At 33.6% G+C, this 72,089-nt stretch overlaps 1 pseudogene; it reads right to left on the bottom strand.

Moving 5' to 3' along the window:
* Nucleotides 1–41,025: 41,025 nt before the first annotated feature.
* Nucleotides 41,026–44,999, bottom strand: LOC120165563 (annotated as a pseudogene).
* Nucleotides 45,000–72,089: the final 27,090 nt, after the last annotated feature.

The raw sequence follows: 72,089 nt of genomic DNA, 5'->3' as shown, positions 1-72,089 counted from the left end.
TAACTTGTCTACCTTAGAGATAAGGAGTGGTTTCAATCGACTAAAAGAGATAGACGCTAGAGTAGGATAGACAATGCCTGTAGTTTACGCTGAGAGGTATTGCTACAACAACATATTGTAATTAACGCTGAGGAGTATTGCCATAGAACCCGTCTAAGAATACCTAGTAATCCTGTCGGGAAGCTTGAGCGAGTCATAATAATTCATTCTAGACTTAGAAATAATTGTTGACAATGCAAGGGTTTAGCATCAGTGCTCTGTGATATGTCTGATTATGTAAGGTTGTTTGCATTCAATTTAAATCAACGCTTATCTTGTTTTATTTACTTTAATATTCTGCATATTTATTTTGTCTAGACCAAAATTTTCCTGAACTCATTAAATCACCTCTTTGTTTTATTAATATTAGTTCTTAAGTTGACAATTTAGTAGGACTTAGTTTGAGACATTAGTTTTAGTTGTGGTGAAAATATCTTTCTCGACCAATCCCTATAGAGACGATACTCACTTACCCTATATTACTTGAATCGATTATGTATACTTGCACAGTTTTACTTGCCTTAACTTATACATTTACAAGAGATTAGAAGTACAAGTCTTACGCTTTCCTTAATCCTCTACTAAGAGCCTCACCAAGAGAACACCTCCAAAGGTTCTCTAACCATAATGACTGTAACTGCCATGCATTATCTAAATACGACACTGAACACTGTTGAGTATTATTTGAATGCAACATTGACTCTGCTATTCATTATCTGAATGAAAAATTACTACTAATTGTTCTCACATCGACATCATATACTAGTTAACTAAGGGAAACCAGTGTCACATAGCATCTGTGAAATTCCCACTAAGTTGCTGAGTGATCTCCTAGTCTTCACATAGCCATCAGGTATCTTGGAGGGGGAACCCAATGTCACATAACATTGATACAATTCCTGCTCAACTGAAGCATCGACTCAGCCTCACATGGCCGTCAAGCCAAGCTTTAAGGATATATGTTGTACTAGAATGATTCAACTATATATGCATATTTAACGGCCTAAAGGCCATACAACATTGACATCGCTAACCCATTCCTCGTTAGTGTTCGGGCCTCGCACCCTAGTTAGCCATTTAAGTACCTTGTGCGTTGATAATGCCCCACTAGGGAAATTAAGGTAGTATGACTACATTCTAGCATAGCTAGACACATTAAAGTGAGTCACTCTTTCACTAGCTACAATCTCGCTCGTTCTCTTATCTATAACATTATACAATCTCGTTATCTTATCTAGAACATTATACAAGGGTTTATTAGTTTATTATTCCTGATAACTATTATACTGCTCTATTTTGGTCATTAGTACTTAAGTGTATTTTAGTTATTTATGTCTTTATGAGGTCACTATCTGTTTCATGATTTTACTGGCCTAATCTAGTCGCTCTTACTACACTTTCCCTTAATTCACCATTGAATTGTAGGGACAACTGTACGTTCACCATTCGTTAATATTCTAGTAGTACGTAACTCCACTATTTTATAATCCATTTAATTCATCATACCGTTTGTCGGTACATTCTCTACAATAATCCTTCATTCTTAGATACTCACTACTTGTTTGATTGAAGGTACTTGAAATATTATACCCACTGTGGTTACTTCAATCGTAACCATCTCCTACAAGTGTTTTTGGCCCCCTTTGGCCATTTATGTTCCTTGCAGACAAAGTTCTACGGTTACAGATCATCCTTAACTCTTATGGTCCTTAAAGAGGTCAAATCTAACCATCCAAAGTGGGTAGTATCGATACTCTACTTTCATTATCAATACACTAGGGTCAAGTATCGATATCCCTATGAGTATCAGTATCAAAAATGGCTTTTGTTACTAATAGTGTGGCCCAATATCGATACTGTAGGGGTGGTATCGATACACTCCCCAAAAGTATCGATACTCTAAGTTGGAAATCTCTAAATTTCATCCCAATTCATCTAGTATCGATACTGTTCATCTAGTATCGATACTGTTCATCCAGTACCAATACTCAAACCCATAAATGTCTTAACACCCATAAACTATTCCAAATGTATTAGTTTGGTTCCTAATCACGTGCTAAAGTTTTAGAAGGTTACTTAGGGCCTTAAAGTGTCATAAAAACAAATACTTTACATTAAATTCATCATCTATGACATCGAGTATCGTATCCATAGAGACGAGTATTCCTCAAAGAATTGTTATAGCATTAAGTAAGTAAAATAAAAAAATTGTGTATGTGATGCTTTAAACAAAGGAATAAAATATAATAACTAAAATAAATATGCAAATAAATATATGAAGGGAATAAAAAAAGTGTCAATGAAAGGAATGGATCAGTTTAAGCTAAAGATTAGGGTTTTGTTAAACTCAATCATACAATTAACGGTGTCGTAACAATAAGATTGATGCGTCTAGCATTAACTTAGCATGTTTTCTTCTCTCGATGCCTCTACCCAAATACTCACAAAAGTGTTATATCTCTATATGAACTTATGCAAATTTACTAAGTATGTTATGACAATCTGTCAACTAAATCTCTCTACACTAAAATGTTGCTCTCGCAATCACTGTTGCTCCAACAATGGCACTCACCTCTCAATTAAACACTCATTCAATGCCACTCACCTCTCATGTATTGGATTGGACAATTATATATCTCTATATTGAAAGCCTTAAATCAAATTAATGGACAAAATTAATTAACATGAACTTCATAAAATATAATTAAAAATATAAACATCCAAGGCTTAATAATTCCCACACAATTAAAGAGTATTCAACTAAAAAAATAAAAACCTTCTCTCGAAATCTTTTTATCATTGATGTCATTGATACTATCACCGTTCACCAGCCGCCACCTCTAGGTGCTGACCTTTCCCTCATGTCCAGCTATTATTTTTCCCAAAACTGCCTAATCGACCATGACTAATGGTGAAGAAAAGAAAAGAGTAAATTAAAATCCTAAAAAGCTCTTCCCTTTTAATTAGTTGTAGCTACATCCTTTATAAAATAATTAAAAACCCTAAAAAGTATAGTTTACGCCACGTTAAATTGAAAGTCATTTTCCATTAAGACTCCTTTCCATATTAGGATTCTGTCCAACTATCAACTGCCTTCTGTACGCGCATTGATTCTTCAACAACCCAAAAATCTTGTATCCCGTCAACACACAACAACAACTGCAGCATCAGACAACGTCACAACATTAGGGTAACAATATCAAAACAAAACTTCATAATGAGACCAATAATTACCAAATCACTCTCAATAATGCATGTAATGCAAAATTAATTAAAATCATTCTAAATATGATCCTAATATGCTAAAGTGCAAACATAAACCTAAATAAAAAAGCTCTAAATAATAACTCTTTTGGAGAGTTATCACACCCCCAAACCTAAGTGTTTGCTTGTCCTCAAGTAACTACAATACAAAGAATGACTATGCTAAATAACAATGCTACTAACCAACTCATATTTTTAATTCATTTTTAGGTTCTCATAATTTTTTATTGTTGCAAAAAATTTCCTAGCATTAAATGATCTAAAATTAAAGAATGTAGTTTTAACTTGCCAAAGTCAGAATCCATAGAGTGATGTAGTGTGCAAGCAAGGCATATCCAATAAATACTTAGCTAATTTAGAAAAAAGTGACTATACTCATTAGTTTAAATTTTCAATGCTATAACAATATAATCCTCACTTTATTTCATTGTTGGAGCTAGTGTCGGGCACCTCCAAGATCTACTTTTATTTCTATTTCATTACTAGATCCATTTTTAGGCACCTTTAGTAGATTAGAAATTTGAAAATTATTTTTTCTTTTTCTTACTTGAGCCAGTTTCAAGCACCTCTAGTATCTTTTTGTCCAAATCAATGTTAGAGCCAGTGTTGGGCACTTCTTGCATTTTTTCTAAAAAAGTTTGAATGTTTGCTAAAATACTTACTAATGCTGTGAGATTTGCAGGGTTCAATAGTTTCTAATGTCTCTAAGTATTTAAAGCATACAACCATTATGTTAAAGTTTTTTCATAAAATACTAACCTGAGTAAGAATCTAACACATTCCTCATACACTTCACTACTCTTAAAAATTTCCTCATTTAACTTCATCAAAAAGAGTTCAAAATTTTCATCAACTGCAGCAATATCCTAATCTTAATGCATCAATAATAAACTAACAATACGAATATAAACAATGTAGCATGAACATGACAAATGCAAATGCAACGTACAAAATGAACAACACACCCCCAAGTATGAGATATGCACTGTCCTCAATACATACACACAAAATTAAAAATATGAGATATGCACTGTCCTCAATGTAGTTCGGTGTTAGCTCTAATGCTTCCAGTAATGGTCTGTTAACGGGTAATTATCATAGAACATCAATGAATTTTCTTGATGGTCCTCATTGCTTTTTCTGGGATATTTGAGGGAATAGAGGAGAAGGTCTTGCATTATGCTGCACAAGTTATGTTGGTGGCATCACAGGTGGCATTGTTGTCGGAATTGCTAGAGGCAATTTCCCAGAACTACTACTGTATCCTATATCCTTTATTGTAGCATCTACACTAGGCATCTCAATCTCTACTTCCAACTCCTTATTTTCTGCTTGCTGTCCAAGCTTCTCATCCCTTTCCTTCTTGTTTTCATCAATAGATTTTATGAGATGGAGTCCACTACGTGTTGTGATGGCTTTGCAATGCTCACTACAATGAGCTTTTGAAACTTCAATGTTACTTGGAAATGATCTTTGTGGTCTATTACTAAGCGCATTGTCTAGCAATCTAACTTGATTCTCCAATACTCTCAGTGATGCTGACTGGATTTGGATCACAAATTCATTTTTTAAGATGTACTCTGTAACACCCATTTCCCTTATACATGTACGTATACGAGATACAAATGTCACAACATTTTTAAAATTGTTCATTGTTTGACAACCCACAATTTTTTTTCTTTTCATAAAACATTTTAATTCACTTATAATAAAAACATGCATTACTTAATTAGACAAACAAAAGAAATGTTCAAACAATTCACCTTTTTACAACAGTTTAATTCAAATATTTTCAGAGCGTTTTTACTAAACCTAATACATGCCAACTAAAATACATCAAAAGTAGACATATATGTCATACTGTTACTGACGAGGCAACTCTGGCTTGGATGTCCGATGATCTCCTTACTCAGCTTGTATTCATCCTACACGTGAAATAAACACACATTAAGTATTACTTAGTGAGGAAAAACTAATCATACAAAGAACTCATTATATTATTATTTCTTATCTATAAAATACCAATTCATTATTTTCCAGTCATTATGATTTCTTTATAATGCACCCGTAGTGCCCATACGGTTATTCATAAACATATTATGAATTTCGTGGTTTGCACACATAGTGCCGAAATGATTATTCATCCACATAGGATAAATTTCGTGAAATGCACACTTAGTGCGAAACGATTATTCATCCACATAGGATGAATTCCGTGAAATGCACACTTAGTGCCAAAACGGTTATTCATCCATAGGATGAATTTCATTAAATGCACACTTAGTGCGGAAACGGTTATTCATCCACATAGGATGAATTCCGTGAAATGCACACTTAGTGCCGAAACGGTTATTCATCTACATAGGATAAATTCCGTGAAATGCATACTTAGTGCCGAAACGGTTATTCATCAACATAAGATGAATTCCTTGAAATGCATACTTAGTGCCGAAACGGTTATTTATCCACATAGGATGAATTCTGTGAGATGCACACTTAGTGTTGAAACGGTTATTCATCCACATAGGATGAATTCTGTGAGATGTACACTTATTATCGAAACGGTTATTCATCCACATAGGATGAATTCCGTGTAGTGCACACTTAGTGTCGAAACGATTATTCATCTACACAGGATGAATTCCGTGAAATGCACACTTAGTGCTTATTTGGTAATCGCCACATACATATTAAACAATCATACATATATGATTAGTACAACATATAGTTACACAATTAAATGCACTCACTTGGCCATCTTCGCTATTGTATCCAAAATGCAAAGCTACTTACTCAGGTACTTTGCCTTTGCCCTTCGTTTTGCTTGTCTCGGCAGTTTAATTTCGATATACTCAAGCATCCATTAAATACATGTACTATATCAATTGTTAGTATATTTCTTAACAATTACTCTTAGTATTACTCAATAGAACCTATTATTAACTTTTCTACAACATTATCAGCCTATCTTACAATTTCTGGCTCTTCAGTATCGATACCCATACCATGGAATTGATACTACCATACTATGGTATCGATACTATGCTATGGTATCAATATCATTTTTGCATCCTCTTTTGAATGGTATCGATACATTCTCTTCGGTATCAATACTCTCCCTTCGGTATCGATACTCTCCCTTCGATATCGATACTCTCCCTTCGGTATCGATACTCTCCCTTCGGTATCGATACTCTCCCTTCAGTATCGATACTCTCCCTTCGGTATCGATACTCTGCCTTCGATATCGATACTGATTGAATCAGTATCGATACTACTTAGCAGATTCATCCCATTTTAGCCTATAGTATCGGTACTGTTTTATCAGTAACGATACCCTTACCTAGATTTTTCATTTTCAACCTAAAAAATTCCCAAATTTTGTCAAATTTCATTATGTTTACTCCCAACAATACTGTTGAACTCTTCTATACTTTTCCATACTAACTTTCCTTCATTTAGCTAGTTAACACATCTAGTATCCCTCAAGATCATTTGATTCTAAGAATCACACCATAATTTCAAACTTATTTTTAAACTCATCTAATGATTCTAATATTTCATTTACTACTTTGACAAGTCAAAACTACTAATAATCATCAATAAACACTGATATACTAACATATCATTTCAAAACCTATTTTCTAAAATTTCCAATATTTCCTCTATCTCATAGTTCTAATCTCATTTAATCATTCTTTAAGCTTCTATCATACACAAGGATTCAAAAACCAATAAAAAACGAAATGATAAACTAGCCATATGAAATCTCACCTTTGAGCTATGGAGGAGAGCTTTCCACGGGAAGAAGAAGAAAAGAGAGATAACTTTTATTTCTCTTAAATTCCCATTTTCTTTACTTTACTACTTAATAAAGAAATGAATTTTAATTTCATTCTCCTTTAAAAGACCAAAATGCCCTTATACTTATCCATTGCTACTATTTAGTCCAAACCACTAAACCAAATCATTTCTCATATTTTCTCACTTAATCACTTAGATCCTCAAATTTTAAATATTTTCAATAAAGTACCTAATTCAATATTTGGGGCATTACAATTCTCCCCTCAAGAAAATTCTTCCTCGAATTTAAAGAAGTACCTGAAACGAAGAGATGTGGAAAATGCTTTTTCATAACTTCCTCTCTTTCCCAGGTAGCCTCTTCTACATTATGATTCTGCCAAAGCACTTTAACCAACGAAATCCTTTTGTTACGTAATTCATTTGTTTCTTTAGCCAAGATACGTACTGGTTCTTGCTCATAAGTCAAATCTGGTCAGGTCTATATTTCTTCAGGAGTGATAACATGAGATTGATCTGATTTGTACCTCCTCAGCATTGATACATGAAAAACATTATGAATCTTTTCCATATCCGGAGGCAAAGCTAATTGATAAGAGACGGGTCTGACCCTTTTTAATATCTCATACGGTCCAATGAACCTCAGACTCAACTTTGCTTTCTGTCGAAAACGTAATATCTTCTTTAAGGTGATACTTTTAAAATTACTTTATCTCCCTCTTGAAATTCAATTTCCTTTCTTTTCAAATATGCATACGACTTCTGGTTATCTGAGGCTATCTTTAGATTTCTCTGGATAATTTTCACTTTTTCCTCCATATCTTTCATCAAATTCGGGCCAACCAGGTCTCGATCTTTGAGTTCAAACCAATATAACGGTGTTATGAATTTCTTCCCATACAAAGCTTCATACAAAGCCATCTTAATACTTGATTGATAACTATTGTTATACGCAAATTTCGCTAAAGTCAAATGCTTTCCCCATGATCCCTTAAATTCAATCACACATGCCTTTAGCATATCCTCTAGTATCTGAATAGCTCGTTCTTACTGTCCATCTGTCTACGGATGAAAAGTTGTTCTAAAGTTCAATCGAGTACCCAATGCCTCATGCAATGACTTCCAAAATCTTGAAGTAAACCTTGGGTCTCGTTCAGACACTATCGATATTGGCACTCCGTGTAGTCTAACTATCTCTTTTATATACAGTTCCTCATACTTATCCATCGGGTAATCTACTCAAACAGGGATAAAATGAGCCGTCTTGGTCAATCTGTCCACTATTACCCATATCGAGTACTTTTTACCTAGTGAAAAAGGTAGCCCTGAAACAAAATCCATTGTAAGTCGCTTTCAATTCTACTCAGGAATGGTTATTGGATGCAGTAATCCGGAAAACACTTGATGTTCAACTTTCACTTGCTGACATGTTAAACATTATGCAACAAACTCTGATACAACTTTTTTCATACCAGCCCACCAATAACGACTCTTTAAGTCCTGATACATCTTATTCCCGCCTGGGTGCATCGTCAAAGGGCTATAATGTGCTTCGCAAAGAATATCTTTCTTCAATTCATCATCATCGGGAATGCACAGTCTTCCACGGTAATATAAACATCCCCTATCCCTTATTTCAAAATCTTTGGCCCTTTTTTTTCGAATTGCACCAATCTCACCAATCATTTCTCATCTCGACCTTGCAGCCCTTTTAACTGATCCAAAAGCATCGACTTTAACTTTAATTATGCAATCAAATCACCATCTTCCTTTAAAGACATATGTGCATCTAGAGCCCTTAAAGCCACAAAAATCTTTCGACTGAGCGCATCAGCTACCACATTAGTTTTTCTCGGATGATAGTCAATAATTAAATCATAATCTTTTAAGAGCTCAATCCATCTTCTCTGTCTCAAATTCAACTCTTTTTGAGTCTGCAAGTATTTTAAACTCTTGTGTTCAGTGTATACATGGCAACGCTCATCGTACAAATAATGGCGCCAAAATTTCAAAGTAAACACTACAGTTGCCAATTCTAAATCATGCATTTGGTAATTTCTCTCATGATTTTTCAACTCTCTAGAGACATAAGCCAAAACTTTCCCCTCTTGCATCAGCACACATCCCAATCTGTTATGGGATACATCATTGAAAATGACATACTCCTTAGTTGACTCGGGTTGTAGAAGTATTGGAGCCTCTGTAACTATTCTCTTTAACATTTCAAAACTTTCCTGGAATCTATCTATCCGAATAAAAGGCACATCCTTTCATAACACCTTAGTTAGCAGCAGAGTTAGCAGCAGAGTTAGCATCGAAAAATTATTCGCTAATCGCCTATAATAACCAGCGAGCCCCAAGAAACTCTGAACTTTAGAAATATTCCTTAGGGGTTGCCAATCCACTATGGCTTGAATCTTTTTGGGATTCACTCTTATACCTTATACAGAGACTACATATCCAAGGAAAGCAATCTCCGCCAACCAAAATTCACATTTAGACAATTTTGCATACAACTTCTTTTCACGCAGTGTCTGAAGAAACACTCGAAGATGAGCATCATGCTCTTCCCTTGACTTGGAATATACCAAGATATCATCTATAGACACCAACACCATAAACTAATCCAAGTACAGTTGGAACACTCTGTTCATTAAATCCATAAATATTGTAGGGGCATTTGTTAATACAAACGACATTACCACAAATTCATAGTGTCCATACCTAGTCCGAAAAGTTGTCTTGGAAATATCCTCCTTTTCGATCTTTATCTGATGGTACCCCGACCTCATATCTATCTTAGAGAACACTACTACGCATTTCAATTGAACAAAAGGTCATCAATCTTTGGAAGAGGATACTTGTTCTTTATTGTTACTTTATTCAATTGACGATAATCAATACATAACCACATAGACCCGTCATTCTTTTTAACAAATAGCACAGTGCGCCCCAAGGAGAAATATTGGGACTGATGAATCCTTTACCACGCAACTCTTGCAACTGTGCTTTTAATTCCCTTAACTCCATTAGAGCCATTTGTTGGGACCGTCGGCGCACCCCATGGCACAGCGGAAACAAAACTTGATGGTCTCACCAACGATCCAAGTACGAAAAACCGAAATCGAAAGGAAGAGATACGAATACTTATAGTGGGTTCCTTGAAAATAGCAAGAACAACAGTGAATACGGTGGTGTAGATCGATTCGAATCGAAAGCCTCCACGAAATCACTTCTCGACCTCTACTCAGTTCACCCGATTGAAAGCAATATTTTTCCCCAAAACTGTTTTGAGAGAAAATAGCTGAAGGGTTTGTGTGTTTATTGCAAAAACGGCTGCTAGACCTAACACACCCTTTTATAGCCAAGTTACCTTAATCATATTAGGTTTTTATTATTTCAAATTAATTAAATCTATATTTAATTAATTGGAATTTAATAATCCTCTTATATCCAAGTTACCCTATTCATATTGGAGATTTTATTATTTCAAATTAATTAAATATATATTTAATTAATTAATTGAAATTAAATATTTGGGATTATTAAAACATATATTTTATTAACATACAACAAATTGTACATCTTTGCTCGTTTCAATCCTAGGGTGTGACCTTGTAGGTTCTTGTAACGTTAGCAGTAATTATTAGAACAATTCTAATATTACATACAATGAGTGACATCTAGCAATATATCATTGTCACCTAAGTTACAAGAAAATATGATTTGACATATCATCTTGGTGATTACTCTTTTATGTATTACATCCTTTGTCCTTTATATCTAGAATAAGCACAAGTCTTGGAATAGTCACACTTGTATAGCCCATCTATTGTTTCTTGATATCTAGAATAGACTTTAATTAATGAATAGTCTATGATATCTCATATCAACTTATTCGAGCATGGCCATGCATTTCTAGTCTTACTCAATCAAGTGGCCTGTGATATATTTCCTATTATGTAGGAAGGACAAATCCTATCTTAATCATACACACCCACTATATATATTGAGATATATTCAATAACAGTCTTTATAGACCAACCAGTTACGGAGCTTGTTTAGCTGCATCAAAACATACAACAATATATGTTGGGATAATATTGATCTCAAGTCTGAGGATCATACATATAGTCATCACCATGAGCAATGTTATGATTGTCACATAATAATCCAAGACATATGCTCATGGTCGGTCAATCCAATACATTGTTCTCTAACAATATAATCATGTATCAATTCTGACATCTCTATGTCAATGACAACTCATTGTCATCAATCAATAACATGTTAGTCTTAAGCGTATTATTATTGTCCATGCCCATAATAATACTTGACTAGGGATCTTTTAATAATAACAATTATGTCATTATATGGACTTTATTATCTTCCAGTTTATGTTAAACACATATATATAAATGAAAATAATAACAGCAATACCTTTATTCAATAAAATCGATAAATAAAATTATTATTACAATAATCATATGATTGGTCTTTGAGCATACTCTAACACCATTCTATACAATGCCATAGAAACAAATTTGATACCTGGGTAAACTTCAATCCTGAATTCTACTTCATGATCTGGAGGTAAACCCAGTAGATTTTTCGGAAAGACCTGTGGACACTCATTGACTGTTGGAATATCCTTCAATCTCACTTCTGGCACTCGAGTGTCTATCACATTAGCTAGAAAAACTATGCATCCCTTTGACATCATTTTCTTTGCAGCTAGGGCTGATATCACATTGGAGGGTAATTTCGCTTTATCCACAATCACTATAATCACAGAGCCTTCCGATCATTTAAGAATAATCATTTTCGACGATAATCTACCCATCCATGATGTGGAGACAACAAATCAATGCCCAAAATTATTTCAAACTCATCAAAGGATAACTCCATTAAGTTTGCCAAGAACATAACCCCTTGAATCTTAATTAGACATTTTCTACACACCCTAATAATCCTCTCACTTCATAGGATTTATTGCTATCATTTCACTAGAAATTGGTTCTAAAGGATTTCCTCTAGTCCTAACCAACTTTGTACTAATATATGAGTGCGTAGAACTAGGTCAACCAGAAAAAAATAGGCTCATCAAAAAGGTGAAATGTAACTGTTATGATCTTTGGATCATCCCGATCATCATTGGTCTTTATATTATATACTCGGGCCACTCCCCAAGTATCTTGTCTTTGGATAGGCTCAGATTCACCACCTGATCTTCCTCTTTTCTATTACGTGCTGCTACTGATCTCTCAGATTGTATTGATTTATCTCCAGATCTCTGTGGACAGATCCTATAATAACGACACGTTCCTCTACAAATAAAGCAAGAGCCAGAGAGCACTCTACATACTCCCCGATGAAATTTGCCACATGTATGACATGGGTTACCTTTTTCGCCAAAAGCTCTACCCGAGCTCGCAACAAAAGAATGAGACTGCTGAGACTTTTGTGCAACTGCAACAACATCAGTTCTATCAGTATATCAGGAACCTGATCCCTTGCATGTGTAGATAAAGACATCCCAATCCTTTTTCCCGTCTGGACTCTGCTCTGCTGTTAGAGGCCCATCTTGAGCTCTTTCAATCGCATTCGCTCTGTTTATCACTTCTTGTAGACTAGACAAATTTAAGGCCAACATCATCTATTTTAAGTTAGGCCTCAGACCCTCAATAAAACAATTTCATCGAGCTTTATCATTAGGAACCACCTCTGTAGCATAATGGATGAGCTTATTGTATTCGGCCTCAGACTCATGCACCGCTTGATCACCTTGTTTCAAGTTAAGAAACTTCAACAACATTGATCTCATAAATTGCTCCCCGATATACTTGTTCTTGAACTTATCTTGGAAGAACTGTCAGTACACTTGCTCGAGCGACGCATACATCATCGTGTTTATCAACCACACCCGAGCTGATCCTCAGAGTAACGATACAACTCCGCCCAATTTTTCATGATCAGAGCACTGTAGTCTTTTCAACATCATCATCACATCGTTCAACCATAAATCCGTGTCCATCGGACCTTCACCTTTTCTCCCCTGAACTAAGGAGCTCCCAAACTTTTTAACTCCTTAGGAATTAGCATTTTCGGTACTGAAGGAGCAGGGGGAGGCAGAGGAGGTTGAAACCTTGTTAAAATAGCGTTGAGATCTTGCATAAAAGTTCCAAACTCTGGAACAGGCATACCCTGAGGTTCCATACGCTGGCGTTCTCTAACGGAATCGGATGTTCGCTATTCTCCTCATAGCTTTCACTACCTGATTCATCTCTACTCTCTACTAGTTGCACTTCTCTAAATCCGACATCTAGCATAACATTCATAAATATAGTAATTAAGTTAGCAATGAGAGACATCTTTCATATTCATTCTATACCCTATCACTAACCTTGACATCTTAGTGGTATGTAAACTCTTTTTATATCAAAACACACTCATTTTCTACCGTGAATTGGCTAAACCTGTACCTCTGATACTAATAAATGTAACACCCATCTCTCGTATACCGTAAGTATACGAGATACATATGTAACATCATTTTTAAAAATGTTCTTTCTTCGACAACCCGTAAAATTTTGTTTTTTTTATAAAACATTTTAATTCACTTATAATAAAAACACGCATTAAGTAATTAGACAAACAAAAGAGATATTCAAACAATTCACCATTTTACAACAGTTTAATTCAAATATTTTCAGAGCGTTTTTACTAAACCTATTACATGCCAACTAAAATACATCAAAAGTAGACATATATGTCATATGGTTACTGATGAGGCGACTCTGGCTTGGATGTCCGATGATCTCCTTACTCCGCTTGTATTCAACCTACGCGTGAAATAAACACACATTAAGTATTACTTAGTGAAGCATAACTAATCATACAAAGAACTCATTATATTATTTTTTCTTATATATAAAATACAAATTCATTATTTTCTAGTCATTATCATTTCTTTATAATGCACCTGTAGTTCCCATAGGGTTATTCATAAACATATTTTGAATTCAGTGGTAGGGGTGTTCAAAATTATGGTTTAACCAAATTAACCGACCGAACAAAATTAGTTTGGTTAATTCGGTCAGCCACCAAATTAGTTCGGTCGGGGAACGATTAAATATTTTTTTAGAATTCGGTTAACTGTTAATTCAGTTTGAAATCGGTTAATTAACCGAATTAACCTTTAAATATAATTATATTAAGAGGGCTCAATCTATTTAAAACCCAAATCAATATTAATTAATTAAAATAATCTGAATACTAAATGCAAAATGTTTGAATAATTAGATATTATTTATAATTAGATATTATTTAAATTAATTGTAAATTGTTTTTTAATTAAAAAATATTAAATTCTAAAATTCTAAAAAAATTTCGGTTAATTCGAAAATTAACCGAATTAACCGAAATTTATTCGGTTCGGTTAATACTTTCAGAAAAAAGTTTGGTTCGATTAACGGTTAAAGAAAAAAATTCGGTTAATTCAGTTAAGGGTATTTCGGTTCGGTCGGCCACCGTTTTAACCGAATGAACACCCCTATTCCGTGGTTTGCATACATAATACCAAAATGGTTATTCATCCACATAGGATGAATTCTGTGAAATGCATACTTAGTGCCGAAACGGTTATTCATCCACCTAGGATGAATTCTGTGAAATGCACACTTAGTTCTGAAACGGTTATTCATCCACATAAGATGAATTCCGTGAAATGCACACTTAGTGCCAAAACGATTATTCATCCACATAGGATGAATTCCGTGAAATGCACACTTAGTGCCAAAACGGTATTGATACTGATTGAATCAATATCAATACTACTTAGCATATTCATCCCATTTTAGCTTATAGTATCTTTATTGTTCTATCAGTACCGATACCCTTACCCAGATTTTCCATTTTTCAACCCAAAATATACCCAAATTTTGTCAAATTTCCTTATGTTTACTCCCAACAATACTATGAACTCTTCTCTACTTTTTCATACTAACTTTGTTTCATTTAGCTACTTAAAACATCTAGTATCCCTCAAGATCATTTGATTATAATCACACCACAATTTCTAACTTGTTTTTAAACTCATCTATTGCTTCTAATCTTTCATTTACTACTTTGTCAAGTCAAAACTACTAATAATCATCAATAAACACTATTATACAAACATATCTTTTCAAAACCCATTTTCTAAAATTTCTAATATTTCCTCTATCTCATAGTTCTAATCTCATTTAATCATTCTTTAAGCTTCTATCATACCCAAGGCTTCAAAAACCAATAAAAAATGAAAGGATAAACTAGCCATATGAAATCTCACCTTTGAGCTATGGAGGAGAGCTTTCTACGGGAAAAAGAAGAAAATAGAGATAACTTTTATTTCTCTGAAATTCCCTTTTTTTTTACTTTACTACTTAATAAGGAAATGAATTTTAATTTCATTCTCCTTTAAAAGACCAAAATGCCCTTCTACTTATCCATTGCTACCATTTAGTCTAAACCACTAAACCAAATCATTTCTTATCTTTTATCATTTAATCACTTAAGTCTTCAAATTTTAAATCTTTTCAATAAGGAAGTCTCTCTCATACTCGTACATTGAGCATCTACCTAAACTAGCTGAGAGATCTGTATCCTCAAACCATCTATATGTGCCTCATTGATATAGTTGCCTCTAAATTCACTTAGGAACTAATCCTATGTAGGTACCTCTTACTGTAGAGCCATCTCTAAGTCACCCACCAATCGATAGCATCACCCTTGAGCAAGGCGGTGTCACACTCTAACTTACCCTCTGGAGTAAGATGAAGTTGCCTCAAAGTCCTCATGGTATCCCTCAACCATTGATCGGCCAAAAATTGGATCATCATTGCCTGAACTATATAAGTCAACTATCTTGTACCTCATAAGTCTTTTAAATGGTGAGTCTATATATGCTAAAGTACTTTGGGTAGCTGGCATAACAATCTGCACTCTTGGAATAATATCTACTATCTCATTGAGAGTGTAACTCAAACCTATAAAGAAAGTCTCCTCTTCGACTCTTGCGTTTAAAGAAACCCTCTGATCCTTTGCCCTAGGTAGGAAATCCTTACTAACGCTATCAGGATGAGAGGCTCTACTCTCAATCTTATCCTCGAGACCATGCTCGAAAAAATTGGTCTTCACAAAACTCTACAAAATAGATTAAGGGCGTGAGCACCATTAGGAGTCCAAACTTATACAAGTACTTTAATTACATAGGGGCTTTTATTCACTAACACCTTTCTAAAACTGACCACTAGGTCCTAGGACTGACTCAACCTGACGCTTTGATACCACTAAATGTAACACCCTAAACTCGATTAGGCCTAAAGTATCACATTAGGCTACCGAGGTAACCTCTGATTTTCAAAACCTGATCATTTTCATTTTAAACATGCTTTGTGGTACCTTATTAAATGTATATAATGATTATAAAAGATTTTATAAATCAGTGTTCCGTGATTCATAATTTAAAACCAAAATAATACAACTTAAGGTTTTCAACTCAATTATATAAGTAAGGTTCTATGAATACACATGACCATTAAAGCTACAATATAATTCTCTAAAGGAGTGATGTAAGTCATTCTTTGACAATGCTCCACGATCGACTCTGGTTACTGGCCTGTGAGCAGAAAACATTTAAAAATGTTTATTACAAAGCCCGATAGTATAATCACTAATCTAGAGCAACATTATGAGTTTCATAAACACAAACATGCTAAAGACATGGTACTAATTAGTAGATATATGCATGATCTTAATCAAGTTCTACCTACTTAGGGCTTAATTATTCTATTAATGAAGTAGCTGTCTTACGCTTTCCTTAATACTCTACTAAGGGTGTCACCATGAGTACACCTCCAAACGGTCTCTAACCCTAATAAATGTAACTTCCACGTATTATCTAAATGCAACATTGAGCTCTTGTGCATTATCTGAATGCAAAAGTCACTATATTGTGCATTAGTTGAATGAAACACTACTAGTATCTGGTCTCGCATAGCCATCATACACTAGTTAACTGAGGGAACCCGATGTCACAAAGCATCAATGAAATTCCTACTAAGTTGTTGAATTATCTCATGGTCCTCACATAGCCATGAAAATGATCATACAGGGGAACCCAGTGTCACATAGCATCGATAAAATTCCCACTCTATTGAAGCATTGGCTCAGTCTTACATAGCCGTCAAGACAAGCTTTAAGGATATCTACTATACTAAACTAATACAACTATGCATGCATATCTAAGGGCCCAAAGGCCATACAACACTGGCATAACTAACCCACTCCTCGTGAGTGTGTTTGGGTCTCGCGCCCTAGTTAGCCACTAAAGTGACTCACGCATTGATAATGCCTCATTAGGGAAACTATAGTAGTCTGACTACACTATAACATAAATAGACACACTAAAGTGAGTTCACTCTCTCACTAGCTACAATCTCGCTTGTTCTTTTATCTATAACGTTATACAAGTGTTTATTAGTATGTTATTCCTGATAACTATTAAGTTTCTATATTTTGGTCATTAGTACTTAAGGGTATTTTAGTTAATTATGTCTCTATGAGGTCTCTATGTGTTTTATAATTTTACGATGATGCTAATTCTATTGTTCACTTGTTGTATTATTTGTTATTCTGAGACCTGACTTGGGTTTAATACTAAATAGTGATAATGTAGTAGCTCTTACTACGTTTTCTCTTAATTCTCCCTTGAATTGGAGGGATAACTACCATTCTTATAGTACATTACTCTGCTATTTCATAATCTAATTAATTCATCATACTGCTTATCTCTACATCCTCTGCAACGATCCTTCATTCTTAATACTCGCTACGTGCTCAACTGAAGTTAGTTGAACATATCATACCTACTATGGTTACTTTAGTTGTAACCCTCTCCTACAAGTGTTTTGGTCCCCTTTAGCCATTTACGTCCTTTGCGGACAAATTTATACAATTACAGATCATTCTTAGCTCTTACGAGCCATAAAAAGCTAAAATCTAACCATCTGAAGTGGGTAGTACGATACTCTACTTGCATTATCGATATTGTATACCATGAGTATCAATACTGTAGGGGCAATATCGATACTCTACCCAATAGTATCGATACTCCTATATGGAAATCTCTAAATTTCGTCCCAATTCATCTATTATCGGTACTGTTCAACCAGTATCGATACTCGAACCCATAAATGTCTTATTTAAGCTCGTAAAACACCCCCAAAATCATCCCAAATGTCTTAGTTTGGTTCCTAATCATGTGCTAAAGCTTTAGAAGGTTACGTAGGGTCTTAAAGTGTCATAAAACTTATACTCTATGTCAAATTCGTCATCTATGGTATGTATCAAGTATAAACCCTAAAATGCTCAAATACCAAAATCTTAACAAATCATCATGCTTATGAAAGCCTTAACACTTCAAAGGATTAAAAATATATTACATTGGTCAAGGAATCTCGAAATGAAGCTCCTTTAGCTAGCAATAACTTTCCATTAACACTTGGATAATAAAACCCCCACTTTGAGCTATGGTACTTGTATGAAAGGATAAAGAAAAAAAGGTGGAAAAATACGAAGAAGAAATTAAGAGAAATGAAAGGATGAAGATGAAATAATATATATAAAATCTCTCATCCTTTAAAATGGGGGTATTTGCACTTTTTCTCCATTCTCATCTTTCTACCATTCAAAAACCTCATAGTTATGGATAATTGGGCTAAATTCCAACCCAATTAAGTTCAACGACTTAAATTATGATATTCACGGGTCAACATACAACTCGGGTAAACTCGAAATAAATAGCCTAAAATTTGGGTATTTGTAATACCCCAAATTTTGCTTAGTGATCAAAATATAAATTTTAAAAGTTTAGTAGCCAAAGTATAATCTTTAAAAAAGTTTAAGGACCTAAGTGGTAATTTCCCAAAAAGAGTTTTTATTCCATAAATGAATAGTTTACTTTGGAAAGTGGGGTTTTATTGAAATCAGATTCTTGATCTGGAAATTGTGTTAAAAACTAGAAAATATTAAAGTTCGAGAAAAAATTGGTAAATCGGATTGAATAGAAATTTCAGGAAAAATTGAAGGATGATAAATTAGGCTTAAAAATATTATTTTCATATTTTAAAATGATAGAAAATAGTATAAACCTTAAAATGATGGAAAATAATATAAACCATTGGATTTGAGGAATTAATTACATGTTAAATCTGGACTATTGGATTAAAGTGATAAGATTGTAATTTTTGGAAAATTGCATGGGTAAATTGATAAAGTGGAAATTTTTTTGTTCATATTTGACTTTTGGAAGATGATAATGTTGAGGTGTCTTGGTTTAACGGTAAACTGACATAATTGACACATTTCTGTCAAATGCATAGCTAGACCATTAATCTTTTATTTAGAACAGTTTCAACTATAATAATTATTCATAACATCAATTAACTAATTAATTTCCTTATAATTTCTATAGTTTTGCACCCGTAGTGTTAACGCGGTAATTTACCAACTTTCTAGTCTTGATCCCTTTTATTAATATGCACAAGTAGTGCCTATACAATCATTTCTCAACCATAACGTTAGTGTACGTGGGTTGTACACCCACTACCAATACGGAAATTTATACACTTATTATGAATTTCCTAGTTTACACATAAAGTGCCCATACAGAAATTCATCCTCTTAGTATGAATTTTTTAAGTCTACAAATAAAGTGTCCATACGAAAATTCATCCACTTAGTATGAATTTCTTAAATTTACACATAAATTGCCCATACGAAAATTCATCCACTTAGTATGAATTTCTTAAGTTTACACATAAAGTGCCCATTCTGAAATTCATCCACTTAGTATGAATTTCTTAAGTTTACACATAAAGTGCCCATACGGAAATTCATCCACTTAGTATGAATTTCTTAAGTTTACACATAAAGTGCCCATACGGAAATTCATCCACTTAGTATGAATTTCTTAAGTTTACACAAAAAATGCCCATACGGAAATTCATCAACTTAGTATGAATTTATTAAGTTTACACATAAAGTGTCCATATGGAAATTCATCCACTTAGTATGAATTTCTTATGTTTACACATAAAGTGCCTATACGGAAATTCATCCACTTAGTATGAATTTCTTATGTTTACACATAAAGTGCCTATACGGAAATTCATAAACAAATTATGAATTTCTTAATTTTTTGCACACTCAGTGCCATTATAATCACCATACATATATCAATTAATCATACATCTATGACTACCATAACATATACGTACATACTAAATGTACACACCTGGATTGCCTCGCTATTGTATCCCAAACGCAAAGTTGATTACTCAGGTACTTTGCCTTTGCCTTTAGTTTTGCTTGACTCGGGAGTTTGATTTCGATCTACTCAACCATCCACAAAGATATGTACAATATTAATTGTTAGTATATTTCCTAACAAGTATACTTAAACATTACTCAAGTGTACATATTATTATATTTTTCTATAACAATCTTAGCTTATCTTCACATTTCTGGCTCAATAGTATCGATACCCCTACCATGGTATCGATACTACTATATTATGGTACCGATACTCTATTATGGTACTGATACCATTTCTGCATTTTGTTAACAATGGTATCGATACCATCCTCATAGTATCGATACTCCCCTCTTGGTATCAATACCACTTGAATCGGTATCGATACTACTCGGCAGATTCTACAAATTTTAAGACTATAGTATCAGTATTGTTCTATCAGTACCAATACCCTTACCCAGATTTTACATTTTTTAGCTCGAGTTTCACTTAATATTCCCTCTAATCTTATACTTTTACCTCCAACAATACTATTTAACTCCTCCTTACTTAACCCAACTAACTTTACTTCATTTTGTCACCTTTAACATCTAACATCTTCATAGAACATCTCAACTCAAGAATCATACCATTTTTCTAAACATGTTTTTAATCATATCTTATGCTACTAATCTCTTGTTCAATCCTTTGACAAGTCAATTTTACTAATAAACCTCAATAAAAACACATATATCAACATGTCATTTAAAAACCCATTTCTCTAAATTTCCTATAAAACATCCACCACTTAATTTTAATCTTCTTTAATCCTTCCTTAAGCTCACATAACACTTAATGTTACCAAAGCAACCCATAATTTAAAGAAAGAACTAGTTAATGGAAGTTTACCTTATACCATGGAGGAGAGCACTACTCACGCGAAGGAGAAGAAGAAGAATAGAGACGTTTTACTTTCCTCTTTCCCCTATTTAAAATCCCTAATAATGGATATATATTTTTAAATTCATTCACCCTCTTAAAAGACCAAAGTGTCCTTTTAATTTATCTATTGATACAATTTATCTAAACACTATTCCAAATCATTTTCTCATCTTTTATCATTTATTCAAATAGATCCTCAAATTTTAAATCTTTTCAATAATGTCACTGACCTGATATTTGGGGTATTACATGAGTTGAATGTTAACATGTTGACTAAGATATGATAGTCATTTAAGATTCTGGGATAAGATTTTATCGTATCTCAGTTAACATGTTAACATCCAACTCAGAATGTTGTCAATATTTTAATGAAAAATGACGAGTTTAGAAAATATGAATAATCGCGAGACAATTTTGTAATTTTTAATATTCGGGTACTCCTCAAAGCAACACACTGTTATCGGGGATTATTTTGAAACATTTTAATAGTCGGTGACTCAACAAAGCAACACCCTATTATCGATGATTATTTTGTAACTTTTAATAGTCGAAAGAATTAACAAAATAACACCATATAATCGGGAAATCATTTGTGTAGTTTACCCTTAAAAAATAAATTAATAGATTTATCGAGATAAAAAAGCGGCTCTAGTGGTTGTGTGTTCGGTCGGTGGACCATGAATGTTTACTAATGCCCTTTGAGCTTTGTTAGGGTGGATTCGGTCATCCTCAAGTCCTGATGCACACCATCTTGCCAATTCACGTCAATTGGTCCTTCAAGTTTTCCAAGCTCTGCAATTTGATCCTCTATCTCTCCAAACGTTTCAAATGAATTTTCCAAAACGAACAACATTCGATATCACAAGAATACAATATATTCTCATTGTTTGGATATCACAATAATAGAATATATTCTCGTTGTTCGGATATTTCGACTAACCATATAATTGAAAGATCCTTTTAACATTATTCACATGTGAATCTCAACTAATTTATTTTGTATTAAAAAAATTAAAGCTACACCAGAATTGATTGAAAGAGAGATAGAGGTCATGTGAGTCCCATTTACCACGACAAGCCGACTCTTCAACATGTTGAAAAACTCCAAGATAGATCCAAAAAGTAAATGTAGGAAGCTTTATAGTGGTCAAACTAAAAAACATTGGCACTCTTCGCAGATTTCAAAGAACAAACATACTTTAAAAAACACTTAATTAAGATGACATATATGTGATCTATTGATTGAATCTCTACTTCACCAATGTCTACATTCATCCTCCATAGCTTTCTATTATCTGATTCCATGACCTTAAAACACTTAAGTGATTGGTTCCTTTGGTAGTACTAAATACAGTGGCAGCAGATTTTACAGCTGGTTTTAGCTATGGGATTGCAGCCAATTTCCAGATTTACACTATTCAAAATAAGTAAAAAAAAAAGTCTACTGAATTACTGACATGTACCTAAAAAGAACAGGGGGATGAACCACTTACATTGCAATTTGCATTGTGTATCCCACGTTCATTTCTCATCCGAATTTAACTTTGCCAACCCACAGTACTAAGTCTGTAAATATATTAGGGACCATACATTTTTTATGATGTATTGGCTTCAAGAATTTGAGGTGCGAACTATATTTTGTCCTATGTTAAGATTAAAAACCCTGGGAAATAAATTAATCAATATTATTTAGAGACAAATATTTTTTTACTCGAACCTTACCCCAGGAGTGAGTAAATCTCGACTTGAAAAATCAATTTTTTCAAGTCGACTAGATTCAAAAAACCTCAACTAGAAATGATTTTGAGTTGTAATTTTATAAACTCGAGTCGAAAAAACTTCTAATTCAAATCGAGTTGTAATATACAACTCGAATAACTCAAAATTTTTAGTATTTAGTGAATAAATTTTTAAATTTGAGTCGAGTCTCTCATTTATGTATGATATATGCATATCACATATGAAATTAATACATATTTATTGTATTTTTTAATCAAAAAGCACACAAAATGGATTGTTATATATATATATATATAACACATATGATCATAAAAAACCATTTAAATTGAAATCAAATAATGTCATAATATTATAAATATTTATAATTAAATTTAAACACAAACTTGAATATTTAACTAGACTCGAAAAAATTTCAAGTCAATTCCGAATTATAAAATGAGACTCGTCAAATTAAATAACTTGAAATTTTTTTATTCAACTTGACTCAATTCGATCGAATGCTCAGCCTTCGCTTAGCTTGAATCAAGTATGTCATAACTCATAAGGTAATACGCAAAAGCAGTTATATGGTGCAAGTCCGGTTTTGATTAAAATATAGATTTCCTGCTGACTACTGCTATATGTTCTCTTGTTTTCATTGAGTTTTTTATATTGGAAATAAAAATATATATAAACTATAATTTCAAGCAACTCAAATTGCGGGCGCTATCGTCGTACCACAACTCAAAGTTAAGTTTTAAGAGATAAAGTTTGACTACAATTATCCCTAAAAAATGTTGTTATTTGTTAGATTTATTTTAATAGGCGTAAAAAAATTATGATATACAAGGATAAAAAAGAAATATAAATGTTGTTATTTGTTAATTTTTCTAATAGGACATTGTGAATGATATAATTTTAAAAACTAAAACAAACAAATTTAGTGAGGCACAATGAGTAATTAGGTTTAAAATGATTTTTAGAAAATTTAAGCTAGAATTCCTTTGTCCATATGCTTTAAAAGGAAAGAAAAAGAAAACTATAATTTAAATATTAGTGTCACGTCCTTGAAGATTCCGACTCGGGAGCGTACGACATTAGACGCTCTTTGACGCTACTTTGTCGGTTATGTGCCTTAGTAAGCTTAAACCACACCTTATGAGCATGTCAACTCAACAAAGGCTGGCACCAAGCTCTCAAGACTTCGATAGATACAGAAGCTTTAGCGTAAATGTGACCACTCAAGCCACCAAAGTTGGATACTTGTGTGAAAGTGTAAACACCATGGGGCTACGTACTCTTAGCCACCTAGAGAGACAACAAACACAAAGAGAAATTAGAACAACTGAAAGGGACAAGAAAACTAGAGTAAATGCCTTAGAGTTTTATTACTCTCTCAAAGTTAGAATGAATGGAAATGATGATACAAATGAGGAGGGGAGACTATTTATACTTGAGCTCCCTCTCAATCAATGGCCTGGATCTATTTGCATCAACGACTAAGATGAACCAATTTAATACAAAATCCTCCAATCTAAATAAAGTTAATCACCCACCATCTAATTAAATCAATTAATCTCTTTCTTTTCTTGGATGGTGTTCACACTTGATATGGTAAGAATCCTTCACAATCTTCTTTGATTTGTTGTCTGTTACCATATCTACCAAGCTCCTGTAAACAGATATGATGTCACTTTCCATATTTGCATGGGTAGTGTGAACAAGTTCTCTAGCATTCTCCAAGTGATAGACTACGTTTGGTGGTCTTGACAAGCCTGATACTTCATATTGAACCCCTTTGATGGAGTCTTACGCAAATAATCTAAGTCCAATTTCGCAGCACTAGCATAAAAAAGCTTAAATTGAACTTCTTATAAAATTAAGACTCAATATAAAAACAAGTGTCCAAACTATACTCAAAGTTATCTTTAGGTGCATAAAGAATTTTTTGTTAAAAATAGGTGTCTATCATTTTCTCCATTACACTTTTAGGTGCCTAATGTTTCTGAATGTTATATGTTTAGATGCATAGGTTGTAACGACTGTTATAAAATATTGTTATTTGACATGTGTCAGACATATACAATTTTATTTTTTTTAAAAAAAACTTAAAACTTAAATCTTTAAATTTATTTTTTAAAACCCAATATTTAAATAAAATTATATTTATATAAATGCAACGCATGTCACTTAACGATAAATTTAATGACATTACAGTCTATGCACTTAAAAGTATAACGTTGGAAATGTTTGACACTTATTTTTAACAAAAAATTCTTTAGACACTAAACCTAACTTTAGGCATATCTTGGAGACTTATTTTTACATTAATCCTAAAATTAAAATGCCAAGGGTATAACTGATTTCGAGACACTATGATGTGTACAATGCTATTCTAGTATACTTGGGGGATTTATGTATGCTTCATTTTCTCCTTTGAGTAGAAAAGATAGCTTGTGTATATGAGTGAATGAAAGTCTTTATTTGATGAATCTACTTGATAGGTTAAGAGGTTCGATGTATTCCATTTTATCTTCAGGTCCAATGCAGTAGATGTGATGAATTGAACCAAAAAATTGTGCTAGTAAAATAATACGAGTATTGTGATGAAATAAATAAATCAATAATTAGTAGGACAAAACTTGAGAGCTAGATTATTGTTTTCTAAACTTGTTAAGTATTGATGTGATATAACCAGTTATACACATGCATAAGCATGGATGCTAGCCTTAGAGAAAAGTTCTCTTGATTTTGAAAGTTTTAATTTGTCTGGATATACTTGAGGGCTGAAAATGTTCAATACCTTTTGTTGTTTAATATTGTTATGACAAGCTGACAAATTCAAGATAGTGTAGTTTACCTGACATTACTTAAGGACAATAAATAGTTTTGAATTTGGGAGTGTTAATTCTATAAAAGAGTATATTACATGTCTTTTTACTTTGATATTTGTTTGAAATCAATATCATTTAGTTGCATTAGTGTATTTTATTTGTATTTTAAAAGCCTTTTATGCTTATTGAATTGTCGTATCCTGTTGTCACTTGTGAGGAATGAGTTATTTTTTGTGGTATTGTGTAGGATTTCTTGGTGAAAAATACGAATAGAGTATTGCCATGACTAAAAGGAAAAACATGGGAAATAAATTGTCGCGGTAAAATGAGAGGAAAATGATTTCCAGCTATTATTCTCATTCAATTATCTTTTCTAGATAACCTGTTAATTCCCTTTAGTATATTATTTCTTTTCTAAAATTAAGGAAGCTAAATAAAAGAAGCGAGCATTAAGGTAGTTGAATCAATTAAGCTAAAATAAGGAACCCAAATCAAAGAAACATCTTTCATTCCTTTTCTTAGACAACCGCCATTATATAAGAAGACTGAAATAAAGAGAGAGTGGGTTTAATTTTTTTTTTATATTTCGGTGGTCATCATTGTTAAGGAGGAAGCACCTTGAAATTGCTCAAACTCTTAGAAGAAGCTTGGAACAGTGAAATAGACTCAAGTCGTGACAAGGGAATTCATGTCAGGATAAAGGATCATATTTAGATGTTTTAAAGATTGTGAAAGTTTTACTATGGATGATTATTACCTAACCATGAACTAATTTCATTCAACTTAAATTTACTTTAGATGTAGTTATTTTTAATTTTACGGATGCTTGGTTTATTTTAACATACAATTGTTTTATCCATTTTTCATGCTTATTAAGGTTTATAGATGATTTTAAAAATTAGTATTAAGCCTATTTGTTTGCTTTATATTAGACGAGTTGAACTTAAAAATTAAAATAAATAATGAGTTTTTGTTAAAATGCAGTAAACGTATAACTGTCACGATGGAAGGTGAGTTAGGGTTTGAAGGCATTGATTTGGGGAAATATCAAAGAGAAGAATTAGGGATGAAGCAGCATAAATTGGGGGAGGATCGAAAGAAATTAGGGATTGAGAAGGGATTAGGGATTGAGACATTACCTGAAGAGAGTGAGGCTGAAGTAGAGACAGGAGATGGGTCACACGGTAATGAGAGACGGGCCAGGGTATATTCGGGTAGATTGTGTAGCTGGGCTCCATTGGACTTAAACCCAAATTAAGTCATATATTTAGGCTTAACACGTGTGGGCTTGGGTATATACGAACCCAATATATGGGCAGAGGTCTGGAGGGGTGAGTCAGCATTGAGGTAGTTATTTTGTTAGATTTACTGTACTGACAGCTGTATGGTACTTGTCTATATATAAGTTACACCAAATCCTTTAAGGATCATCTATTGAATGAATTTGCACGTTTTTTGTACCTATTTCTCTCTATTTTTTGAAATCCCTAAATTCTTCTAAATTTTATCCTAAAAAATAACAAATTGGTAATCAGAGTCTAGATCATGGTCATTCAAAAAACTGGGAAAGCAGAAGAAAGTTCAAGTGATGGCAGAGGATGCAACGTGACTGCCATTCAACAGAGCATTAAGGATTTGCATAATCAAATGGCAGAGTTAAAAGATGAGGGTAAGATACAAAAATACTGGGAACAGAAAGAGCATAGGTTGAAGAGTCTGGAATCTGAATTTACTGAACAGAAAGGATACTTGACTAGTATCCTTAAAATACTGAGGAGCAATGAAGGAGAGGACACTTCTGAAGATGAACCCAGTAGGGACAAGAAGAAGGACAATTAGGAAACAAATACCTCTAAAGCAACAGGCAAGGTTCCTATTAAAGTTTCTGTGATAGGAGATAAAGAGAGGTATTCTTATCAACCTAATAAGCAATGTATTTTATCATCTAAACCATTAGCTTTTCAGAGTTCTATGCCTATGAACCAAAAGTTACAGTTTCCTGACAATATAGCTAGTGCTAGTGAGGTTAAAATGGACAGTAAAGGTCTATTTGGAAGTTCTGGGTCTATTTTACCTCGACCTAAATTAGAGCTGCAGATGTTTGATGGTAGTAATCCCAGAGAATGGATTAGAAGATGCCAAAAATATTTTAATATCTTGGGAGTTCCTAAAGAACAAAAATTGGAGGTGACTGCAATGTATTTAATGGGAAAGGCTGAGACATGATTTGATGGTTATATTATGCAGAAGCATAAAGTTACTTGGCATGAATTTGAAGATGATTTGTGTCATAGGTTTTGTGATAGAAATTATTCAGACATCATTGAAGAATTTAATAAGTTAATGCATAAGGGTAGTGTAGAGGAGTATCAAGAAAAGTTTGAGGAGTTAAGACCCTACTTACTTGTTGAAAACATTTTGTGTTTCGATATAACAAATTAAATTTAAATGAATTTTAAGATTTTACAAATGATTTTCTAAGTATATTCGATTTAATTAATTGAATATCAAATTATTACTCCAAGTCTTTTAAGATCAATTTCAAACCTTACTAAATATGTAAAATTGTGTTTTATACTTAATATATTTTTGAAACAATTTTCACAAAGTATTTTGAACCAAAATCAAGTCTAAAATCAATTTGTCAGAGTGATGCACCGATGCACCAATCCATGCATCGATGCACCATGAATTAAATGGAACATCGAATGCATTTCATGCATCGATGCACATACCATGCACCGATGCACTGAGGATTTTATGAAAACATCGAATGCATTTGATGCATCGATTCACCAGCCATGCATTTGATGCATCGATGCACCAGCCATGCATCGATGCACTCTGGCTATTTTGAAACATCGAATGCACTTGATGCATCGATGCACTCTTAGTGCACCGATGCACTAAGGGTCCAACATTCAAAATATTTGAATTTTACACTGATGCATCAATGCACCATGGGTATGCATCGATGCAGTTACGCTCCCAACTGTTTTAATTAATTGTTTTCACACTTAAACAGCTATATTGACTCCATTAAGCATCCCCAACATTCAGAATCATTTGAAGTTGTATTTAAACAAGCTTAGAAGGCATTGATCAATAACAAAAAACATCAAGCAACTAGAATCAAGAGAGAATCAAAGAGAAAGCATCAAACCTTGAGCATTTCAAGCCTATTTTTTCATTCAATATTCATTTTGCTTTCAAGAACACTTATTGTGCTCAATTGTATTCATTCTTGAGTGTTCTTTTCTTTGTTCTAGAATTGTGCAAACAATATACCTTATGAGGATTTCCTTGTAAGTTTGCAAATTTGTATTGTTCTCTTTGAGAGAGAGTGTTTTCAAGAATTTGGGGTATAATTCTTGAGGATTTGTAAGGTTACTCTTTGTCCTCAAAAGAAAGACAAATTAGTGAATTTGTGGAAAATCCTTAGTGTGGATAGCTAAGGTAGTGGACGTATACTTTGGTTAAGAAAGTCGAACCACTCTATATCGCTGTGCAAATTTCTTTCAATTTTCTGCAAAAGCTTCCACCAAAATTTTAATTGCCAATTCACCCCCTCTTGGCCATATTCGTCAATCATTAACTCAACAATTGGTATCAGATCCTCACTCATTTGAAGGTTTAATCGCCTCTTGAGTCGATTCGGGAAGAGTTACATCAATTATTAAGTCATCAATGGCCTCTGCTTCAAATTTCGACTCCGGTCTCGATTCGATGCCCGTCAACAAGTCTCCTTTCTTCAATGGAGCTAACTATGCCTATTGGAAGAATAGGATGATGTACTTCATTCAAGCAAGTGACATGGGAGCATGGAATGCAATAAAAGAAGGATACATCAAGCCTCTCACTCATCCAAGATTGTGGAGTGAAGGAGAGATGAGAATGTTCCAGCTCAACTCCAAAGCCATCCATATCATTTTTTGTGCTCTTGGACCAGATGAATACGGAAGAGTTTCATCTTGTACAACCGCCAAAGAAATATGGAACAAACTTAAAGTCACTCATGAAGGTACCGATGAGGTAAAGAAATCTAAAATTAGTATTCTAACGCATAGCTATGAAAATTTTAGGATGAAGCCAAATGAAGATATCAAAGCTATGACAGATAGATTCTCAACGATTGTTAATGGTCTCAAATCATATGGAGAGATCATCTCAAATGAAATGCTTGTGAGGAAGTTAGTCTACTCCCTCCCAAAATCGTGGCAATCAAAGAAGACGACAATCATCGAGTCTAAGGATCTAACGTCCTTAACTCTTGAAGAGCTAATCGGTTCACTCCTCACTCATGAAATGATGCTTGAAGATGAGGTGGACCTTGATAAGATTGAAGAAACACCAAAGGAGAAGAGAAGAAGAAAAACATTGGAGTTGCTCTTAAATCCACAAAAGATGAGAGTGATTCGGATAAAGATGACGATGACGAGGAAATGGCATTGTTTGCCAAACGGTTCAGAAAAATGATGAGACCTTACCGAGGAAGGAAATTCAAACGAAATGAAGGCCTCAAAAATGAACCAAAAGAGAAGGACCCGATCATTTGCTATGAATGCAAAAAGCCGGGGCACATCAAATATGATTGCCCACAATTAAAGAGAAAGGGCCAATCAAAGAATAAGAACAATGCTCATGTGGCTACATGGAGCGATGAAGAAGGTTCCGATGAAGAGGAACAAGAAGTAGCAAACTTGTGCTTGATGGCATTCGGGGAAGATTCTAAGGTAACCTCTAACTCATCTGATTTTGATGATTTATCCTATGATGAGTTATTAGAGGAATATAATGGGTTGGCTTCGGATTATGAGAAATTGTTTTTAAAATATAAAAATGATGTTTCAAAATTGAAAAATGAAAATAAACTCATATCCAAAACCAACAACGATCTTGAAAGTAAAATCAAAGATTTGTAAATCAAACTAGAAGAGTTTGAAAAGAAAATTTTGGATTTGCAAAATTCACTTTCAAAGGTCAATGATGATCATCAAAAGAAAATTGATGATCTTAAAGCTTCTTTTGATAAAGTTTGAACAAAAGGTTTTGAAAATGGAGAAAATTCAAAATCCAACTTTGTTAGAAAAAGTTTTAAAAACTACAATCATAGAGGTCCCCAAAGAACCTCTAAAATTGTTAGAAGTATATGGGTTCCTAAAGAGCTCATTACTACTAAAGATAAGGAAATCCTACACAAATGGATACCTAAGGGGACTAGGATTTTGGAAACTAAAGAATATGGACCCAAAAGAATTTGGATACCAAAAATTAGAAATTAATCTATGTTTGTAGGAAAAGGAGCATTGCTACAAGGCACGGGAAATAAATCCAAATTCATGGTACCTTGATAGTGGATGCTCAAGACACATGACCGGAGACAAAAGCCGGTTCATTGAGCTTAACGCCAAAAATGGAGGAGAAGTGACTTTTGGTGATGATTCAAAAGGTCACATTGAAGGTATTGGTACTATTGGTAATACCTTTTCCATACAAATTAAGAATGTTTTATATGTGAATGGATTAAAGCATAATTTATTGAGTATTAGTCAATTTTGTGATAAGGGATTCAATGTCATGTTTGATATTAATGGTTGTAAAGTCATTGACATTGCATCTAATAGATTATGCTTGTTGGTCATAGAATAGGAAACATATACATGGTGCATTTCGATTCTATTGATATGATTAATTTGTGCCTAGTTTATAAGGATGATCATGATAGTTGGTTATGGCATAGGAGACTAGGACATGCTAGTATGAGTGTTTTGCACTGGTTAATTCAAGGTGATTTAGTTCGAGGGTTGCCTAAGATTAAATTTGATAATGATAAAATCTGTGATGCTTGTGCTAAAGGAAAACAAAAGCGAATTTCTTTTAAATCCATTAATGATGTATAAACCAGTAGAGTATTACAATTGATCCATATAGATCTTGTTGGGCCAACTAGGACTACTAGCTTGGGTGGAAAACAATATACATTTGTCTTGGTAGATGACTATTCTAGATATACTTGGGTTCTATTCTTAAGTACTAAAGATGAAGCATTAGAAAAATTCATCACGTTTTCAAAAGTAATCCAAAACAAAAAAGGTTACTCTATGACTAGTGTTAGGAGTGATCATGGCACTGAATTTGAAAATCTTGGATTTACTGAGTTTTGTAATTCTATGATATTAGTCACAATTTTTCAGCACCTAGAACCCCTCAACAAAATGGAGTTGTTGAGAGGAAAATTTGAACTTTAGAAGAAATGGCTAGAACCATGCTTTGTGAAAATAATTTGCCAAAATATTTTTGGGCGGAAGCCACAAATACCGCTTGTTATATTGTAAATCGAGTAATGATTAGGCCTATTTTAAAGAAAACTCCATATGAAATTTTCAAAAATAAAAAGCCTAACATTAGCTATTTTCATCCTTTTGGATGTAAATGTTTTGTTTTAAACAACGGTAAAGAAAACCTTGGCAAATTTGATGCTAAAAGTGATGAAGGAATTTTTTCTGGGTTATTCCTTAAATTCTAAAGCTTATCGAGTATTTAATAAAAGAACTTTAGTTGTAGAAGAGTCTATACATGTTGTTTTCGATGATAATCCCCTTCCGAGGAAGGATTCTTGTGTGAATGATGATGTAGGCGTTATAAATACAAATGAAGTTAGACATAACGTTGAAGAACCATCATCAAATGAAGAAACAAAAGATGAGGTAACTCATGATCCTCTTGAGAATCCAACCATTGAAGAAAGGGAAGTATCTTATCCAATAGAGTACAACTATGTCAAGGATGGTGAGATTATAGCTGATCCATCCAAAGGGGAACAACTCGATCTTCTCTTAGAAATATTTGTAATTATATTGCATTTATTTCATGCATAGAGTCTAAGAATATTAAAGAAGCATTAAAAGATGAACATTGGATTATGGCTATGCAAGAAGAATTAAATCAATTTGAGAGAAGTAAAGTATGGACATTAGTTGAAAGGCCTAGTAATAAATCTACTGTAGGTACTAGATGGGTATTTTGGAATAAGCTTGATGAGAGTGGTAATATAGTGAGAAACAAGTTTAGACTTATTGCTCAAGGGTATACTCAAGAAGAGGGAATGGACTATGATGAAACATATGCTCCCGTAGCTAGGATGGAAGCAATTAGAATGTTATTAGCATTTGCATGTTTTCATGAATTTAAATTATATCAAATGGATGTTAAAAGTGCATTTTTTAAATGGTTTTATAAAAGAAGAAGTGTATGTGGAACAACCTCCAGGTTTTGAAGATTCAAAATTTCCAGATCATGTTCTTAAATTGAAAAAAGTGTTTATGGTTTAAAACAAGCTCCTAGAGCTTGGTATGAAAGATTGTCAAACTTTTTAATTGAAAAAGGTTTTTCAAAAGGGAAGGTTGACACTATATTTTTTTAAAGCATAAAGGTAAAGATTTATTAGTAGTTCAAATTTATGTTGATGATATAATTTTTGTTTCTACTAATGATGTTCTTTGCCAAGAATTTTCTAAGCTAATGCAAAGTGAGTTTGAGATGAGCATGATGGGGGAGCTGTCATTTTTCTTGGGACTCCAAATCAAGCAAAGAACAGAAGGCATCTTCATCAATCAAGCTAAGTACATTAAAGATATGCTCAAGAAGTTTGGACTGGAAAATGGCAAACCTCATGACACTCCAATGAGCTCTTCAACAAATCTTGACTTAGATGAAGGAGGTAAATGTGTAGATGTTAAATTATATAGGCCAATGATTGGATCTCTACTTTATCTAACTGCAAGTAGACCGGACATTATGTTTAGTGTTTGCTTATGTGCTAGATTTCAATCATGCCTTAAGGAATCACATTTACTAGCTGTTAAGAGAATCTTTAGATACCTTAAGGACACTCCTAGGTTAGGACTTTGGTATCCTAGAGACTTAGCTTTAGCTTGCATGCTTTTTCTGATGCGGATTATGGAGGATGCAAATTAGATAGGAAAAGAACCTCCAGTACTTGCCAATTCCTTGGAAATATGTTGATTTCTTGGTTTTCAAAGAAACAAAATTGTATTGCATTATCTACCACTGAAGCTGAATACATTTAGTTGTTGTGCACAAGTTTTATGGATGAAACAACAACTTTTTGATTATGGAATTAAAGTAGGTACCATTCTTATCAAGTGTGGCAATACTAGTGCTATTTGTCTCACTAAAAATCCCATCCAACACTCTAGAACTAAGCACATTGAAATAAGACATCACTTCATTAGAGACCATGTCACTAAGGAAGATGTAGTTCTAGAATTTGTTGATACTTTGCACTAATTAGCGGATATTTTTACAAAACCTTTAGATAAGGAAAGATTTTGGACACTTAGGAGAGAATTAGGTTTAACTGACCTATCTTCACTTAGTGTTTAAAATAATTTTAGCAATTTTAAGAATAAATGAAAATGCTTATATGATAATTTTTTATTGCATTCATTGCTATTAGTTAGGGTGAGTTTATGTTATTTGGTAAAAATTAATTTTATGTTCAATTATTGTTTAAAGATAAATTTGATTGATTGAACATGATTAATTTTCAATATTTGAGTTGCCAATACCACTAGAGCTAATTAATTTAGCATTTTGAGTGTTTTAAAACGGATTTTTGACATTTCTATGCTTAGTGCATTGATACACTTAATAGTGCATCGATGCATCCCTTTGAATGTGCATCGATGCACATGGTCATGCATCGATGCATCCGTCGGGTTTTGGGTTAAAATGCTTTATTTTATTTATTTTCTCAAACCCTAAAACTAAAACTCTTCAAGCCATTCGTCCCTCTATCCCTAAAATCTCCATTCTTGCTCAAAATCAACGATTTTTCGTCAGAATCTTCAAGTTTTTCAACTTGCAAACCTGCTTCAATCATTAAATCGTGCAAAATAACTCCTCATCCCTCTCAATCCGATTTTCAAGGTGACATTCCTTATTCCAATTTCCTTTAATCATGTCAAATCTTAAACGACCTAGGTCATCTTCGAGTCGATCAAACCAAAACGTCCTTCTATTCCTCAACCTTCTAATCTTGTTCCTCCTCCACCTTCATCTCTATTAGGATATTGTTTTAACATGCCTGAGCATCGTAGAGACGAATTATACTCTAGGTACAGAAACTCTTTCCAAACTTATAGAATCCGTGAAGAGTGTATTCCTTCGCTTCAAGCTATGGTTGACATCGATTTTGAATACCTTCTGATTCTTAAAGCATGGAAGTTTGATAAATTGTTTAAACTTAAACCCATCGTCTATCAACAATTGGTCCGCATTTTCTATTCCAATGCGGTATGTATTCAAAATGAAACTCAATGTGGAACTATAGCCATTAGATGCTATCTTTTAGGCCAATATTAATATTGACCCCGAGACTATAGCTTTCCGTTTTGGGTTAGATGATAATGGTGTATATAATGAAAGTGAAAATGTGGAATATCCCTATGTTCCAAACTCAAGTGTTAGTACTCTACGATCTCATCACGATCGTTTTCTCTATTTGATGATCTCTTGGTGGTTTAGACCATCCGGAGGTAGGTACTCCACACTTCGTGCTAGGGATTTATGGTGCATGTATTGTCTTAAAAATAAAATCAAAATCAATCTACCCCACATTATCTTCAGTCAACTAGTTGATGTCATAAACATTGTTCCTTCAAAACATGTCGAAACATTAGTTTATGGATGTATTCTTAGTAACCTCTTTATCAAACTTGGTCTATACGTTTCTCTTGACAATCCTATCCTACTTAAAAATCAAATCACTCTCACATCCTTGAAGAAAGCGGATTGGAAGCAAGATGAGGTTACTGGTCAATGGGTTTTTAGACTTGGAAAGCAAACTCCGGGAGCTAGTTCCTCACGAGTGCTCCTAGCTCCTCTCGTGCTCCTCCTCCTCCAGCTCCGGCTGATGACGATGATCCTGAATTTCAACAACTTATGCAAGACATCGATGATCACGTACCTGATGACGAGCCTGCACCGGAACCAGCTCCACAAGAAGAACAAATGCCTCCGTATTTTCGTTCGTTTTTGGAGACATTTGATTTACGGTATGCATCCATGGATTCGCGCTTCACATTCATTGAGTCCCAGCTCTCTACCTTAGGAGCTCGACAACAAGATATGAATGATCGTTTGGATGCACTCTCACTTGAGATGAGAGCACGTTACCCTCCTCCTCCTCCCGATCATTCAATGGATGAATAGACTTATCTTTCTTTGATTGTTTTTGGGATGAACTTGAATTGTTAAAACATTTTGGATTATCTTTCTGTGATTGTTGGATGACTGTTTGATATTTTATATATATTTTGGTTTCTTACAACATATGCATCATTTATTTTTTAGTTGAAATATGACCAATTTACCATTTCACATTTTTATTATGAATATTGATTATGAAACTAATGGCTAACTCTCTTTTGATTGTGATCTTAGCAGCTTAAGCTATATATATATATATAGTTATTTAATCAATTGGATATGTTTTTCACTAACTTGTTTAAAACATTTTGAAGCTTTTTAATTTAACAAAAAGGGGGAAAGATGTTAAGTGTTGAAATGTTTTTAAAGGGGAGAAGTGTTTTTGTAAGGGGGGTAATTTTTCAAATTTTTAGAAAATCTTAAAATAACACAAATGTTTTGTTATATCAAAAAGGGGGAGATTGTTGAAAACATTTTGTGTTTCGATATAACAAATTAAATTTAAATGAATTTTAAGATTTTACAAATGATTTTCTAAGTATATTCGATTTAATTAATTAAATATCAATTTATTACTCCAAGTCTTTTAAGATCAATTACAAACCTTACTAAATATGTAAAATTGTGTTTTATACTTAATATATTTTTGAAACAATTTTCACAAAGTATTTTGAACCAAAATCAAGCCTAAAATCAATTTGTCAGAGTGATGCACCGATGCACCAATCCATGCATCGATGCACCATGAATTAAATTGAACATCGAATGCATTACATGCATCGATGCACATACCATGCACCGATGCACTGAGTATTTTATGAAAACATCGAATGCATTTGATGCATCGATGCACCAGCCATGCATCGATGCACTCTGGCTATTTTGAAACATCGAATGCACTTGATGCATGGATGCACTCTTAGTGCATCGATGCACTAAGGGTCCAACGATCAAAATATTTGAATTTTACACTGATGCACCGATGCACCATGGGTATGCATCGATGCACTTACGCTCCCAACTGTTTTAATTAATTGTTTTCACACTTAAACGACTATATTGACTCCATTAAGCATCAAACCTCAAGTTTGAGCATTTCAAACCTATTTTTCATTCAATATTCATTTTGCTTTCAAGAACACTTATTGTGCTCAATTGTATTCATTCTTGAGTGTTCTTTTCTTTGTTCTAGAATTGTGCAAACAATCTACCTTGTGAGGATTTCCTTGTAAGTTTGCAAATTTGTATTGTTCTCTTTGAGAGAGAGTGTTCTCAAGAATTTGGGGTATAATTCTTGAGGGTTTGTAAGGTTACTCTTTTTCCTTAAAAGAAAGACAAATTAGAGAATTTGTGGAAAATCCTTAGTGTGATAGCTAAGGTAGTGGACGTAGACTTTGGTTAAGAAACTCAAACCACTCTAAATCGCTGTGCAAATTTGTTTCAATTTTCTGCAAAAGCTTCCACCAAAATTTTAATTGCCAATTCACCCCCTCTTGGCCATATTTGTCAATCGATTAACTCAACATTACTGCAACACAACATGCATCTGGGGGAGGATTATTTTGTTTTCAGCTTCACTAGTCAACAAAGCAGTGGGAATAAGGGTTTTCTGCCTAAGACAGTTCCTCCTAATACCAATACAAAACAGAGTTTGGTGGAATACAGAAGGGCAAATAATTTATGTTTTAAATGTGGGGAAAAATTTGCTCTAGGACATTAATGCAAAGTAAGATAGTTGAATTGCATGGAAGAAGAAGACTCTTTTGAACAGGAGTTGACAGAAGGAAAACAGGGGGAAGAGGATGATATAGAAAAAGAAGCATTGGAAATTTCTATCAATGCTATTACAGGAAATGTGGGGCACACTACCTTGAGAATTCAAGGTTTCATCAGGGGAAACCCATTAATGTGTTGATTGATAGTGGTAGCACCCATAGCTTTGTGACACCTAAGTGGGCCAAAGAAGGAGTAGAAGTGGTTTAGACTCAACCATTATTTATTACAGTAGCTAATGGTGAAAAGCTTTTCAGTACTGCCAAAAGCAATAAGGTGAATTGGAAGATTCAAGGATATGAATTTCAACATGATTTTAGAGTATTATCTTTGGGAGGCAGTGATATGGTACTAGGGGTGGACTGGATGGAAGAATTTAGCCTCGTATTGATGGATTTTAAGGTTAAAACTATTAGTTTTGAGAAGGATGGGAAGATTGTTGTGATTAGAGGTACTTAGAAATTACCAATAATCAGACCCATTACATGTGAGAAGTTTCAGAAGTTAGTTGAAAAAGATATAGAAGTGAGTGGGAAAATTTATTTTTTGAGTGCTGAAGTTGAAGAAAGTATAATTCCTCTACCTTTGCAAGACCTATTGGAAGAATTTCAGGAAGTTCTTGAGGAACCAAAAGGAATGCCTCCTAGAAGAAAACATGATCATGCCATTGCTCTTAAACAGGGGACACAAACAGTCAATCTAAGACCCTATAGATTTTCTCATCATCATAAAACTGAATTTGAAAAATAGATTACTCAAATGTTATCCTCTTCTATCATATAAGTAAGTAAAAGTCCTTTTGTTTCTCCCTGTTTACTTATTAGAAAGAATGATGGCACTTGGAGGTTTTGTGTGGACTATAGGCAACTTAACTCTACTACAGTTAAGAATAAATTTCCTATTCCTATAGTAGAAGATTTATTAGATTAATTATATGGGGCTACTTTCTTTTCAAAGATTGATTTGAGATCTGGTTATTGGCAAATCAGAATTAAAGAAGAGGATATTCATAAAACTATTTTTAGGACTCACCAAGGGCATTATGAATTTAAAGTTATGTCTTTTGGCCTTACTAATGCTCCAACTACTTTTCAAGATTTGATGAATGACTTGTTTAGAGCTTATTTGAGGAAGTTTGTTCTTGTGTTTTTTGATGATATTTTGATTTACAGTCATAGTATGGCAGAGCATAAAAAGGATTTAAGAGTGGTGTTGGATATTTTGCTAAACAATAGGTTATATGCTAAAAAGAACAAATGGTTTCTTGGCCAACAGCAAGTAGAGTATTTGGGACACTTAATTTCAGCTAAGGGAGTAGCAACTGGCCCTGCTAAAATAAAGGATATGCAACAGTGGCCTTTGCCTAAAAATATGAAAGCTTTGAGAGGATTCTTGGGTTTAACAGGGTATTATAGGAAATTTATCAAAGGGTATGGAGAAGTGAGTAAACCCTTGACTAATATGTTGAAGAATAAGGGGTTTCATTGGTCCTTAGAAGCTAAATTAGCTTTTGAAAAAATAAAAGGTGCTATGTGTGAAGCTCTAGTTTTGGCTTTACCAAATTTTGAGCATAAATTTGTTTTGGGAAACTGATGCTTGTTCTAGAGGAATTGGGGTTGTTCTATCTCAACCAGGTAGACCTATAGCTTATTTGAGTAAGGCTTTGGGTCGTAAACATGCAGATCTTTCTATTTATGAGAGAGTATTTGGCTATTTTGATGGCAATTTCACATTGGAGACATTATTTGGAGAGTGACTCTTTTGTAATCAAGACAGATCATGAGCCTTTAAAACATCTTCTAGAATAGAAGTTAACTACAGCTATACAGAAGAACGGACTTACAAAGTTACTTGGGTTTGATTATACCATTCAGTACAGGAAAGGTAAATCTAATAAGGTAGCAGATGCACTCTCTAGGAAGCATATAGATTTTGGTGAATTTCTATATATGGGGGTCACAATTATAAGTCCTACTTGGGTAAATGACATTGAAAAGAGCTATGAAGATGATGTTATAGCCCAATAAAAAATTCTTATTCTAGTTATTGAACCAGACAAGATACAAGCTGGAAATTAGTTAAAGGAGTGATATATTTCAAGAACAGGATTTATGTGGGCAGCAAAGGGGAGCTTAGACAGAATATCATTGTGGCTCTACATGATTCACCACAAGGAGGGCATTCAGGTATTCAGGCTACTTATCAAAGAATTAAGTCTTATTTTATTTGGCCAATAATGAAAATTTTGATTCAAGAGCATATACAACAGTGTGAAGTATGTCAGAGGACTAAAATAAAGCATATTCCTAAGCCAGGATTGTTACAGCCTATTCCAGTTCCTAATAGTGCTTGGGAAATGATTACAATGGACTTCATTGAAGGTTTGTCACCTTCAACAAAGTACAATTGCATTTTGGTGGTGATTGATAAATTCACTAAGTATGCTCATTTTATGCCATTAGCTCATCCTTATACAGTGGTGGAAGTTGCTAAGGTCTACCTTAATCAGGTTTATAAACTACATGGGCCTCCTAAGGTAGCTATTTATGATAGAGACAAATCTTTTATTAGTTTACTTTGGCAAGAATTAATGAAGCAGCTGGGCACAACTACATTAATCAGTACTGCTTATCATTCAGAGACAGATGGCCAAACTGAGAGGCTCAATCAATGTTTCGAACAGTACTTGAGGTGCATGTGTTTTTTAAAGCCAAAGACTTGGTCAAGGTGGCTAGCTCAGGCAGAGTGGTGGTACAATACTAATTACCACATTGCCCTTTGAATGACACCATTCGAAGCTTTATATGGTTATCAAGCCCCTAATATGACATGGTAAGTAGATTCTAAGGTTGATGTAGTACAGGATATAATGCAACAGAGGGAAGAGCAGTTACTTAAAGCTAGCAATCGAATGAAGCAGATTATTGATCAACATAGAACATCCAGAGAATTTCATATAGGGGATGAAGTTTACCTGAAGCTTCAGCCATATAGACAAACATCCCTCGCTTTAAGGAGAAACCTAAAACTTACTGCTCGATACTTCGGTCCTTACAAGATACAGAAAAGAATTGGTTAGGTTGCATATCAATTGGAATTACCACCAGATTCCAAACTGCATCCAATGTTTCATAAAAGTTTATTGAAGAAGCGAATAGGGAAACAGGGACTTACCTCGATGAATCCTCCATAAGTGGCATCGGATGGTCAATTGAAAATCTATCCAGTGACTGTTTTGAAGAGAATATTGGTGAAACGACATAATCGGAATGTTCCTCAATTGTTGATTCAATGGACGAACATGGGACCAAACGACTCAACTTGGGAAGATGCTTCGGTGCTTCAGAACCGGTTTCTTGATTTCGATCCTTGGGGATAAGGATCGTCTGATGGAGGGGGTATTATCATGATGAAAGGGAGTTAGGGTTTGAAGGCATTGATTTGGGGAAATATCGAAGAGAATAATTGGGGATGAAGCAACAGAAATTGGGGAAGGATCGAAAGAAATTAGGGATTGATAAGGGATTAGGGATTGAGACATTACCTGAGAGAGTGAGGCTAAAGTAGAGACAGGAGATGGGTCACACGACAATGAGAGACGGGCTAGGGTATATTCAGGTAGATTGCGTAGATGGGCTCCATTGGACTTAAACCCAAATTAAGTCAAATATGTAGGCTTAACACGTTTGGGATTGGGCATATACGAACCCAATATATGGGCAAAGGTCTAGAGGGGTGAGTCAACATTGAGGTAGTTATTTTGTTAGATTTGTTGTACTGACAGCTGTATGGTAGTTGTCTATATATAAGTTGTACCAAATCCTTTAAGGATCATCTATTGAATGAATTTGCACGTTTTTTGTACCTATTTCTCTCTATTTTCTGAAATCCCTCAATTCTTCTAAATTTTATCCTAAAACATAACAATAACCCACCTTAAGAATAAAGAAAAATTTTAATCGACTAAAAGAAATTGTGCTTAATGAATTATAATATATTATAAGTTTATGCAGAAATTATTGTTGTGTCATATTGTCATTAGTTATGCTATATATACTACTCTGTTAAAGCATTTAGATAGTAATAATTATTATGACATCCCGAAAAATTAGAATATCTTTTTTAGTAAATTCAACATGTTCTATCATCCTTGTTAAAGTTCCTTTTTACTTGTGGTTTTTACTTTGTCGTGGCATAATTATTGCAATTCACTCTATTATTTCATATCTATTTATTTTACATTTTCTTCGCCTTATTATTTCGTATTTATTTATTTGTTTAATTTCAGTGTAATTACTTGAACTTTAGTTTCCACTAATTTTTGTGAAACGATTTTACTTATTATTTTATTACTTATTCGATGTATATATTTATTCGACGTATACTTATTATTTCTCGCAAAAAGATTGAAAGTTTTTTTAAAATTTAATTGATCTCTAACTTTCAAGGTCTTAACTTTTAACCTGAATTTTGGGTTGTGACAATGAGAAAAGATGAATGGAGTGGTAATGAAAATAGAGCCAATGATGATATTTTGTAGAATTATTATTAAAATATTTTAAAACATTAAATTGATATTTTGTCTCAAAGTCATGTGTCAAATAAGAATTTGACTTTTTCTTGACATGCTACTTCATCAATATAATATCTCAGTGATCAAATTATAACTAATTGATAACATAAATAATCGAAACTAAATTTTGATTGTTGAATGACCTAAATCAAAAGAACACCAAACAAATGTGGCATCCACTATAATTTACCCTATATTTTTCTTATTTTTGACCTCGCAAAACATTAGAAAAAGTTAAAACAAAAACAAAAAGCAATCAGAAATATAACTTAAATTAAAAGAGACAAAACAAAAGGAGCCGCCAATTATAAAAAGGATATAGAATTAATATAAAAATGGGAAGTATTTGTTAATAATTTCTTCCCTCTTGAATTGCCTCATATTAGATGTGAGGCTTTGATTAGCAACAAAAAGTACAAAAAAGGAAAAGAAAACAATGATAATTACATATTAGCAACAAATATTTACATCACTTGGATTATCTGGCCAGGCTTTGGCACTTGATGCTGATCAATAGGCTTCCCATTCTCTGGCGAATCAGTGAATATAATCTCATGCACTGTGATAACAACATTATCGTTGCTATCAGCATCGACAACAGGTTGGATTATTCCCCTGTGAAGCAACTGCTGTGGTTTCTCAGGCGAAACAGTTGCTTCCATTGCCTTCTTCTCAAAGTGAGCTACTTGGGACAGTTCAGGGACCGCTTCTGATATTTTCTCAACGCATTTCACTATCTCGACCAAGATTGAACCCACGGTGGCAGCCGGTAATATTGACGCCAAGTCTGCATTCTCTAAGGAGGCAGCTTTGAGGGTTAACTTGAGGTCTTCCATGGAAGCTTTGGAGTTCTCCACATGGATATTGGCTAAACAATATGGATCTGTCATTGTTCTCATTGATATGGCTAATGTTTTTAGTGCCTTCCCACATTCTGCACTCATTCTTGTGCATGATCCTTCTATTTTGCTTTTGAATTCTTCTGACGCCTGTGAACATCAATCGTAAATTAGATTTGTTTTTGATCATTAGTTTGCTGTTTAAAGATTATTGAGTGAAGTAGCAGTACTTGTATATCATCAGAGACAATGAATCCATCAATAGCTTCAATCTGATATGCACATTGTCGAGCAAGAGCTCCAATTTTCAAGTACTGTTTCCATGGGTGACGGAGGCGAAAGCGGCCATGTCCAGGTTCCCATCTTGCAAAATTTGCCTATTATGCATTAATTAAGAAAAGATTTAAGTATTAGGGTAAAGTACACAAATGGCCCCTCGACTATTAAAAGTTAGAAAATAGTCCTTTGGCTATAAGGCATTGCTTTATTTAGTCCCTCGACTATTTAAGATTATAAAATAGTCACCCGATTATTTCTAAGTTCCAAACTTGTCCTTTTCTATAAAATGTTAGTGGCATGCATTCAAAGTGCAAAAGGCAAAGTTTAGTGGAGAGAAGGCAAACTCACCAAAGATTCTTCTCTGCTCTTTAAGTTGAGAACACTTTTATATCCCTGAGGAAATAACTTGCCAATGCCATTCCCATCATTTTCAGAAGATTGAAAATATACACCTCCGAATCCTGCATTTAGTTTCATTTTTAATATAAAATCATTTCAAAGAATTATATTTAGTATTTCTGTTAATTCACACCTTCAAGGTATGTAGCAAGATTTTCCAGGTTGGTAGACACAGCCTTGTGAAGATCTTCACCATCCCAAACAGGACAAACAAATATAGATATAAGCATGCAGGTTGCTCCTCCCATTATGATCGTCGACAGTCTTTGATGAGCCAAAACTATCAGCTCATTCACTCGGTACCCCGAAACAGCTACCAAACTGAATGTCAGTATGAATATCATCACTCCATAATATATCTTGCCTTTATCCTCGGAAAAAACCTTGAAAATGTTGCTGCTGCAGCTGCAATAATTAAACTCCAAATCAACTTGCATGACTATATCTGAACATATGTACATATACACATTTATATATAAATATACCTAGTAGAAAGACAAGGATTCCTAGGACAATGGGTTCTCCGATATTTCCGAAGAGTTCCGCGAAGTAATCAGCTCCGACTCCGAGAGCACTGGCAAGTAATGTTGCGAAGCCTCTGTTTATAGTCTTGCTTAGAGTTCCACCTGGATATAGGGTAAAGATACGAGTTATAATCAGTAATTTTCAATGATTTAGTTTAAAATTTTTGGTGAACATTTGATCTTACCTACTGTGAATTCAAATACAACCACAACAGTTAGCACTGCCCACATTCCGGACACCCCGAAACCGTCATAGATAGGGCGAGCATAGTACAAGAGTGACACCAATGTGAGAGCAAGTCCCACTTTCAGCGAGTGAGTGAGCCTTCTGGGGTCATCTTGCCCTAGCTTTTTGATGCTCTTTGCTGTTGAAATAACCCTGTCCTTTAATTTTCCAGGCAAGGCAGAAAACCCTGATTTATCTTGTGCTGTTGACTCAATATCCATGGCTAGCTAAAGAAGAGGGAATGTGTATGAAGATTGTACTCAACTGGCCTCATATTTATAAGTAGAAAAGTTTGGTATCTTGAATAATTTATTGGGAAATAAGAGGCTAAGATTATATTTTGAGGAATTTCTAGTTTCTAGTGCTGACTAGACCTAACATATTGTTTATTACTGCAAACAGCAGTCCACCATAAAGATGTTAGTGGATGGGTGGGTTCTGAGATTCAGAAGTCGGAAGCAAAGGCTTAGAATCCTTTTGCTTTTAACCACTATGTATGGTACTTTCCATACGAATGAGCACCGTCAAATTCTCATTCACATCAACTTCTTTCTGTTGTTTATGTTTCTTTGTTGAACTTCTCTTTAAATATCTCGCTTACTTGCTTTCTGACGTGTCAACTCCAATAACTCAGCCGGGTAATAAGCCTTACTCACCTAACTCAGTTTACAACATTTATATCTGTTTCATGATTTGATATTGGATTATTCAAATCCCTAGTTTGTTTATTCTTGAATTTTCTTTTGTTTTTTCAAGTAAGAAAGTGGAATGATGATGAGTCTAAAGCTTTAAACTATTGTGAAATAATCCCGTCAAAGAACCTGTTGTGTTAATGGCACTGGACTGCAACCAGTCCTGCCCCTCTGTTTACTCCCAAAGCCAAAATATATAAGGGAAAAACTCGAGCAAGCTTAGAAAACTTGCTTCACATATCGTTCAGAATTTGGAAACGGGAAAGAAAATAAAAACGTTATTAACATAAAAAAATCATATATAAAAGATTAAATTTATGTGATTTAATCTTTATAGTTGTAAATCTTCATGGATAAAAAAAAATAATTTATTATAAACATAAATATTATAAATAGTATAAATATATCATAATATTCCATGTATTCTAAAATCTGGTATAGATACAAAAATCTCGAATATATTTTAATATACCTACAAAATTTGTCTCTGCAATGTAAACCCCAAAACATACGTAAGCTAAAATATAATTGCATCTCTTAAAAATAATTTTCTCTCGACAAATACTTGGTCACGAAGAAACCCTATTCCATAAGATTTTTTTCTTGAAATAGAAACTTACTTATTAAATAAACTTAAGCACTAAATAATCTTTGATTACTAGAATATAATAAAATTTATTTTAATTAACTATTAAAATTTGTTTCAATATCTCATACATGTTAGCAAAGATACTTGATTCAGATTCAAGGTTCAAGATTCAAACCTAACAACAACATGCGTAATAAGTGGTATGAATTTTGGTGGCATCACTTGGGAATAAATTTAAGACATTAAAAAGAACAAAATGTCCAACAAAACATAGTGTATGCCTGTAGTTATCAACGGAAGAGAAAGTTAAGAATGAAGTCCACTATTCCCTGTATCAAAAGAGTCAAGTCATTAAGACTGAAAATAGCTGTAGTGCCTTGGATCATGGTGACTTTGCGATAAAAAAGGTGAAAAGTATAGTGAAGATAGGAAATGAAGAGCAGACATATATAATGTTATTAAATTCCAGCTTAGAACTCTCCATACCATCGTTTTCAGCTTTTTGGTTTTAAAAATGAATGAAAAAAGAAAACATAACTCAATATTCAACTAATTTAAATGATGTAAACACTAATATTCCCATGGTTTAAACATTAGATATCTATGTTAATTTCCCCCTTTCTTGATCCACTTAGTTCGTCTCTTGGTTCATTTGATCTTTCATTTAAGATATAAACTTTCACCCTATTTTAAAAGAAGGGAATTTGCTTTTCATCTTTTATAGTTTAGACACAAAATTCTTACTTATTTTGCATAATGGTCGTTGAAATATGACATGAAATATCGTGCGAAAGGGGAGATTGAAAGAAAGAAACAGCAAAACAATGAGTACTTTGAATTCTACCGTGCTTATAGCTTTAGAAACCAGTTGAATGGCCTGAATTCCATATCAAAGAAATCTTGTGTGTATATATTTGTGTCCTCATTTTTTATTTATACGTAAATTTTCCCTATACATTATATATATAAATCAAAGAAATATAGCAATTACTGAGAAAAAAACTCTAAAAAAGTTCTTTCTCTAGCTTCGCTTGCTCCTTACTCATTTTTTCTTCTTTATTCGACATGCGGTATCACCAATTTTGATGCTAGTTGACGATCGTATGTATTTCTTATTTCTCCTATAATTCCTTATATCGCATCTTTGATTTTCTTTTGTGTTATTAATTTTCAATAAATTTAACTTTATAGCTCGTTTTCTTTTGTCTTTTGGCACATTTTAAGTCATATTTTTATGTCTTTTCATCGTTTTTCGTTTAATCTTCTCAGAGTTGATTTCACATCGTTCAACTTATCACTATTATACTTATTTATTATCTTGTTGATCTTTCATACTTTGAACCCTCTAATTGGAAACGTGGTTTATATTCGTAGATAGTTTTTTCGCGATGCTCGATTTTGATTTGCAATTTTCAGTGGTCTTTTAATAGTTTGATTCCCTGTTGTAGTTAGTTTGTTGGTATAGTCAGATCTGTTCGTATCTATTTTTTGTTCAAATATAATTCTAGTCTACAATTTTCATGGATTTCAAAACCATTTCAACTTGGTCTCAATTATTTCAGTTGTAGGATTTTTTTTTTGAAACATCAGTTGTAGGACTTGATTGCATGATATAAACTATTTTGTGGGATGCATTCACCCTAACTATTAACAAATTCCATAAAATGGTTCCACAAAAAGTCAGCTTAAATCGTAATATTAAATTACGATAGCAACACAACGTAACGGCATCGTAATGTTTTACATGGTCATCGTGACACTCAACCGCATCCACAATATAAAAATATAAATATTTTAATAAACAAATCTCGTAGTAATGTATGCAACATTAGCAACCATAAAAGTAATACTATGGCTGAAATAAGTGTAACACCCTAATTTAGGGGCTAAAATTTTAGAAATTAGAAGTGGTGAATTTAATTGGTATTTTGGAAGAAATTGATGATTAAATTGTAAAATTTTAAAGTTGGCAAACCATTTTAGGAAGTACAGGAAATTCATTGACTAAACTAATAGTTTAACCATTTTTATTTTGGAGAGAATTACAAACTCCCATTTCCCGTATGTTTCTGCAAAATTATTCCCCATTTCCCTCCCCCGTTGACCCTCCTTTCTACTCTGATCTACTTACCATTCAATCACCGTTTGACAAACTGAAATCACCATCGTGTTCGTTATCGACCGAAGAACAAAACCCCTCAAACCTCTCGTCATTTGTCATAAATTTCAACCGGAAGTATCATCGGTTTTAACTCAATCTCCATTGGTTTTTTGTCGATTCACGTCGATCCAGCCACTCGTTTTTGACACCTCCCGTACCATCGTGTTCCTCGTCGTTCCGAGCCCACTGGTGTCCTCCGTGTCTCCGTCGTCGCCAACGCGTGGAGGGGTGAGGAAGTCAATGTTTTCGATGTTTCATAATCGAGCTCTCCACCGTTCAAAATTTTGAACCGAGCTTGGTCAGTGCCTCAAAATGCCTTAAAATAATTTTTAGATATTTTTTGGGAATTTTTCGGACATTGTAACACTGTTCACGCACCCCACGCGCCACCCCCTGAGAGTGCACTTCGTCTGGCAGCAGAAAAAAAAGGAAAGAAAACCAGTTTGACCGGTCCGACCCGACCCGACTGACCGAACCGACCCATTGACCGTTAACCGACGTTGACCACCGTTGACCAGAAATTTGATCGGCGTTGATTAGAACTTTGACCGGCGTTGACCGGCCATTGAACGGCCGCTGACTTTTTTCGAGTATACCTATTATGATATTTTTTGACGTCTTGAGTTCGGTTTTGGGGTCCGTTTCTCCAAATTCGAACCCGGTAAGCTGTTTTTTACTAATTTATCATCTGATTGATCTATTTTTCGAATTAAGCCCGTTTTTTATGAAATTTTTATTGTTATGTATTTGAAGAATTATTGGAAGTTGAATTAAAGATCGATGGCATTCGAATAGAATTTATTTGGTCGATCAGTATGCCACGTAAATCGAGGTAATACTTTACTATCTCTTTTTCTTATTGGAATATGTTGATATTGGTAAATGCATAAATAAAATAATATTAGTCTCATATGTGTAGTTAATTAATTTATACACTCAATCCGAATACGATAAAAATTCGGTAACTGATTATGGTTCATATGACTTTTATAAGAAATTTAGGGATTGTTAAAATTAAAATTACAAGTTCTTTAGTGATAAAGGAATCAGCTTGGATTTGTAACATATATTTTATTTCATCAAAGGTACTTGGATGAGAAATTATGAGATTACTCCAGTAGGGTAAAATTACGAAAATACCCTTATGTTGTAAGATAACAAGAATTGCCCCTGGAAGTTGGTTAATAACTCTGAAAAGACATATTGATCCAGTAAAATTACAGATGTGCATAAGAAATGCTAGTTTTTCTTAGAAGATTTGGATAACTGGTTTTTAACACCATGAGGGTTTATGCAAGATGTTAGAAGTCTATTAAGGGAATCATTTCAAGATCAGAGAATGTTCGGGAAAGCAATTAACCATAGGATCTCTAAATTATAATTATTTTCGTTAAGAGTTTATACTGAAGTTATATGGTTAAGAAATTACGAAAATGCCCTTGAGAGGTAAAAATAGTCCGAGTTGACCCTGAATGAGAAAGTACTTTGAGGATTCGTACTTAACTCGATAAATTACTGATTTAATTATTAAGATCATGTCTTTGTACAGAAAATTCTTGATAACCTGTTGGTAACTTCTGAGAAGACAATTGATCTGAAAATCTCCGAGTTAAGAATAAATTATCGAGGGTGCTCTTTTGCTAGAATTGTTCGAAAGGTCTAGAAAAGATGATAGGTTTGAATTAAATAATAAGATCATAAGGAAGGAAATGATTGAAATACACCAGATCTGTAAAATGACCAAAATACCCCTGTAATGGAAATGACCCAAGAATATCACCAAGCTTAGGAATGATGGGATATCCTCGAGCTCTGTAATGAATGGAATAAAACTGAACACCAAAATACCCTTATGGCCTATACTAAGTAAATGTCTTGGATTAATTAAGAAATCCAAATAAGCATAGGTGTTGGACTACCTTTAAAAGTTATGGAACACAATTTAAATGAGCCGATCAACCTTAATGATATGTCAGTACCTGAAAGACATAGATATTACTTGAATGCGTGTTCGTCTTCTCAAGTTTGGCTCGATGATAATTTTGGAAGTATTCAACTCAGCTCAACTCTAGATCACATTCAGTACTAAGAATTTAATATTTGTTCGATAAATCAATCACGAATACCGAACTAAACTGAACGAAAGCAATATGTATCCAAAATTCAGAAAACAACTGAATTACTCTGGAAAACTCTAAAGTAACCGGGATAGACTTGACTGTTAAATGAAATAAGTAACCTCAATAACTGAGGATTAAATAAGTGATTTGGATGAGTCTAGAAACGTTAATGAGCATACATGATGTAATGTTCTTATGGATCATGAACTACAAATCAAGTACGTCGGCATTTCATGATATCGTTGAAGCGTGGAAATGAAATAAAGACCCTTGGAAGACTCATTCAGCGATGACTCAAAAGATGATTTATGGACATTAATTGTTGTTATAGAGAGTGAATACCTGAAGGACAAAGAATGAATCGGTCAATATGCATTAGTTCTGGAAGTTGTTCAGCTTGAGTTATTTCGATAATCCGATAGATTGACACAGACTGTAAATGTTCTGAACCTTTATTTCTTTCTTATTAGCTCAAATCACATTCTGAATAACTGATGATTATGTTAGTTAATGAACTCTTCCAATATTGATTCTAAATTCTGGCATTGTACAGGTATACTGAAGATTCATGTTTCTCTACCCAATAAGACTATCAAGTATCTCTGAATAATATCTGATAAATACTTTGATCCTCTAGTGTGTTCCATATGTACTGCATGACGGTTTTATATGTTTGAAATGTTCTTTAACGAAAGTATTGATTTACTGGTTTATGAACCATGGCAACATGGTATGTGATCTCTGATTACAATTTTCATCGAAAAATATGAATTGTACATGATTTATGAAATCATGGAATTTACTGGTTTATAAATTATGGTTACCTGAAATGTGTTATATAGTTTTCTATTTTCACTGGAAAATATGAATTGTTCCTGATTTATGGAATCATGGAATTTACTAGGTGTGCAGGTGAGTGTAAGGTTCTGAACCTACACATTATGGAGTGTCGGTTGGAGGGAATACTATGGTTTTTGATAAATGTTTTATGGGAGGTTGTTGTTGGAGGAAGTTACTGTTACTAGAGGCTCCTCTGCTTTGTGCTCAGGGTAAGTTCTTACTTGGTGTGTAGGTGGATGTATGGTTCTGGGGAACCTACACATTATGGAGTGTTCGGTTGGAGGGATTAATATGGTTTTTGAAAAAAAATATGTTTTAAAATACTACTATTTAAAAAGAAAAGTTATGTATCTCTTCACTGGTTTGACAGGAACACACTAGATAACCTATATTAATCTCCTGAACTCAGTCATCCGAAATATTTCTCTGAACTGAAAGCTCACTGTCTGTCACTACCTGAAATATCAGTAGGATTTCCGCTCAACATAAAGATTTGTAGATGTCTGAACCGATAAGGAAATATATGTTTATCTGTATCTGCACGTTCTTCAGCATCATCTAGTAGTTCTGTATTACTGAGCTTTCCAAAGCTCACTCTGTTACTCAAATTTTTAGGTTAAAAGAATCGTACCAGTGCATCTATCGGCATCAGTAAATAAGGTATTCCCACGTTACTTGCAGAGTATGGTACATATGATTAGGGGGCATGTAATTGTATTTTGTTTTATATATATGAGTCTGAAAATCTGTTTTATTTCTGAATACAGATAAATTTTATTTTATATTCATAAATCATTTTATGAGTTTACATGTTTTGACAAAAGTTTTAAATTTTTCGAGATTTTTATAGCGGGTCACTCCGTGGCCCTAATGTGACACCCAGATCGGATCGGGTTACCCGCATCGGTCTGAGGGGATTATAATAGGAGTGTAAATGATATCATCTTTCCTGCCTTCGGAAACCAACTAGAGGCTCACATAGCATATTGTTAAATCTAGGAAACAGGCTCCCCATACAATCTTTACCTGGGATTCGATTTCATCACTAGTGAATCATCATATTCATTTGTTGAGTACTCAACCTGCTCTTTAGCTGACCACTTTAGAACACTGGTCAAACTCTTTCCCTTTGCAGTTGAAGAGCAACATTGAAGAGTTTTTTCTATTTGTTAACCAGAGTTGCGCCTCTGGAGATCAGCTACAGAAGTTGAACATAAGTTCCCTTACGCCTGCCTGCTCCGGAGCCTGGGCGACAGCCGGATGTTATTGTAAATCCATTCTCCTTCTGGCTCAGCAAAGATCGGAAAAGGAACTCCAAGCCAATAATGACCGATACAAGAATGGATTTAAATATCGGTTGTGGTCAATTTTCCTGTTGCATTGCATTTATCATAATAACAGTCATAACGGATACTATTACATTCACTACGAATATTGTGATGAAGCAATAACAGTGTCAGACGGTATCAATATCACTATATAATAGGCTATCATATTTCGCTAGTCAATTGTCATTTAAATCCATGGATACAAGTATAAGCTTAGAAATAATGTGATAATTTGATTATTCAAAATGATTAATAATCATTATATTGGATTTGTTAGGATGTCAAAGTGTTTCGGAAAAGAGATTAGGCTAACATTCATCTCATGGTTCTTGGATATAATCTCCTAGAATTAAGGGATAAGTTTTGTAGTTTTCAATCAATGTGATTCATGCACTTCATTTTTAATAACAACACACCCTTTAATTATATGCATATACCAAAGTTTCAAATAGCGGAATGCAAATGCGATAGTGGCTATTATTTCGCGTATCGCCGTCATACGATACCACTATTTTGGATTGTCTAAAATAGTGGTGTGAAGCGGAATCACATCGATAGTGGTCGATCACAGTCGCAACTTAACGGGTAACGACCGACCGTAGTGATAACAGATCGCTATTTCCATTATTTCCCGTTACACCAAGTCAACTACTAAAACCCACACATATTTTCTGGGTTTTTAGAGGGAAGAGTAAAGCTTGAAAGAAAGAAAAAAAAGGAAAAGGACCAGATTCACAGCCAGACATTTACCGGCTATGTTATTTTTCAACCCTTTAAGAAAGTGAAGAAGGAGTTTGATCTTCTCTGTCTCTGCCTCTGGCGTCTCCTTTGGTGGCAGAACCGGACCTATACCTATTTTTTGGACAAGAAAGAGAGGAAAATATGAGACTCGATTTTCCAATTGATGATTTTTCAACAAAGAAAGACCAGGGAAGCTTTCAACAATACAACTACAAGAAAAGAAAAGAAGTTTTTTTTATGAAAAACACAGACATAAAACAAACATGGGAGTCCAAATTTTTCTGATTTTGATGAAAAGAAGAGGCTTAAAGATTTAATAATTTTTATTTTATTTATGTTTTAGATTTTAAATATTTTTTACTTTTAATGTCTTAGGTTTGAACCAAAAGAAACCCCAATAAATTAATAAGATTTGGGTTACAATGTTACGAGTTTTTTGTTGGGTTTGTTTTAGTTTTAAAGTTTAATATGTTGTTTTTGGTGAGTGAATAATAATAGATAATTTTATGGGTTAATGTTTTAAATGGTTATGATTTATTTTAGGAGATTGGAAGAAAAAAAAAGAAGGAAAGGACCAGATTCACAGCCAGACACTTACCAGCTGTGTTATTTTTCAACCCTTTAAGAAAGTGAAGAAGGAGTTTGATCTTCTCCGTCTCTGCCTCTGGCGTCTCCTTTGGTGGAAGAACCAGCCCTATACCTGTTTTTTGGATAAGAAAGCGAGGAAAATATGAGACCCGATGTTCCAATTGATGATTTTTCAACAAAGAAAGACAGGGAAGCTTTCAACAATACAACTACAAGAAAAGAAATGAAATTTTTTTATTATGAAAAACACAAACATAAAACAAACATGGGAGTCTAAATTTTTCTGATTTTGATGAAAAGAAGAGGCTTAAAGATTTAATAATTTTTATTTTATTTATGTTTTAAATTTTAAATATTTTTTACTTTTAATGTCTTGGGTTTGAACCAAAAGAAACCCCAATAAATTAATAAGATTTGTGTTACAATGTTATGAGTTTTTTTGTTGGGTTTGTTTTAGTTTTAAAGTTTAATATGTTGTTTTTGGTGAGTGAATAATAATAGATAATTTTATGGGTTAATTTTTTAAATGGTTATGATTTATTTTAGGAGATTGAATGTTGAATTTAAATTTTATACAGTTAAATTATTTTTATTATTTATTAATTTATGTAATAAACTTACTTTTCTTCGATGTTAGTAAATATTTATTATATTTTGTATTATATTATTGATAATAGAAGTAATAAATTGTTTTATATTTATAAATTATAATTCTAATTTTATGTTTCTGATATAATATTCCTAAGAAATTTTAATAAATACAAGACTAATTAATGATTGTAAAAACTATGCTCATGTATTAATAAAAATTTTTAGAAGTTCATAAATGTTAGAAAACATTCTAAATATCATTAAAATCGATTTTTTATAATTATAATTTATTATATTTTATAATAAATTATGCAAATTTAAAAAAATTCGCATCTCCTACCTTGATAAATTCAACATGACCGAAAATATTACCACGACCGTAATTTGATCACTGACATATACTTTCTAACTGGGATTAATTACTGTATCTCCTGAGAATATTGTCAATAAATGATGACTTCAGACGACAGGTGACATTGTCCTATGCTATCATGTAGCACTGTTTAACAGGAAAAAAAATCATTAAATGTTATTTCTCAAAACCTTAGGGACCTTTCAATAATTTATCTAATTACTTCATTTTAGAAAAATATAATTTTTGCCTCCCTCCTTCGTTATGTTTCCTTTTACGCTTTTTCTCTGCTTATTCTCCTCCTTCCTAGCTCCCTCATGAAACTCAATAGAAAGTAAAAAATGGAAAGTAGGAAGAAAAAATAGAAAATAACAGAAACCCCCCATCATAGCTATGCAAAAAGAATCACAAAACGTAACACCCCAAATTTTTAAAATCCGAATCCAAATAATCAAATATAATTTTTTTGATTAACTAATATTTTATTTGATATCAAAATTTACCCCGATTAGATATATTCAATTGATTTTTTACTAAATCTAATTTTTTTCGAACATGTAATCGAGTATTATAAAAAAATATCTTATAAGGAGTGCCTTGTATTGGTTTTGAAATATAGTCTGTCACGTTCGACGAGCATAGTTGAACATCAATAACGATGAGCACTGCTGAGCACTATTAATTTAATTTATAAATATTTCAAATTTTAAAATATTTAACATATAATTATAAATTAATTAAAAATCTAAAGTTAAATTATTTAAATAAAATATTAATTACATTATTTTTCATAATCGTGTTTTAATAATAATTGAATCAAATACCAATATTTAAATTAAAAAAACTCTACATATTGTTTACTTGTTTAAATAATTTACCTTTAGATTTTTATTAATAAATATGTTGAGTCATTTAAAATTTTAATTTTTCTATAAATTAAAGTAATGATACTCATGTTAGTATTACTCATCGTTATTATTAGTAATTACAAAGTATTATACATATATCGAGTGTGTTTTATAAATTATAATTATTCTGCAGTACCGATCAAAATACTTAAAAGAACGCGTTTTATGTTCAAATTTATATACGAATATTCGATTGCAAAGTGAGGAGCTTTAATTGGTGGATTTCAAAGCGATATATTATCATTATTTTTATTAGGTTGAGTGTCATTATATCCAATATTTTGGGGTTGAGTTTCCCAAGGAAAAATAATAACAATGAGTCTTATTTGGAAATAGGGATGTAAACGAGTCGAATTTATCTAGAGTATCATTGAGCTCAACTTGACTCAAAAACTCTAAAATAGAGTTCGACTCGACTTGAAAACTCTTACATTAAAATTTTTTAAGTTCGACTCGAACTTGAAATCATAAATTGAAGCTTGTAAAAACTCGAAACGAAAACAAAATCTTAAACTTAACTCGATTGAACCCCAAACTCAAACTCGAACCTAAACCTTAAATACATGAAAACATTATACTTCATTTTAAAAAAAAAAAATCAACACATAAATGTTAAGATTATTAATATTTTTTTAAAAAATAAAATCTTAATATATTATATTTTCGAGTTGCTCGCGAGTTTTTTGAGTTGAGTATTAAGTAGTTTGTTTTGGCTTGTTAAGAACTCGAGTCGAGTCCATTTCGAGTCAAGTATTTATCGAGCTTTGACACAGTCGATCTCGAGTAACTAACGGTCTGTCTCGTCTTATTTACAGCCCTATTAATAAATCCTTAGTTTTAAGATTTAGAGTTTGAAAACGCAAATCCCCCAATCGATTATTCAACCATTTTTCAGTCATCAGCGAAATTTGATTCAACCAACCAACCAGAGTTATCTAGGATATTTTTGAAGCCCTAAGCGAAATTAAAAAATAGAGTCTTATAGAACGAAAATATATTCTATAATTTTGAAACAAATAATTTAATATTATTATTAAATCTTAATATATTCTATTAAGGGCTTTAATTATAAAGGTAAAAAATGAGATTAAAAACAGTTAAGGGACTCAATTATAAATATAAAAAGTAAGATTGAAAAATTATGCAGTTGTAAAGGTAAAAATGATATTACAAAAATTAGAGACCTCAATTATAAAAAAAATAAAATAAAATAAAATATCTCAATTATAAATATAAAAATATAATTAAAAAATAGGAGCCTATGAAAAATGGGACCTTGAGCAATCGCTCACCCTGCTCCCTAGAATAGTCGACTCTACAACAAACCGACCATCTTCAAAACCAATCAGTTTGTGCCTCAACAACCTCTCTTTAGTCGATTCACATGTCCCAATTGTGTGCAAACAACAGTGAATCGACGATTTGGGTGATCGTTATTGTCACTGGTGAAGAAGCTTTATGATATGATTTCTGATGTTTCCAGCGACATTTGGAAGATCCCAATGGAGGGGATACTCCTTGCATCATCGAGAACAACATTCTATAAGATAAGCCTCATCGAACGATCGACAACGACATTAGGAGAGATTGAAGCTCACAACAGTTGAATGATCTTTTGTAGATCTGGAGCAAACGAAAGTGATTTGGGGAAATCAGACCCTTGATCCGTGATCAAGAGGTTGAAAATGTGTGATGTGTCTGTAGATACCTATTTTTACCCGGGTTATTATTAATATTTTATTATTATTATTATTATTAATTTTTTTATTATTTTTTACAGACCCATCAGCAGGCCCAATGACCCGATCCAAACAATGAGCCTAATTTGCCCAAATTATAATAAACCCTAAACCCATATATTTTAAGGTTTGGTAAAACCCTAGTCTTCTATTCCAGCCACCGCCGCCGTCACTGAGAGTCTCCTGCCGCCACCACTATTCCGGTTACTCGCTTCAGTCATCTGACAACCACCGTTTCAACCATCATCATCATCACCTCGCATCAACAGTATCCACAGACAACCAAATCAGAAAAAATAATCAAATCTTCTTTTAAAAATCAAATCCTAAATCTACCATAATCCCGGAAAATCTCGGGCATTCAAAGCCCTGGTTCTCCCCACCAAACCCATCAACCAAACAGAACAAAGAATTCAGAGGGGAGATTCGGGGGGTTTAAAAAGAGAAAAAAAGAGAAGGGATAGGGGTTAAAGGAAGAAAAACACTGAAAAATGAAGAGCATCATGGGGTTCTATTGGGGAGGAAAAAAAGAAAAGGGAACAAAAAAGGGAACTGAAAGCTTTCGAAATAAAAAAAAGAAAGGAAAAAGAGTGAAAAGAGAGGAGCTTACCTTGGATTTACTTCGCCGGCGACGATGAGGCTTGGCTTAACATCGAAGGTAGATTTTCCTTTTACCTTTGGGGTCGGTTTATGTAATTTAGGGTGATTTGTGTCTCGGTTTCGGGTTAAGAAAGGTTGGTTTTAGTTTTAGGGGGTCATCGACCCATCGTCGGGGTCGGTTGAGACGGTGGCCGGAGGGTTGAAGGAAAATGAAAATAATAGGGAGATGGGAAAGAGAAGAGAAGAAGCTATCGGTTAGGGAAAGTGGGAACTAGGGTTCCTTGAAATCCCATAAAGAGGTATTTAAGGGGATCATGACACGATGTCGTTTAGGGGATTAGGTCGCGCGTAGGGAAAACTACGAGAGAGGGGTCTCATGTTTTGAACGTTTAAATTTTAGACCCGAATTAAAACTTTTCTTAAGTTTATAAGTTTGGCCTCTTTTATTTATGTGTGTTCATTTTGGCCACTATAACCTACATATTTTTTATTATTTCGATTTTCAGCATGTAATTTTAAATATTTATATTTCAGTCCTAAATATGGGTTTTTTACATTTTCAGTGTTTATAATATGTTATTTTTTACAGTATGTGTTGCGTTGTTTATTTAATTCGTTTTTGAGACATTAACTTTCCAGTTTTATTATTTAGTCCCATTTTGCTTGTTATCTTATTTTTAGGGATATTTTAATTTGAATGCCTTACTTTAGATATGTACATTTTAGTCTTGAATGATATAAGTTGATTTATTTACGAATGTAGTGTCTAGTTTTTAAAATATTTGCATTGTTTGCCTTGATTTCTTGTTGGTTTTATGATTTAATCCCTAAAGTCACAATCTTTATTATTTTGATCTTTCATTTGCAATTCTGTTAATTTCTCGCTCGTTGTAATATTTTTAAATGTTATTTTACTCGAGGAATTTATAGAAACGCGCCTTAACTGACAAGGAGTGTGTTTCCAAGAATTATTCGAATAAAATTATACATTTTATATTCAAATGAATTTTTTTTAATATAATTAATATATGCATTTGGGTAATATTATTTTGTATGGGGTATCCATTGAAATGCCCCCTTAACTGACAAGGAAGGTATTTCGAGAATTGTTCGCGCAAAATAACGACTTTTATATTTTTCCTAAAAAGGGATCATAAAATAAATGTATATTTGAATTTGCTAATTTCAATATTTAGATGACGTATAATTGTTTAGGTACGATTTCGGGCATTGTGTGGGTGCTAATCCTTCACCACACGTAATTGACTCCCGAACCTTTTTTCAAAACAAATTTTTGGTTAAACTCAGATCATTTTTTTTATCTTTTAAAATTAATTTTCTTAAAATTATTTTAAAAGGTATTTTTAGGTATTCGACCTACCTAACCCAAAGGTCGATGGCGACTCCAAAAATATGTATTTGTTCTTTATTTTAAAACCCAACCTTCTCCAAAATTAAGTTGGATCGATCTCTGCCATAGCCCTAAAAAGCTTAGGGGTCGTTCTGACAGCTTGGTAACTCCGCTGGGGACATTAGAGAGTCAGGCCGTAATCGATTATACGTCATCGTTTTAGTCAAAAATGGTAAATTTGAATGATATTTAAATTTTGATCCTCATATTTTGTTTGCATTGCATCAGGCATCTTTTATTTATTATTTGTACTAACGTGTGATTTGTATGTTTCTGATTTCTGACTTTGATTTTAATATGTTGATTTTTTTGGATCGAGGCAAAGGGTTTTGAGTTTTCCCTTACATACGCTATAACCGTTCGATATTTAGAGCCTTCTAATTGTTCTATCTTCCGTTAGGTAGGGGTGAACGCTACGTTTACGTGAGAAAAATTATTTTTCTCCGCATAGGCTTTAGAAAGTAACCTCTGGGGTACATATGCCTCATGTTTACGAGTGAAACATTGAGTTTCCTCACATGGACATGGGGAAATACATCCTCTTGAATTGAACTTGACCCGTTTAAGCCTATAATAGGTGAGGATCGAGGGTCTGGCAGGCCCAAGGGGACATGAGCAAAGGATAATTCGAGGACCCTTTTAGTAGTACCAAAACTCTGTCTGTTTCGTACCGAAATTATGTCTGTGATTTTTCAAAAAGTTCACAAAATGGAGAACTCACTCTAACCTTTTCCTCGAATTTGTTTACTTATTTTGCAAAAAACATGAGAACTAGAAAAGTATGCAGTTAGATTTTATATTTTCGTATGAAGCCCGTGAACTAGAAAAATAAGGTTAGAATTTATGCGTTAAACAAAGCATTAGGTAGAAAACATGTTTGGGTAGAATTGTTATAAAAGCATGTCAGGGTAAATACCATGTTAGGTAGTATATTTTCTTTTCGTAAATATCTTTTTTTCTTTTTGGTTAAGTGGTACTAACAATTTCTTTTGTTTTATCATACTTTTATCTGCCTTATGTTTGCATTTGCATTTTCACATCATAACTAAATAATGTGTTAATCCACAAGTGATTGATCAAATCAGAAGGTTTTCATATCGACATAAGAATTCCATAACTAGATAGTCAACTCTGTAAGGGAGGCAACTTACAAACAAAGTGATTTGAAGAGAGAATATCTCAAAGTCGATTGAAGACTCCTGTTAAATGAACAAAGATCGAGATAGTACTAAATAGTCAGATGATAGTTGAGTCAAGAATGAGAATATCCTTCATGAGATACCAATGTTGTATTCCTCTTTGAGAATATCACGGAAATGGAGGTATAGAGATCCAACAATTACAATAGGTAAATTAAAACGAAGATAAGCGGATCAACACTTTGAGAAGTCCAGCAACGACTACGAAGACAATATCAAATAGTGAGAAAGGCCTAGATCAAGTAAATGAAGAAAATAAAGCTTGTTTGTCTAGTGTATGGAGAACTTATGGTCTGATGAATGTTGTTCAATGGTGGTCACTTTTGGAACTAACACCTTGTGCATTGGCATTTGCATTGACACTCTTGTTTTGCATTAGCTTATTAATTTATTTATTTTGCCAATGTTGTCTTTATTATAATTCTTGTCATTTTGTTATCGTATTTGTACTAACTTGTTTTTATGTTGTTTTTATGTTGCTTTTCTTTCTACTTGCATCGCATGATCATGACATAATCAAGGTGTTGATTTGTGAGTGGTCATCAGAGTAAAAGGTTTTCATGATGGAAAAAGGGTTTCAAAATCAAGTAGACTATAACACAATTAGGGAATGTCATCTTGAGGAAACTCCGAGGATAGTGGAGAGCTATGCACCTGAAGATCGCATATCCTACGAAAAGCGAGAGGAGATAAAAGATATGAGAGAGAAAATGTCCAAGATGATGGATAGAATAGCGGCTTTGGCCAGAGGAAAAGATATTTCTGTAAAAGGAAAGAAAGAGCTCGATGAAAATAATCCTGCGGTGTTAAATACACAAGGGATTACTTTAGAACAAGCTGATTTTAGCCGACCTGAAAAATCATGTACAATCATTATTCGTATCAACAAGTTGTCTGGAGACACCAAGGAAATGGTGACAACTGTAGAAGTTAAGAAATATGAAAAGAAGCCTTGCAATTAGAACTCGTTGGTGTCCGAGAGTCTACTTCTAATGTCAGGGGGAATAAACATAAAGTCTCCAGTTCAATCCAAGCTAAAGGATGCCTCTCATTTTGATTATATCCCTATACCATATAAGGAGTTGTATGATAATCTTTTAGAAGCACGGGAGGTGGCCCCACATTATGTGAAACCTTGGCAACTTCCGTATCTAAATTGGTATGACGTCAAGTTCATTGTGAATATCATGCCGGAGCTCAAGGACATTCCATTGAGAATTGGACCGCCTTCAAGCATAGAGTCCAACTTCTTTTGGATCACAGAATATTAGAATTTGAGATGAAAGATCAACCTAATTTGGTAGTTGATTGTCCTGATAAGGTGGAGCCAAAAGTGTCAAAGGTAAGGGTATCAATGGGGACATCCAGCGAGAAGAAGATTTGCTAAAGTACGAAGCTCAAGTTCATCATTTAAGGAATGAAAATGATAAACTGAATAGAGAGATGGAATACATACGTGATGGTTTTCAAAGGATCGGTCAAGTCTTTAAAATTATCGGTATAGAAAATGTCCCAGAGGAGTGGGCATAAAGGGTCACTAAACTGAAAAACGATGTTGAACAATGGAGAAAGAATTGTAAGGTACATAAAGGTTGACCAAGAAGTTCTCTTATGATTTACGGATTGCAGAAGAAATGTGCAATACAACCGTTATTGATTTGGGAAGATGTCAAGCCGAAACTCAGATGTTGAATATGTCTATAGCCAACATGGAAGCTTCATATCAGCACCACAAGTGTGAGAATGATACTGAGCTAGAAGATACTAGAGCTAAGAAAAAGGCATTGATGAAGATTGTAGATGATTATGAAGATCTTGCATGAGAGCTTCGTAACCATAAAGACTTTCTTAGAAGGAAGAATGAACAACATTGTCTGCTGCTCCGAGAGTTAACACAAAAAATGAAGAAAAAAGACAACGCTATGCAAGAATCTGCTACCCAAGCAAGAAATGTGGCTCACAAATTGGTTGATTTAGTTGGTTTTCCAAGAGAATTGAAACTGGTTAACAACTCAACTCCTAAGCATGAGTGGAAGTTAACTTGACTTTTGAGGGAGATAGAGAAGTTAGGAGTGAAAGATATCCCTTATATGTAAAGTGTGTATGATGTACTAAAACCTTTGTGTTCAATGACTGGAATGACACCTTTTGCATACACGCATTTGCATCACATTTGTTTATTAAAGCATTTTTACATGCATTGGTTATGAAAATATGAAAATAATTTATGGAGGGTTATGTGACAGTAATACCAAGATCATTAATTCATACTGCTTCCTCATCATCATGAACAAACAAATGGAAACACAAGATCGGTTGCAAGAGTAGTTGACCGGGTTACAACGAGATATGATGAATCAAAAATCAAATTCTCTACAAGACGAATCGAATCTAATAATCCAAGTGCTTTTTAAATAGAAAAAATGTTGTAGGGAAATGTTTTATGTGTTTTGAAAAAAAGGTTTTTGGGTTAGCCACTTTGGTGGTCTCGTGTAGTACTCTGATTAGTTGACTTTTGGGCAAACTGGATTAGGGTGTTACATTATTCACCTAGTTTTGTTTCTCATACTTGGATCTAGATCATCAGATTAATTTTTTCGCTACGCATAGAGTGTACTGGTGGTCCCAATAATAGTAGAGTTACTTGTACGATGCGGATTCGTATTAAATTAATTTGATGATGTAATTGTATGAGATGTGTGTTATTTATTTGATTTGTTTTATTAATTTGCGATATTTGTACCCAACAAATTAAATTCATCATGATTAATATGTTCCTATTAATCGATGAATAAGTGTTTGTCATCAGTTTATAGCCTTTAGGTCTATTTCATTATTCATTAAATATTAACAAAATTGATTGTGACAGTGTGAGAGAGTTGTTCCAGAAAAAATCTCAAGGATTAAAATTTCTGAAAACATTATTTTGTTGATAAAAATTTTTGAATAGTGAGTTTTTCCACAAATATTTATATATTAGTTCAAAAATATTACTTTTGTACAAAGGTTATAGAAATAATATGATAATATTTAGTAAAGATAGAACATGTTGTATTACGTTTGAGATGCACGGTTTTTGGAATGCATAATTATTTCTCGACAACCCATTTAGTTTTATTACAAAATGTTATAATTTTATAAATACGATCTACGTTTTGTGTCTCTTTACACTTCTATTATTATTTTTTTCTTATTTTATTCCCTCTCATGTAAAACAAGTTTTTAAAATTGTTATTTATACGAAGAAGCATTGACCAAAGGAGAAAAACAACAAGTCAACTAAAAGTGAAAAGATGCTTGAGAAACAAATATAACCCTTAGGGTGCGCTTGGTTCACGGAATGTAAGATTATCAGTGGAAATAAAAGATTATCAGATAATAGGATTACTGAGAATGTTGTATTTTGTGTTTGGTTAGTTTAGCAGGAATGTAAGATTACCGTGTTTGGTTAAAGGAATAAAAATTATTGGAATGTATATTTGACCAAATTGTCCTTATTATATATTTGGTTTTTTACCAAGTTGAAAAATATTTATATATTTTATTTAAAAAATTTAAATTCATAAAATTTATATAATTTTTTTTACAAAATTGAAAATATAAAAAGGTTTAATGAAAGGGTAAAATTTTATTTTAACCCCTGAACTTCATATAAAATTTTAATTATAGATTTTTTTTGTAAATCTAAAATAGTTTAAGGATAAATTTGTAATTTAACCTTCGTAGAATTTTTATTATTCAATGACAGAAGAATGATATTTTTAGGAAAAAAATTAAGGGCATTTTAGTCTAAAACGTCGGTAATCCAATAATACCTAAGGAAAGGGAGGTAATGGCATTCCCAGTAATATACCTAAAAAAATCTACTATTGGTAATAAAACATTACCGGAAATGAGATTCCCGGTCAACCAAACATGAGAATGTGGATTCCATTCCCATGGGAATCCCACATTCCTTGAACCAAACAGCCTCTAAGATACTTTTTGGTTCTTCCATTGGCTTGGAATAAAACAACTTAGTTTATGAGTTTATAGTTTCATTTAGAACTTCATATTTTTTATGTATGATGATGATATACTAGCTTACTAAAGAATTGATACGATCAAATAAAGAGATAAATGGTGAGACTATTATTAAATTCCTCAATAAAATTAAATTAATATAACCTTTCAATATTTATCCTCGTCAAAACCTCAATCAATATTATGTGGATTTTATCAAAATAGAACACATAAATTTATATTGGTTAAACTCGAAGAATAAGTAAGTAATATTCTTTAATAAAAATATTGACTAATTACTTAATTATATTATTTTAATGAGATTAGAAACCTAAAGGTTAGAAATTTGGATAATCGAGATATGATTGGAATCAAAATTTGTTCACCAAATAGAGGGGTTACGTAAGATGTAATTGGTAATTGTTGTTTACCTAAACAAATATAAACTTAAGAGTAAAGCTAAAAACGATTTAAAAGCAGGTGAAGTACGAATATTTACCCACAAAAGTGCCTTCATAGAAAGTATTTCTGAAACTAAAATATGAGAGTTATTAATTTTGATGAAAGTAGTGAGAATTCTTCTGATAAAGATCTATTATTAAACATGCTAAACATACTCATAGGTTATACACCAATTTTTCAACCAATTTTTCATAATATTTTTTTATTTTCTAATAAAATGAAAATAGCATTTTCTTTTTACAAAATATAGATTTAACTTTTTGCAAAATAGAAACCAATGTAATAGAAGACAAATTATTTCATGGTCCCGGCTCACCACATCATTTGTGGTACAAATAAATGAGAGTCACAAATTTTAAAATAACTTCTGAATAACTACCCACTTCTTATTTACATGTAGGAAATAGGTGAAGATTCACCTTGAAAAAATGATTCTTCTTGGATTGGGTAACGTGCCCCCACATCAGAGTAATGATTCTTCTTGGACTGGGTTCCTCAATTCTTGAGGTTCTGCCACTCGGAATATAATTCCCTTCATTCAAGGCTTTGAGTTCTGTCTTTTCCTTCTCTTCTTTTCTTGAAAAATCTGTAAAAAAATGCTTTGATGCATGAAATGTGAATGCAATGGAATATGTATCTATATGTAATGCATGACTCTCTTATATGCAGAAATGTTTATAAGTAACCCTTTTTTTCCCTCCAAATAGAGATCTCAGTCTTCCTTCACTTGATCGCTCTTGTATAGAGTCTACCCCCAACATCAGCATGGTCAAACTAATCATTTGGAACAATCATGTCCCTCTCATCTTCTATCTTTTGTCTTGCTTCTTCAACATGATTCTAGAATAAATGCTTTCTCCCTTGAATCCTTGTTACGATCAAGTAGATGACTGGGCGCCTTACATATCTTTGACTTGATTTTTCAATCAGAATTATTTCTCAAGAGTCATTTTCTAACTGAAGTGCGAATGGTTCAATTCAAGGTGAGCTCTTTTCGTTGTTCATATTTGGCCCTGGCACTCCAAGTGGCGAGGGTCATTCACCATGTTTGTTTGATTTGAATCTTTTTATCTTAACGACATCTGGTTTTGGTAATGCCCCAATGTGGGTACTCATGGCTCTCTTCGTGCCAAATATTAATCTTGAATGGCCTCACTCTTGTGTCGCTCATCGGCAATGTTATCGAATAACTTAAGGGCTTCTCTTCATGATGCCACAATCAGATGGACACTTAAGAAATGATCATAACTGTCTTTCATTTTTCCCTGAGCTGGGATGTGTGTCGTCTTCAACTAAGGCGACCATCTGCTTCTGACAACGTCACAATGAAGTGTTAGAGGTTCTGTCCTCTAGTCCTTATGTTCTCTCAGACTATATGCTTTTAAGAAATGCTTCATTATTCCGGAATTATTTGTTCTTTTTTCTTTGATAAAGGCAGAATGAGCCTTAAGGACCTTTTTCACTTGAGATTGTCATGTTTGAAATTTTTTTATTTTCTTTTGTTTTAGAAATGTGAAAAAATGTCGAACAAAATTCAAAAGTGTTGTCATTTTCTTTCGGCTCACAATTAAAACAAATTGTAAAACAAGAATTCATTTAATATCAAAAGTCAAATTTAAATTTTCTTTTAATCCTTAAAAAATATAAACATTTGAAAAGTGTAAAGATTAATGTTGATAAAAGGATTAGGCTGACTTGGGAAGGTCATGTTTTTAAGGTTATTTTGGGGAGGTAATGCGTTTCGGGTTGGCTTCTTGCGTCCTCGATTCTGGTGTTCATCGATATGATAAAGTAGCCATCATGCTTCTCTTCTGGAAATGATTACTGGTTCTCAGCCCTCGTGAGCGCCTTTGGACTGTGCAGTTCTTCATCAAGAGATGTATAAGATTGTATTTTGTGCAGTAGTTGACAAATGTCGTGTTCGACCAGCCTTTTTAGGTTTTCAACTCGAATTCTCCTTTGGTTTCAAGATGTTATCTAAAATTTTACGTCTTGAACCCTCCTTTTATTATTTTTCCCTATCATGCATTAAAAAGTTTAGAAAACTAATTTGCAAATAAAATTAACCCTGAGGAGCGGAATGAAATCTGAAGATATTCTCTCCACTTAGAAACCCATGTATGATTAGAAGGGACTTTTCAGGCACGTAACGTAGGCTAGGGCTCATGGTTATGAAAGAAATAGATAAATAGGCTCAAACAAGTGTTTAAGCATTATCGAACCAAGGATCGATTTGTTCTACCGTCTTCAATCTTGTCCTGCTCGATTTGAATCTGCTTGAGTGTCTTTTACTCTCTTTTTATTTTCCTTTGGTGTTTCAAGATCTTCGGGTGAATTGATTTGAGTCACTTGTCATGAAGTGTTGGATCTGTTTTCTTTATTCTTTCTTTCATTTCTCTTTTTCTCTTTTTCTTCTTTCTCTTCTTTCTTTCTTTTTGTGTGCTTTTTTTTGCTATATCTTTTATTCTTTCTTTTTTTTCTCTCTTTTTTGTGTTTTTTACTATATCCCTTCTTTTTCTCTCTGTGTTGTCAACTCGATTTGATCTTTGAGCACTTCATATTTGGTCCATCTTGCAGTATCTTATTATTTCTCACATTATTTCATCATGATTTGCTTCAGTAGCGAAATTCGGATTGATGATCTTCACTCATGTGAGAAGATGTCATTCACCTTTGCCCCCAGCGTGGAGGGTGATCCTTGGTTAGGGTTGAATAAGAAGAAACAATACTATAGTCTCAAAAGGGGAAACAAGGGATATATATGTATATATATATATATTTGAAAGGATAAATGAAACAAAGTCGTTCATTATCTCAAACACAGAAGCTTTGTAAAAGAGGTATCCCCAGGGGGACGAGCATTCAGGATTAACCTTATTTACATGAAAACAATGTAATTAATGCATGATATACTTATTTCAATGATTCCCTTTATTTCTATTTCACTTTGCTCTTAGTATGCCCCAATTATTCGAATTCTCAAAAACTTGATCTGCAACACTCCATTTGTCTTTCTTGCAGGAAAGGTCCTCTTTATGCCCCTGATATTTATTGAGGTTGGGAAATGAATGCTGGTTCCGTGTCGAAGAAGGGAAATTTGTGCCTTTAAAGTCATAATTCTGAAGAAAAAAAATGTAATGTTATGGAAAGGTTATTTCTATCTGGGAAGATAAAAATGCATGTTTTGGTGCCTCGGGAAGGATAAGGGCATGACTTTATGATTTCAGAGGGAAGTGATGTCAACGATAAGGAACCTAGGAATGGTTCTTTCAGCTTCGGATGTGGTATGGAAGGTCTAATCCTGCCCCTTGTCAAAGATCTATAATTAATGAAGTAGTTAAATAACTTTTAATTCATTCGATATTCAAAGATTTTCAAGATTAAAACTTGATTTATTACTCATAACCTTGGAAAAAGACAAAAGTTCAATCAATAAAATATTTATTGAATATGCAAAGAACAGAAGCACATTCAAACAGGATAAAGCCAGTACCATAAGGCTTCACGGTGGGTGGAAGAACTTCTTTTTAGTTGGCCCCAGAATGTCTCATTACGAATTAAAGGTCAATACCCTTGGGTAAAAAGAATCTGGGCCTTGCTTCTCAGTGCCCCACGGATCTCGATGATGTGCCTCGAACTTCAGATGGTGCTAACATCACGTCCATAGCTCTCAATCCTTTTCTAGGTAAGGATGGGTGATAACCCCGTAAAAAGACTCAATTTCTAGTCTTCTCACTTAAGTTATTGCTCATCTAAACAAAGTATGCATATCATTTTAGTTGCATATAGGTTATGTTAGCTTGTGGTGGATAAGTTTTGCCTAGGCAAGATTTATTTGGTCTGGCTGATGCTGCTGAAGAGAAAGGGTTGTGTGAATTGTGTTTGTGTAGGAAACTTAAAGAGGAAGAACATTTCAGTAGCGACAATGAAATTTGCAAGGGCCAATGGAGTAGATAAGAACGTGAGGAGCAGATTTATCTCACCGAGACAAGGTTTATCTGAGGAGTCTGAAGCGAGTATGACAAAACTGCCTATGTCACACGCCAGCTGGATGACCTACTTCACGTGCAAGCAAGCCTTAAACATTCTAACAGCCGCCAGCCGCTTTTCCTTTTTAAGCCTGGGAATATAACAACGGTTATTTAAGGAATCTCCAAATTATGCAAAGCCCTAGGAGATCATTCCTTATAAATAACCAACCGTAGCTGCCAAAAAGAAGGAGGCAAGGAATAAGAGAGAAGAGCTTTACTCAAGGCGTAAGCGAGCAACTGCAGTGCTTTCTCACCGTTTACCAACCAACCTTCCTTGGTGTCCTCCATAACCAGGCTGTAGCAGAGCGGTGAACAGGTCTCGAGAGAGGCTGATCACCAAGGTAGGCGCGATGTTGATCATAATTGTCGCGACAAACCCTAGGATGATTTTTTATAGGACCATAACTGTCTTACTTGGTGTTGAACTTTGTTTTGCCTAAATAATTACTTTATGTTTTATGAATGATAAATTATATTTTTGCTCATGACTGTTTTGTCCATTGTTAAATATTTTACCTTGACACTATAAGAGCATCGAGAGATCGCTTGGGGTTTTGGTAAAACATGTATTGGAAATGTAAGAACATCGAGAGATAGCCTTTTGTCTAGATATTGATTCTTAGAATCGAGAGAATTAAGATAGATCCACGTGAGCAAAGGAATGAATCTGGGATGGTGAAGTTCTAACTTGTTTACCTTAGATATAGGGAGCGAGTTTCAATCAACTAAAAGGGAGAGACGCTAGAGTAGGATAGACAACGCCTATAGTTCACGCTGAGTGGTATTGCTATAACAACAGTCTGACAAACCAAGAGTTATGGTTAACGCTGAGGAGTATTACCATAGCAATCGTCTAAGAATACCTAGTAATCCTATCGGACAGCTTTAGCAAGTCATAATAATTCTTTCTAGACTTAGAATAATTGTTGTCAATACAAAAGTTTAGCATAAGTGCTCTGTGATAAGTCTGAATATGTGAGGTTGTTTGCATTATATTTAAATCAACAATTGTTTTATTTTATTCCAGCATTTTGCATACTTATTTTTCCTCGACCAAACTTTTCTTCAATCATTATATCACTTCTTTGTTTTATTAATATTAGTTCTTAAGTTGACAACCTAGTAGGAATTAGTTTGTGACACTAGTTCTGGTTGTGGTGATATTAAATTTCTAAACCAATCCCTGAGGAGACGATACTTACTTACCCTATATTACTTTAATCGATTATGTATACTTGCACAAAATTTCTTACCTTAGCATATATATTTACATGTGATCAAGTTTTTGGTGCCGTTGTCGGGGATTAGCAACTGTGGAAATTTTTATTCGCCATAACAAGTTATTTTTTTACCTTATATTTATATAGTTTAATTTATTTTATTATTTTCTTTTATAGGTTTTTATTATTGCATTCAGACAAAGGTTGCGTGCCCAAAGAACTAGAGAACATTTAAACCAACTTCAAATGTAAGACAACATGGGAGATCTAAGACTTGATGCAACTATTAATCTTCAAGTTTCAAGGCCAAGAGAGATACGAGATCATTTGAACCCAGTTTTTTATGACCTCAATCCAGGCATAGTGGCACCTGAAATATAGGCAACTCATTTCGAACTTAAATCGGTGATGTTTAATATGTTAAACTCCATTGGGCAATTCGGTGGTTCATCTAATGAGGATGCTAGATAATATATTTGTGATTTCCTTGAAATATGTGACTCGTTTCGACAACAAGGAGTACATGAAGACGTGCTTAAACTGAAACTGTTCCCTTACTCCTTACGCGATAGAGCAAGAGCCTGGCTCAGCAGAGTTCTTTCCAGCTAAATAGAGTCATGGGTAGATTTATGCAAGAGTTTCTTACTCCAATATAATCCGCCCAATATAAATACACAGCTTCGTAATGACATTGCAAGTTTTCGCCAAGGAGATATGAATCAATGTACGAATGTTGGGATATGTACAAAAGCCTACTTTGCAAATGTGTCAACCATGGATTTCATGATTAGACGTAAGTGGTGATGTTTTACAATTGAGTCAATGCACCAACTCGAATGATGTTAGATGCCTCGGCAAATGGAACCTTATTGGACAAATCCCTAGATGAAGCCTTTGATATCCTCAACAGGATATCAAATAATGATTATCAATTTCAAATAAAAGATTGGGAACCGGCAGAAAAACATCTGGAGCACATGAATTAGAGGATTAGGATTCAGTAGCCACTCAACTTACTGTCATAACCAATATGTTAAAAATTTTGTAACGTCCTAATGAGGTAAGAGAAGTCAAGGTGACCAATAACGCATGCATATTTTGTCATGGAAACCATCATGAGAGTGAATGTTCGGAAAACCATGAGTCAACCAATTTCGTGGGCAACTATAATTGGAGCAATAATAACCCCTATTCAAACACGTACAATTCTGGTTGGAGACAACACCCAAATTTTTCATGGAGTAATCAAGGGAACAACAACAATCAAGCAGCAAATTACAGGCCACAACAAAATAATTCTGACCATCAACATTTGTAGAATTTGCATCATCAACATTCCTGGCAAAACAATAAAAGTATAGTCGCTTCCTCTAATACTAATTTCAATACTAATTCCTTGGAGTTATCATTGCAAGAATTTATGGTCTCAACGAAATATTTCATGGCCTCCACAAAGATCTTGATGCACGAACATTCTGCAACAATTAAAAATCAAGGAAATTTGTTACAAAGCCAAGCAACACTTTTGCAAAGCCATAGTTCATCTCTAAGAGCATTAGAGAATCAAGTAGGATAAATTGCTACGACATTACATTCTCGCCCACAAGGAAATCTCCCTAGTGATACGAAGATCACTAAACATCATGGGAAGGAGCAATGCAATGTACTTACAATAAGGAGTGGAAAACAGGTCAACCAAGATAACAAGTTTAGGGGAGAACACCTGAACAGTCCTCG

This window comes from Hibiscus syriacus, unplaced genomic scaffold (genome assembly GCF_006381635.1).
Source record: "Hibiscus syriacus cultivar Baekdansim isolate YM2019G1 unplaced genomic scaffold, ASM638163v2 tig00111584_pilon, whole genome shotgun sequence".
In the NCBI taxonomy this organism is placed as follows: domain Eukaryota; kingdom Viridiplantae; phylum Streptophyta; class Magnoliopsida; order Malvales; family Malvaceae; genus Hibiscus; species Hibiscus syriacus.
This window is presented reverse-complemented; position numbering and strand designations above follow the sequence as displayed.